Below are 57694 nucleotides of genomic sequence, written 5' to 3' on the forward strand. Positions count from 1 at the left end.
ACTTTAAACTGCCAGCCACAAGTAACATACATCTGACTTCCTTTAAGTTATTAGTCATTTAAGTACTCTTGACTTCCTTTGGTTTATAAAAAGAGTCAAAAACAAAAGGCATTAATATTTTCTCTAGGAAAAAATACAGTAGAGGATTTTCTGTTCATATAGAATATAAAATAATAAATACAGGATTCTGTATACAAAGTCACACAAGTGCACATATCCAGCTGAGTGACCCCTAAATTTGCTAGCTGATGACCAATCTGAATATGAAGTCTGGGCCACTGAATATGACAAGGGCCTTTAACATTGGTCCTTACCCTATGACCAATGACTACCAAAGAAATCATAACAAGACCCACCACATAAATGTGAAATCAACGAAAATTTCCATCTAACCGCCACCCAAGTTTGAATGATGAATTTAAGCAAATTACATGTTTCATTTCTCATGTATTCATTTCTCCATTCATTTTAGCAAACCCCAAACTAATGGGCAAGACAAAGTAGCATTTGTTCAAATTGATTCCTCAAAACTACAACATAATCTAGACCCAAGTATGCCTCTGATTTTTGTAATGACAGTGGAAAAAATGATGTAGCAATCTAGAATGCAAATATACTACTTTTAGTGAAGTAAGAATAGTCAACCAAACAAATTTTAAGATATAAAATTTTTTACTTGAAGGACTTGAAGTTTGAATCATGATGTGTGGCATTTTTGTTTTTTTTTTTTTTAATTTCTTCCATATTTAACATTAATCTCAGCCAAGAAAAGGACACGGAAATCACCCACGTCACTTTAGATGAGCACACACTGGACCTTTTCACATAAATTGCTTTCATCTAACTACAGCAACAGAGGTAGCAAATATAACCTCGCAACAGCAGTTTCAATTTGGTGCACTCCCTGGATAAAGTGTTTTCTGAAACAGACCCCAACAAAATTTGAGTCCCCTTTTCAAATTAGTGTTTTATTTAAAACCAGTTTCTGATATATAAACCTGTTTTTTTTTCCAAACATAAACCATCCAAACTCTACACATTTACAGAACTAAGATAAAAACAATATGAATAAATAAGACTGCCACTGTTCTTCCACTGAACAGTTATAATTTTGTGCCGACTTTAAGGACACAGATGAGTCTTTACCTCTCGTGTTTTTTTCTTTTTTTTTTTTTTACAAAATTTCATTTGTAAGGGGGAACAAAAAACCCCACAGCATTGCATTTTTTGTGAGCGCCGATAAAAACATTTACCCCCATTTGACCAACTGGATTCAACTTCCTGTCATTAACTGGTTCCCCATACCTGAGTGGTGTGGAATACTGTCCATATGCTAGGGTTCCACTCATTCATTTCCTTCCCATCCATCTGCTTTAAGCCATCTATTCAGCCAACTGTTTTGCTGGCCTCAAAAAATGCATGATGTAATTCAAAGGCCCCTTGGAGCACTGGGATATTTTACAGTGCAATTCTTCCTTAAACACGGCAAAGCAGTTCATCCAATAAGAACAATATGGTACATCAGTCGCACTCCATTCTCTTTTCATTGACCTCAGGTTTTACAAATACATGTTTTACAATGAAAGTAGATCAGCTGGAAGTAAACCGGGGAATCACTTGAGGTGACAAAGTGTACTGGAGCAAAATCCTCAATGCCAGAAAACACTGCAATGGTCAACATACAACTGAGGAATAAATGCTGGGGGTCACGGTCTCATAAGGTGAAGTCTTTATTAACTCGCCCAAGCTGTCTTTACACTACAGGCGTAGTCATCACAGCCTCTGAAATAATGAAACAAATCGTCCAACTGGCTGTGTCCCAAACCATTTACAATAAATATTGCAGGAAGTTGAACATTTAGATCCAGGCACTTCTTAAACTGGGAATGTGTCCTGACTGGCGGGCGTTAAAACTGCCAAAGACAATATGTTCTCTGACTTTGCTCACAGAGTTCTCTACGGTGACATCTCCATCCGTTCAGAGCACTGTACAAGGGCCTTACGCGCCTCTTGGAGGTGGTGCCTTTCAAATAGTTTTCAGTCCATCTGCTCCCATGCTTTCGCAGATTTATGAACATGACTGCTTTGAGTCTCTTGCTCTGCTGGCTGAGGGGTGATGAGATTGCAAACAGGCCCATCCATCATGCCTCACAGAAACACACTATTCCTGTAGAAGCAGATCAACCACTCACACCCTGTCCATTCCTGGATGCCGTTTGTCGATGTAACCTTCGCTTGTTTACCAGGCACCTGAAACACAAAAATATTTCACAAAAAGATTTCAGAAAGAGCTAGTGGAGAACTGGTAAGGGCACTGTGCTTAGAGCAAGACACTGCTGTTGTACACTACAGCAAAGTATTTACCCTTCAGTAAAGACCCAATTGTATCATTGGTAAGGACTACAATACACACACACTTGTGTGATACACATTTTCTTTGTTTACTGTGGCAAACTGCACTGTCATTGCTTGCAGCTTAAGACTTTCCTTCTTTTATTTCCTATTCTTACTTTGTGTTGTCTTTTGGGACAGCCATAAGCTTGTCTAAAGGATAGTTTTTCCCTTCATATCACTTGCTTTGTGTTGGTGTTTTGGACACACTTTGGAACCCAACTAGCAAAGTTTACTTGATGAATCCAACCCTGATATTCTTAACACTGATATTCTTATTCATTAAAATGACAAAGTAAATCATTTTGCCCATATCACTACTTTATTCATTTTTCATACATTGGCACTATTATCACAGTGGTTTCAAACCTGCTTCATAGTCTCTCTTTTTCCACAGCCATCAAAATGTCTGCCATGAACCAATCACTTCTCACAATTTATGCAAAATATGTACATTAGGTCCAAAATCCCAACTATTGGGAGTAACCACTATGGAATTTGACATACATTTACTTTTGCTTAACTTTAACACTTCTTTGGAGACTGTAAAATCACTGCTCGTGACATTTTCGTTACCATAAAGATTGGTCATAACCATTGGTGGTGCTTGGCCCACAGTCACTGCTGTTGTGTTTTTGGTTTATACATGCATGCATCCATTAATAACAAGCAGCATATAGGTTAGACTACCCTCACCTACATTACTCCTAATTAATCATACAGTCTAGCTTTGGGTTGTGATTTGGATCTGGTACAGGTGTAGACATAACATGACAAGAGTATGTTTAACAGGCTACGCAAGTCAACCTGGGATATTTCTGCTGAGCAATTAACATATAGTATAAGCTTGTAAGACAAGAGAGAGATCTGACCCACAAGTGGGTCAACCCCAGCCCGACTTACTTTCTTCATCCGAGTCGAAGCCAAAGAGAGATGTGCACTTGTTGAGAGAGAGGTGGCTCTGCAGTTCTTCTGCACTGTTGAAAGTGGAGAAGCATTTGGAACAACGCTGCCTCTGGGCCTCGCGGCTGAAGTTGCTCTGCTCCGCTGGGGAGCGGGTGTCCACGGGCGACGACTTCCTGCGCTTTGGCATGCTAATGTAGCGCTCGTCGAGGTAGGCCGAGGGAGGAGGCCGCACGAACGGCCTGTTGGACGTTCCCCCATAAGTAGAACGCTCCACTTCTTTCAACCTTTTACATTCTTGGACGGCTGGATTCTGATTACTCGCTTTAGGGTCTATCTTTTTGTCCACGCTTTTGACTTCCACTCTGGTCTCTTGGCCGATGTCTTGTGTGTAGACAGGCCCGGTTTCCGTTTGTGTCAGAACGTTTTCACCGTGTCCATTCACTATCTGCCTGTCAAAGCCACTGCCCCCTGCAGATCTCAACACCTCTGGTTGCACAGGCTTCTCCAAAGCATTTGTTTCAGCCATATCTTTATTTCCACCTTTCATCTCGGTTGTATTAGTTGCTGATTTATTGGCGTCACTCACATCTGGTACAGCAGAATGAAGTTTTTCAGACTCTTTCAAAACCGTGTGGCTGTGACCAGAAGCATCTTGGAAATCTTTCCGTTTCCGTCCCGCCGGTCTGCCGACTTTACGCCGTGTTTTCAGAGAGTCCTCCATTGTGTCAGAAACTGGGTAATGTCGCCATTCATGATCCTGCAGCTGAGAGACGCGGCCAAAGATCTGCGAACAATCAGCAAAGGAGCACTGTGCCCTCAGCGGCTGGTGGGTCTTCATGTGATCTCGGAGTTCTGCCTTGGTTTTGAACCTGTTTTTGCATTCCAGGTGGAGGCAAACATGTTTCAGGGGATGGTCATGCCTCTTGATGTGGTCCTGGTAATGCAAAAAACTCCAAAACCTCCTTTGGCAAAACTCACACTTTCCCTTTCGCCAATGGAAGGCAAATTCCTGCACTTTTATGTCTTTGGGGTGAGATTTCAAAGCATGTCTGATCATAGCCATCCCTCTCCTGACAAATTTCCTCTTGCATCCATCCGCAGGACAACAGTACTCTTCTTTCCTCCTCTCCAGGTCTCCTTCCACAATAGATCCGTTGGCTTTCAGAGCAGTTCCTTTATCTTTGAGGGAATTTGAATCTTTCACTTCCTCTAGCTTCTCTAAGCCTTTTAGCTTGTTGAACTTCCTGTTATTTACAGGAATCTCAGTATCTGCTGAGTATTTTGCTGTAGATCTCTTTTTGTGCTTGGCATTTCTCGATAAAGACTGTCTAACACATTCCAAAGTTTCCGAAGTCCCATTTTCAGGAGCCACACTAGGGTCAGGGCCATGTTCTGATCTCAACTTCTCAACGTGCTCCTCCACATGCCTCTTTGCTATGAGACGACGGTTGAACACTTTTCCACAAAACATGCACTGAAGCGTAGCCTTCTGAAGGTGAGAAATTGCATGCCGCATTATGTTACCACCTTTGAATTCCTTGTTGCACAGCTTGCAGCGATGCTTAAGAACAGAGTTCACCTTTTTGGCAAGGACATCAGGTGCGGGCTCTGATGGATCTTTTTCTGACTCCATGTCTTTAGTGTGTACCAGTGCAGAGGTGAGCCCTTGGTCTTTCTCAGATGGAGGGGTAGGAACAATATGTGCTACAGTGTCGTTTAGGGCACCAATCACATTACTGGGGGCATCAGTTATGTCAGAGGCAGCTGTCTCATCAGAAACACTGGTGTTATCAACAACTGTTTTATCAAGGACATCAGTGATGCTTTCAGTGTTTTCAGTACAAGTAGTCACACTATTATCAGGGGTACTGGTTATGTTCTGGAGAGCACTGGTTACATCATGGGGGATGACAATATGATCATCAGGAACACTAATGTCACCAGGGACATTGACATCTAAAGTCACACAGCTGTCTTCAGCTAGGTAAGCTCTTTCCTGACTAACCTCTTCAGTCCCCTCCACAACAGCCTCAGGCCTTCTTTCTGCTTCCGAAATGTCAACCTCAGTGAGCAAACCCACTCCAGCTGGAGTCTGCGAGGGCATTGCTTCTTCTGCCACAGCAGTCTCACAGAGTTCTCCTGTCTCAGTCTCCTGTCTCACTGTCTCAGCACTTTCACATAGACTCTCCTGTTGCGCAGTGGGCGACTCTTCTGGAACTGTTGCTGAGGGTTGAACATTTTCTTCAGATACCTCCTCGGGAATTCTAGAATAGTTATGCAATTGCTGTATGATGTCATTATCCACCTCAACGACAGATTCCTCACCACTCTCAGTCATCACTCTTAGCTGCGGGGCACACAATACTGCATGATCTGGAGTCTCAGAGGGAAGGACATATTCCGAAGAAGATTCAGCTGAGGGGTCTTTCACAGAAACTTCCCCCACACTGACACCACGCTCAGCAGTAGAGGCCTGTAGGGCTACATCCACAAGCGTTTCCACCTCTCGATCCTCAGAGAATGAGCCCATCACTACGTTGTCTGGGACGGAGACTTCCAGCATTGTGACTGGGACTGGAGTGAGAAGTGGACTGTGCAGGACAGATGTGTCCTGCGAGGTGGGGGCCTTTTCTTGAAGGTGGACAGTTTCCTCATTTGCAGTCTCTGCTGCTGGCGACTGAGGGGTCAACTCACTATCACCACCAGGTTCCTCTATGGAAATGTCTTGTGCTTTGTCCGTTTCATTCATCTCTACTGTGCCATGGTCAGGCTGCTTTGTCTCCATCTTTGGGGGGAGCTGTTTTTTCCTCCCTGGACGTCCTATGCGTCTGGGGGCACTGTTCTCTGCCTGTCTGGCTGCCTCTTGCAGGAGCCAGCGCGGTTTTCTACCACGCCGTTTCAGGGTCTTTTTCTCCACCTGTCTGGCCATGAGCCTTTGCTGCCTATTATCGTGTTGTCTGATGGAGTTTTCCTGAGCCATGTCCAGCTGCCTGAAGGACCGTCTCAACTGGGAGTCATCAATCACTCTAATAACACGTGACCCTGGTTTTCTGCCCCTTTTTTTGACAAGCGGCACAACGCCCCCCTCAGGTGGCACAACAATGCATTTTCGCACAGGCTTATTTGAGTCTCTCACAGGGTGCCTCCTCACTCGATTTGTGTAGCAGTCTGGGATGTCTGAATAGAATTTGGGTGGCTCTTTCACACAGTAATTTGGTATCCATTTGTCCTCCTCCATGATTTCATTTAAAGCAGCTTGCATGACCTTCTCGCTCATCAGTTTCAGGCAGTTGGTCCGCAGAGTAATGAGATTCCAGAATTCTGGATCGAAAAACAGTCCCTTTTTCAGGATTTGGAGAATCTCGAAACGTATGTGATTCTTGACCAAGCTGTAGTCCACATGGTATTCCTGGTCAGGATGGGTGTAGAGGAGGTATACTGTCTTGTAGGACTCTACAGTTCGTTCCAGAAAGAACACCAGAAGGGCACAGGCTCTGCAGACTTCCAGGTCATTGGGCAACAGGAAGGCAATGGTCTTGTAGATGAGTGACTTGGTAACGGGGTCATGGTGCAGATCCATCTGAAGAGCACGAGCACACAGTTCCACACAGAACTGCAAGCCTTCATTCCCCAACTGACAAAAATACAGACAGCATAAACACAATTACTTCCATGTTAATACGACACCTCTTCTAACACAACAAAAGAACTGACAACCACAATGTGCAGTTAAATTCTACTTAATGACAAACTCGCACAACTCCTTTATTGAATCAGGTCAGCAATTTTGAATAAAACCCACTGACTTAAAACTTAACATTGCTAGTTACTGAATTACGAAAACTGCATCAAAAGCCATATCAAATCCGCATGGCTTCCTTTCCACTGCACTTGCATCAAAGACTCAGAGACTCCACTCACTTCAGCTCTGATGACCTTCATGAATGGAAAGATGGATTTGACATTGGTTGCAGACAGCATCAGCTGATGGCATTCCTCCAGGAAGTCCTGTTTGGAGGGGTTTGCCCTGAGGTGAAGTTTGCTCCATATGAAGATGAGGTCCCTGTGAAAAAGGTAATTAATGCAAATACATTACTTACTGTCCAGGAATGCTGCGCAATGCAATGTGTGTTACCACATTACAGCCTTTTAAGCTCATGCTTATTCCTCAGTAAATAAAGACAAGACAGATATTAAATATGTAAAAAGCCTCCATCTATTGGAAATACTACTCATTTAGTAGAATATATATAAACCATTACATTCCTGGAATGCATCACTGGGGCTGTGTTAAACAGTAAATGCTCCCCTGTATTCTGTGCTGTGCCTCCTCAAGTCCTGAGTTTGAAAAAGCACTCTGGTCAGTAATTCAAATTTTATTCATGTCATTAATCAAACATCATGTGCACCAAGTATTTCGAATCATGTCCTCTGAGCTTAGGATGCTAACCCCTTCACCAGTTCATGATTCAAGCCAGCCTTAGACAGAGCCTTTCATTGGCATGAATGGCAAAATACAAAGCCCTGTCAAAAAATCTACTTTTCCCACTGATGAGTTAAAGATTGTTTAGAGAATGTATGAAAAGCAAGAATGTGAGTCATTTTACATTCAAGTATGTGTTAGCATCTGTGGTTTCCTTTTACTTTTATTTTTGTAGTCTAGGTTTTCCTTAATAATGAATTTCCAAATCTCAACTTTAACTCCAGCATGTAGTCAGGTCAGTTGTGTGATCAACTCAATGAGGGCCAGCAGTGAAAGCACAATTTATATAGTGAAGAGAAAATAAATGTGTACAGCAACAGGGAGGTTTAGCTCAAGAGAAGAAAAGAATTGGCTGATATCTGCAGAGCTATGACGATATAACTGGGAAAACACCTTTAGCAGCCACTTATAACTGAAATCATTTCTTGGAAGTTTGACACATTATCTTTATCATATTACAAAACCCAAACAGCAGAGTAACATTCATTTCATATTTCCTTCAAAAAGGCCTCTAAATATATTTCCCTGTATTATTAAATCATGGGGGGAAGAAGACCTTAATGCCAAACTCTGTAGCCAAGGCAATGAAGCAGCCCCATAAATAAGTTTACATCCTGGCAGTATACTGTGGTCCACTCACTGGTATTCATAAAATGTCCAATTGGAGACCAGTGCACTTTAGTGAATGGAGTAATGCAACTCACTTTGACACCACTATCATCTCGTCCTTACACAGATAAGGACTTCAGTCATATGTCAAATATTAACATTTGCACAGAAGGTAGATTGTTAAAATACCACTTGAACAGACGATATCTTTTCTGGTTCTAGGAGAACGGATTAGAAAGTCTCTTTTTCAAAGATACCATAGCCAATGCAGTTGCTAATTTATTATTATTGCCCTGTTAAGTATTGTGCAATAAACACCTTAGAAAGGAAAGGAAGATAACTGGCACATTCTCACCATATGTAGTACATGTCCCCATTCTGCAGCTGCTGAGTGAGGAAGGCTTTGCAGAGAGCTAAGAGCAGGTCATCCCTCTCCTCACTCTCTGTGTTGCATATGATCTCCACAGCATCTCTCCCATCAATCTCAGCCATCTAGGATCAGGGCAAGCAAACCAGGAAAGACAGGGGCTGAAATTAAGGTAACCTCAATCATGAATTCCTGCCCCTTTTCTGCACATACACCGAGAGAGATGCTTATGCCGCAAAAGTCTATCCCAAATAAACACTGCACAGAGGACATTTTTGACCCGATATCTGACATAATGTTTCAACAAAAAAGGTGTTGGGGCAGGTATGTCTATCGTCTGGTTTAACTGGATGGGACCGAACATACTAACACGTGTTATCAGTAATGTTTCGTAAAGGGTTTTTCCATGAGCACTAAGTCCTCTCCTCCTCTTACCTCCTTATGTAGATGATCATAAAGAGATGCTTTCCAGAGACACGTCAGATACGCTTGGTGGAAGTAAAGATGTCTCCCTACATCTGGGTGCTCTATGCAGCTCTTAGACAGGGCCATGGCCTCCGGGATGCGCTCACAGGCCAGAAGATAACGCACCCGCAGCTCAAAAAAGACTGGAACCTCAGAGTTCAAGTACCTCTCCACTGTCAAGAAAATACAAAAATAGAAATCAGAAAAACTGAACATGATGCCAAAGCTTACTTCCTACATTAAATCCATGTCTACTTCAGACTGCAGAATGTGCTACAGTTGTGTTTCCAAAACCCTGGTCTGGAGTAAATGTGTTTACAATGCTTTACACTCCAACCAAGCTCTACATCAAATCCAGAATACTGATCTGGATTTGATGTCCACTGATAGGTAATCTTAGGCCTAGAACAAATTACATTTCTTTAAAATCACAAGTGAGTTCACTGCAAGATAAACTAGGAATTTTGAGGGGGCTGAAACACAATGAAGACAGTCAGGCCTGACACACCACACAAATGTTGATTTCTAGCAACCACAGTAATAATATGTGTCACTGTCTCAGTACCTAGCAATAATTCTGGAATCCACTAGTCACTAATGCTACCCTATAATAAATACTTAACATGTAACATTACAACTCCAGACTGAATAAAGTCACCAACTGTTTCTACCATCTTTCCACATACTGTGCTTCCATTTTATGTTGTACTGTTCTTGGATGGATTGACTAAACTCTGATGCTTTGCCACAGTTTAACAGATTCCTCCTCATCATCGTCTGCCTGGCAGGTATTTTCGGGTTGGCACTTTTGCGTTGTATCTTTATTGGTCTGCATCACTCTTGCTGTAGATTTTTACAGGAAAATTATTTTCAACGTTAGGACCTGGCATTAGACACTATGCAATCTACAGTGCTGGGCCTAGATTCCATTTCAGCCACAATTCCATTTTTTGCCAAAGGCAAACTCATTGCAATAAAGGAAAATCAAAAGCTGTAAATGAAAGTAAAATTGTAATATGTGTAAGAGGCATTAGTCCCAGCCCTTTCTAGAGGCCTGCTGATTTGGAAATAAGTTTCAAGTTGGTTTCAAACTTTTTAATGATTTAAGCCCCTTGTTTAATGTCTTGATACAAATGAGTTCAACTAATTGCTCTAGATCTCATCACAATCTTGAACTGGCCAATTATCAGTAGCCATTACTGATTTGTTTTAAAGGCAAAAATTATGTTGAAGTATTGGTATGTTTTATTTGACCTTTTTATTAGTTCAAAAGCATCTCTGATTAAAACATTTATTCCAGACACCTCATAAAATATCCAAGATATCTGAATGTATTTATTATAGAGATAAATATCTTAGTTATAGATATTGCAAATATAAATCAGTATTCATCAATGGCTCAAGCTACTGGTACAAAAACCAACATTCACAGGGGGACTCCAAGACCATGGTCGACAAACACCGTGCTCAAGGGAAGACTGGAAACCCAGTTACCAGGGAGTGATGGTATTCCTCGGTTTCACCCACACCAATGTAATCCTTTCATGGAATCACAAATTAACCATAATTGGGTCTCATCACCCCCCGCATGGTACAGCAATCAAAATATCATGATAAGTGCCACATTTGTGGCTGTTAGAGGCAGGAGTTATACCTCTCCCACAGTGATGTCAGTTCCCTTTTAAGCACAATGTACCTTCTTCCCTTGACGGGGCTGTCTCTCTCAGGATGGCCTGAAGGACAGGATGCTCCCATGGCCCGCCATCTTTGATGATCTGCTTCAGCAACAGCAGGTACACATTCTTGTGTCTCACTAGGCATGAGTGACATTCCTGCACAAGGAGAGGTGGCGATCATCATGTTGTGATCAGAGAATGGGTCACAATAACAGTGGTATTAATTATTTCACAGTTCCATTTTGGGAATACATTCAATTTAAGGTACAGGACTTGTACAAGATGGGCAAAAAATTCTCAGTACACAATGACTACAGAAGGACAACCAAACACCAACCAATCATTAGTTATAACACACCAATTACCATGGATGGCTGCTAAATCCACAATGAACAATCAATGAATAATCAACATGCTAAAACAGTACATATGCTGCTCCTCACCTGAAAAGACTCAAGGATATCTTTCAAAGGATCCTCCAGGAATTCATCCTTTCCAAAAAATAGCAGCAGCTCAAAAAAGCTCCTGCAAAGGAAAAAATTTCAGTGCATAAATAACTGATTTCATCTTACAGAAAACAAGCACAGATACACCAAGTCCATTAAGAGGACCAGTCTAAAACCGCCATGGTGTCAACACCAAATGATTATCTGATGGCTAGTTTGTCATAAACTAAACCACTAAATTTAAGCCATCGAGAACTGCAATTTCAGACCTCAGAATGTTTCCTTTGGCCAGAACCTTTAGTGAAATGAGCCACCATTGTCCTGCATTCTAACTCTTTCATTCTGCAAGATGTTAAACTGTATCAGGGAAAACAAACCTCATGTAATACTCATTTAATACTCTCACTTGGGAGCAATGAAAAAAGCACTAATCCTCTGGGCCATTTCGGTTCAATCACAGGTGTAAGCATTAAGCCTTTCAGCAACTCAAAGTAGTGTCCAGGGTACACAGCAACCCAGACAGTCACTCATTCAATTCTGGGTGCTCTCAAATCTCCATCCATATTGAATGCACAGTGATCACAGTGTTAGCCAGAAATTAGTCTCAGTACAGAGTACTGAGTAGTACTGAATTACTGACTAAGTCTCTAACAATGTGTTACAAATTACTTTACCCTAAAGTGACTCAAAAAAGACATATTAGTACATTCTGCACAAAAGATAGTGATGGCCATTTCTAAAGGGCAAGTCAGCATACTGAGAATTCATAACTCTTAATCATTAGTCCTGTCCCCTCACAACTCCCCTATGTCACACAATAGCAGAAGCATCAGTATAATACAATTGAGAGGGAGATACATACAAGGCAAGGCTGCTCAGGGCGTAGCGGACATGTTCACAGTCGGACGGGAAGGTCACTGTGTCACGGGCGAAGTAGCAGAGCGCAGTCCGCAGCACTTGTAGCTGGGGTAACGGCACCTGCCATCGTCCAGTTTGTTCCTCCACCAACTGTACAGAGAGAGAGAGAAAACCATTACTATGATGATTCACTAACTAAACGGAGGTGAATGAAGTACAGAAGTGTCTGCCGTCCCCTCCCACTGAAAGTCTGACTTCTCTTGTACCTGATATGGTCCTTCAGTAACCAGCCGCGTTATTACTGAATGGATGTTGGTGGGAAAGGTATAAATATCTGATTAATATTAACCAACTAATTAAAATCATTCAGCACTATGGACATGCTGGCCTTGATGTACGGTCAAAAAACTATACAACAACATAGACACACACCACATATTTTACCAGAGCGTACTCCTTGAACTCAAAATGGTTGTTTTCACCAGATACATGATGCATTTAATAACTGCGCCTTATCAGAACTGACAAACGTGCTATGTTACGATAATTGGGCATGCAATGTATACGGCTAAGCTTGCATGTAGGTCAACTGTATTTTAACAGTAGCTAGATAACGTTACGCAGCAATCTCGTACAGAATAATAACTAGCCAGTGGTAGAGTCTGTGCGATTGTTAGGGAAATACGTCTAGCTAGCTGCGTAAATGAATCTGGTTTCAGACACTAGCTAGACTAGGTACAGTAAAACTGCTGGCTACCAAATGTTGGTCACTAATACGTATGTCATTCCTTACCCTCTGTTCCCTTACGGCATTTGAAAGGCAACATAAACTTAACTAACTTGCCTTTCAAACAACCGTGTAAAGTTGATAAAATTGTTCCTAACCGTTTCCTTCGTGCAAAAATGGGAAGTTATATGTAGCCAACTACCTAACTAGATAGATACGGTTTGTAAAGGCATCCGTTGCAAGTCACGAGCCGCACACTTCGGATGGTGGCATACGAATTTGCGGCCAAGAAATTATGCTTCACGTTATTCTATTTGAAAATATGTGTGCCCTGTTTGTAAATGCGTCCTTCTCGTGATAAACAAAAGTAAGAGAACAGAAATGCCTAGCTAGCTGGCTGCATGACTGCCAACGTACGAATCTCTAAATTTGGGAAATGGCTTTCGTTTCAGCAAGTTATTAGCTAAACAGCTACATCGTGTTTTCTGTGACAAAACAATCACGGGTTTGTGAAGAAATATATCCAATACTGTAAAGAAAGCTCTGTAGCTGGACGTGTATATTGCTGTATGGACACTCATTAAATTGTCTAACTTGGTAGCTACCCAATTTAATGCGATCAAGTACGAAAAGAAAGTAAACACTGCACAGAATGCTAGCTAGCCATTGCTACACTACTGGGGGAGGGGAATAAGATAGCCAGACTAGCTATCTTAGCTAGCTAGGTTTGGTAACGCTGCTAGCTAGCGACGATTCTCGACTATGCGTCAAGCCCGTGCTTTGGTAACTTCTCTTACCACGCAAAACCTAGTACAGTAGTTCTTGCTTTGGGATCCACAGTCGTCGCCACTGCCACAGTCCAACAAACTCCCCAATTGTTCTTTAAACCTTTCTGACTCCAAGTCGCTCTCCTCTTCCGCCATACTGCTTGTCTCCCCCTGCGCGTACAACAACGACCACAGAGCCCCAGCAAGATTGACTTCCTGTACAACCCGCTGACTACAATCCTATTGGATAGGATGTACGTCAATCTTATTGCTCTTCCAGTTGTGCTCCCCGCCGATTGGACCATGTTGAACATCATTCACACACCCTTCTCATATGTTTCCGTGCGGAATATCTGATTGGACGTGTACTTTAGGCCAGGTTCATAGCAAAGATCAAGTAAACCTAATTGTTCCACGGTTACATTTTATTTATTATTTTAAGCACCTAATTAGAGTACAGTCGACACTGTCCAATCATGCTTCGACCGAGCATTATCTCGAGAAGTCCATATTTTTAAAAGTCTATGCCACGTTATTTTTCTTCCGCGCTAGCCAGCTAGTTTGCTAGCTGTTTTTAAACCACATCTTTGAAATAATGCACTACTAGCATTTCCAAGATGACTATGAAGCCACAAACTATGTTCTCAAATGTTATTTTTACACGCATATAAAATACCCAACTGACAGCCAGTGCAATAATGGATGTGGTCGCTGTGCATGGTTTTCTAATGGTATCTTAATTAGTCGTCGATTGGCCTGTTGCCAAATATAAGTAATGACTAATTAACTAAGCAGATGACAAATCAAAGTGATGTGGGATGGTCGACCTGTAGCATTAGGTTTACCTCGGTGATTTGCTTTATTAAACTATACATTGTTGTAAAGTTATTTTATATAGCTTTATGGCTTGTCTTTGATTTATCAACAGGTGTGTTTAAAAGCAGCAAGCAAACATAAAATGTGTAGCAGGGGAATTGTGTCACACCCCTATTGATTTTACCACTTCCGGTGCAATCTCTTAAATTCAATTGCAAACGTGACCCTGAATCTGTTGATGTGATTGGCGAGGGCTGTTTAGGCAAATTAGTCGCTGGTTTGTTTTCTCTCCTTTGTTTCTTTTCTTCCTTATGGTCGTCTTTAACCTGGAACGGCGACTTCATACAAATTTCCTGGTATACTGCATTGTGCAAAAGATTCGTGAAGGATACGTTGCAGGTTAGTTGGTTAACTTATTATAAGGGTTCTAATTTAGGTAAAGGCACTTAAAATGGATCAGAACATTCACCTGGTGCTGTTGCATACTGACATAATTTTACTGTCAAATGGCAGCATAAAATGTACAAAGTATAATTTATTTGAAATTGAAATGTAGAGTTGATATAAATGTTGGGTTTCCATGTATCTGCTGCTTTGTCCCACCTGTACAGCAGTAAGTGTTTCTGCTTTATTTTCAGAGTTTTACCCAACCTGTTGAGAGGATGGTGGCTGCAGGCCTGCAGATGCTGGGAGTGGGTCTGTGTGTGCTGGGCTGGTTAGGGGCCATTGTGTCCTGTGCCCTGCCATTGTGGCGTGTAACTGCCTTTGTTGGGAACAACATTGTAACAGCTCAGGTGATGTGGGAAGGCCTGTGGATGAGCTGTGTGGTGCAGAGCACAGGGCAGATGCAGTGCAAGGTCTACGACTCCATGCTGGCCCTGTCGCGGGATCTCCAGGCCTCTCGCGCCCTTATTGTCGTCAGCATCCTCCTCGCCACCATCGGTCTGCTGGCGAGCATTGTTGGTGGGAAGTGCACCAACTGCATGGAGCAGGGACCTGCCAAAGCTCGGATCACGGTGGCAGCCGGCTTGCTGTTCACCGCTGCTGGCTTGCTCTGCCTGGTGCCCGCTAGCTGGACTGCGCATCGAGTCATCCGCGACTTCTACAGCCCTCTGGTGGTGCAGGCCCAGAAGCGGGAGCTTGGTGCTGCCATTTTCATTGGCTGGGGCTCAGCTGCCCTGCTGCTGATTGGAGGGGGATTCCTGTGTAGCTCCTGTCCCAGAAAGGAAGAGGGTGACATGGGCCGCTACAAGCTGACCGCCAGCCGAAGTGAGCGCACAGGCTACGTTTGAGGTGTTGGCCTGAACTGGCAGTTCATTCATTCATGAGAAATGACAATGGAACACTCCTGCACTGGCTTTCATCCAGAGAAGTTTTATACTTCTTATAAATTTTAAAATCCATGTGATTTGTGTTGGAAAGCATGTAGTGGAAATGTTTGTTTTTTAGTATTTAATAAAATATTTGTATGTAACTCCTAATTCTGTTCTATTATTTGACAGACAGCAGGTGGCAGTATTCAAGGCTTTTTTTTCTAATTGCACATGGCTTTGTGGGCTACATTTATAACATGGTTAACACTGTCCATTTCACATTACTGCAATCCTGCCCATGCTTTTACACGAAATTGCATAGATTGGAAACTTGAATTAGGAGTTCTTCCACTGGGCGAAATAGGCCTCTATCAGAGATACAAATGAAAGGTGCATTTTTATTAAAGGCTCTGTGAGTGGAATTTCACATGACTCCTGGCTGTGCTAAATTTCAGTGTTTGAGAATTGATGTTTGGAATTAAATTCAGGCAAAAATGTATTCCCAGCAACTACAGTATGTGTTTACAAACTCTATGTGCCATCTTAAAAACTACTCCAAAAAAGAAAATGTGAATGCATTGATTGGATGTTTTCTGGTGGAGGATAACTGTACTTTTGATTGCAACTGTTGTACCTGAGGGTTCTCTTCTGTAGCCTTTGTGCCAGTTGCATTGATCTGGAAGAATTCAACTGCATCTGTTACACTGAATATGAAAAGCAGGCCATAAAGCCAAAATGAAGCGGGACACGTGGGAGAATAAATGGTAATTGAATATGACTTGGATAAGGAGCTCTGTGTAGTTCCCAGCCAAACAATATGTTTGTAACATGAGATACAGCTGCAAATGTGGTTGCCTTTTGGTTGAACTGATTTGCCTTAACCTGCTGTTTGTTTACCCATTCCCAGCTTGCAGATAATCACAAGGATGAGATGGTGTATATTGTTGGTTACCCAAGTGGCACAGGGAGGGTTTTTTGTTTGTTAAACCTTTTGATGAACCATTTCACCTGGGTTTCTCTGAAACAAAGCTCATCAGTGTGAGATTCAGTTGTGCAAATGCAATATGTACAGTAGTCAGTATGGAAACATTTCAGATCCCTTGATCTCAAGAGGTTGAAAAACAAACTAAATGGCAATAAGCTGCAAGTTTATTTGATCTTAAAACCTGCACCAATGCTGTAAGAGTTCTGTGTGAAAGATTTTTAATATTTTTTGGTAATTCTGTAGTTGGGTTATAGTTACTATTATATCTAAAGGCAAGCATGTTTTGCATCACTATGTATATTGAACAGGCTTTGGGAAAACAGCTGAGTAAACTTTGTCATAGTGCCTCTGACTACTCTAGTGGTTACAGAGGGAGCTGTGCATACAGCCAGGGAGTTGGTGAGTGAGACACAGTACAGTGCCCCATTGCCTACATCTGCCAGCAGGGGTCTCTATTTCTCTGTCTTCCTCTTGGAAATATGTTTTTCGAACCCAAGCCTGTGTTCAACCAACTACTAAATATCCCATTGGATTTCCTGCCCTGTAAATTGTACACATTCCTCTGCCCGGAATATGTAAACAGACTCTTAAACAATTACAGAAATACATATCTCGTGCTTACAGAATATCAATGCTTTAATGTCAAAAATACAATCAGTTCATTCAAGTACAGACATTTTTTTATAGAACATAAAGTGAACAGGTGTAGCTCCACACATTGATAATGAAACATAGTAACAAATAACTTCTGTCCAACTGTTCAATTATCTTACAGAGAACTGAAAACACCCAGTCACATTTACAACTCATTGCAGTTAGTACTCTGTAAGCAAATATGTAACAGATACACACTTGGCCTATAATTTACTGTTTGGCCTTTAAAGTGCCTCTAAATTCATCTTGAAATCTTGTTTAATTTCAAATTCCCATTTCTGCAAGGACTTTTGGGGCCACTAATATCAGTTTTAATTGCTTCTCCTGTAAATAGCCTTAAAACTAAGTTTGGGTTAAATTAATCATGATTCTATGCTAATCCATTATTAGACATAGAGCTCCCCATGACTAATATTGTAATAAAATAAAATTGAAGTTTTGAAAACATCAATGTTTTTAGAATGAATCCATTTTAAAAGCAGCACACCCAAGTTTGCAACAGTTATTCAATTTGGTTGTAATAATCCTGTGGGTGTGAGGAAGTAACATCTCTGCCCCAACATTAATTATTACATAACTGGCAGTAGAATTGCCTGTTTTGAGACATGAGATGTATTTATGCATTGTGAATGTACAATACACCATCTACATAGAGGTCTACACCTATAGTACATACTGTTAATTCAACTTCAAAAATGAACAAACTGATTGAAAATAAACATAAATATGTAATTTCAAACTCATCTGATGGGCAGTATATAATGTATAGAGTCTCACCCCAAAAATGAATGACTGATTATGATGTTAGCTGATCAAAATGTTTAATTTGCCACTCAGGTGCATTGGCTTAATGTCTGGATATAGACTAGCTTTTTTTTTTAACTAAAATCCCAGAAGAAGGAACTGTCTCCATTTGACAAACTGCACACAAAATTCTGGGGTCAGTTTTTTTTTTTTTCTGGAGCTTGGAACTACAGTATATCACAGCTACCTCTTTATAAATCCAAGCACAGTTCTTTCAAGTAGGATATGCAGCTGCATCGTTTCTCTGTTTTACAGAATGTCCAGTTGCAAAATAACTTTTATCAAATGTACTGTTCATATCCAAAATAGAAGTCAAATCCCTTTATACTGTGTCATTTCATTCTCTCTACACCAGGTGATTTCAGCATCTCTTTTCATCAGAGGTAATATCTACACTTGACCAGCTTCTGAAAGGCCTTTTTGAAGTCCTCATTGAAAATGGTGTAGATGAGTGGGTTGATGAGTGAGTTCAGGTACCCCAGCCAGGTGAGGAAGTCTGTCATTTCGGCAGACAGGCTGCAGGAGGAGCAGGTGTTGACAATTACCTCCTTCAGGAAGAAGGGCAGCCAGCAGATGACAAAGGCCCCCAGGATCAAGCCCAGGGTGGTGGCCGCCCTCTTCTCCCTGGTGCCGGAGATCCGCTGCCTCCGGAAGGACCTTTCCCGGCGCGATTCGCACTGAGGACTCCTGACAGCAATACGCACGCGGTCACCCTCTGTGGAGGGGTCCGAGTACGACTTCTCAGGTGGGCTGAGCGCGTCGGGGCTCTGGAGGTCCCTGTCGGAGCACTTTGGCAGCATGTTGCCATTCATTTCCTGCCGGGTGAGGCGGCTGGTGCCCCTCTTGTGATAGAGGGTCTTGGCGGCACGGTAGATCTTGTAGTAGAGGATGAGGATGAGGCCGAGCGGAATGTAGAAGGCCCCGAAGGTGGAGTAGATGGTGAAGGCGATGTGGTCGTGCTTGATCAGGCATTCCTCACCGCAGCCACCCTGGTGCCTCCACACCAGCGGCGGCAGCGAAATGAAGATGGAGAGGACCCACACAACGGTGATCATGACGGCAGCACGCCGAGACGTCCGCTTGCGGGAGTACTCCACCGCGTCCGTGATGGCACGGTAACGGTCCAGGGCGATGGCCGCCAGGTGAAGGATGGAGCAGGTGCAGCAAGTGATATCCACACCAAGCCAGATGTTGCACACCACCTGGCCCATGATCCAGGTCTCCTTGATAATGTAGACGATGCTGAAGGGCATTACCAGGATGGCCACCAGCAGGTCGGTGACAGCCAAGGAGCAGATGAGATAGTTGGCCGGGTGGTGCAGCTTCCTGGTGACAATGATCGCAGTTATGACCAGGGAGTTGATGCATGTGGTCATCACTGCTAGCAGGGATAGTGTCAGGGAGAGCAGGACCTTACTGGTGGCACTTTTGTTGACCAGATCCGGATGGAAATCCACAGCTGTGCAGTTGGACAAATCCATGTTTTAAGGGTGAAATGCCCAGAGTCTTGTAATTGAAACACAACAATAAATAAATTAATAAATGAAAGTGCAAGATAAAACTAAATCCAGATAAAGATAAATGCTACTGAATGTAGATTTGTTTTATTCCTAACAAGCAGACTAAATTACTATATGCATATATACTAAATAAGTCTACATATTACACACATCACATTACAAAAATGACTGTTAGGTTTTCATGGTATTATATATGTGGTATGAGCAGGAATATTTCATGACCCAAGCACCTCGTATTTTCTAAAAGAAATCAATCTCTGCTTCTCTTACCTGCTATCATCTTTTCAGTATTTTTCGCACCAATGTGCCCCTTCATCAGAACACCCACATGCAATATCATGTCTAAGAACTGAGGCTCTACTCTTCTGAGGTAAACCTACTGCTGCAAAGACGTCACCCTCCCTGCAGTCCTTGACATGTGCTTGGTGGCACTGAAAGTGTGGTGAAAGCGGTCATTTGTACCTTCAATAGCAGCTGTCATTGATCAGATCAATTCAATAGGAATCCAGTCATGTGACAGGAACCCCAGGTCATCCATGTCTTTATCTGCATTGAGGTCAATCAGGCTGAGATGGAGGCTCTGCACAAACCATCATCTAAAGAGAGAATTGAGATGTGGTGCTGAGTGTTAGCATGTCAAGAGGAAGCCTGCAGGTAGTCTGATAGACAGTCTCCAGTTGTTATTTCCCTGTGCAGTAGGGAGACTACTGCTTCTATAACCCTGACATGACTACTGATCAAACACAGGCCTGTGTCATTTGCACAAAAGCAGATACCTCTGTCTGTTTCCTTGAAAAAGAAACTGAGAGAGGTATACAAGACAAAAGGGGGTTACAGTGCATTCATTCCCCAACCTGAATCCGATGTTTGTTTGTATTACGGATATGAAGTATTTAGTCTCTCAGCTCTGAACCCCACACTCCACCCCACGTGCTGTCAAGCCCTTTTGTCTGGAGCGGGAATGGAGGCTTTGTGTCACCCCTGGCTGTGAGTGGCAGGCTGTGGAAGGGGGCATGGAGACAATAAATGACCCAGTTTCTGTTCCTGTCATCTGATTTCAAATGTAAATCGCATCACTGGCTCTTCTGACAATTCCATGCAATTTCCCACCACTCAGAGGAAAAGCTGTAATCAAATCATTGTGTGGTTGTTCATTAGTTTCTAAAATCCGAGCTGCTATCACATATACAGAAATGCTGTACAGTTTTATCCCTCACTTAAGTTGTTGAAACATGTTTGAAAGTTTATAAAAAGCTCAACCTTTTTATTATTCACACAAATAAATAATATGCTAATATGGCTTTGAATATATTAATATTAGTTTGGTAAATTAACGCTCTCTGAGTACTTTCATTATCAGTAAAACATATTTCAAATATTGATTCTCATCTTACCTTTTTCTCACCTTGCAGTTCAACTCTTAATTATTAGTGCTCATTATTGGAAATTGTCCTCTTAATGCAACCGATGAAAACTACCTCGCAACATAAACACCACAGAGGAAACAGTTCCAGTTTGTTAAAACAGGGACCAGGTCAGGGCAACGAAAGCTATTTTTGGTTGTAGGTATGGATGGGGTTGTGCTAGCGCACAGGATCAGAGACAGTGAAGATCAACCTGGCCAAGTTAGACCAAAGACTGCTGTTAGGGAAAAAACCAGCACCGAAGTAAAAGCAACAGTAACTGACCCTGTTGTGAACAGGGGCCTCTACTTCTTTGTCGAGACCTGAAGAGATCAACTGTGGCCTCTATCATAGGTGTACTGCAAGCTGAGAGATAATTAGCGCTATTATACTTTTTATGTAGCAGGGGTAGAATATACAATACAAGTATACAGTAATTACAATGTAAATATAAATATTATTCATAGATAAAAACATGAAAGATTTACAAATGAAATATAACCACAGAACACAAAGGTTTTTGTTGCTGAATTTGTTAGTTTGGGATTTTATGTCAAAAAAATGTAGAACTCACTTCATTTGATGTAATTAATTTCCTCATTGCCTCCCTCTAGTGGTCAAGGAAGTACACAAACAAAGCCTCACTGTCTCACAAGTTCTCGTGCAAAAAGTAATTAATGTTGCTGTGACTGTCATATTTTTTCCATACCAGAATTTTGTACCACATGCAATTTTGGGGTGGAACAAATAGTTGGTTCGCAAAGCTACTGTTTGGATTCCTAGCTTGCTAACAACAACAAAAAAAAAAAAATGCCAGACATTGCATCAAACATGGCGATCGTACAGTAAGAAAAACTTCTTTGGCAGTGGTAGATCCCGCATATGGAGTATAACTGGTGTTGTGGAGGACAGAGTCCAAAACATTCCTTAAGCGGTTAGTGAGAGGCAGTAACAGACCCAAAGACTAAAGACAGACTAGCCAAATGATTAAGTTCCAGGTTCAGACCATCCACATACACTTAAAGGAATCCCTCAAACAATGCTTCATTGCTCAGCTCAACTCTTAAAATATCCACTTAGAGGGTTAAATCCAAAAATTGATATTGCTATAAAGTGATGCTGTGCTTGACCACAGCAGACATTTCCTTTTTCCATTATGCAAATGATGATATTATCAGAATTATATCAGTTTCAGCCTGAATGTTCATCAGCCAAAGAAACAAGGCAGAAAATTATTTTTTTCCATTTGTAATGATTCTGATTATACAACCTGCACAGATACCACCTGGCAATGGCTGTACTCAGCTAGTTAATTACAAAATAATTGTCGAATAAAATGTCTTCTTCCCGCAATGTAATGATTTTGAATATTGAAAAATAACACTGTCTAAATCATGTTTCATCATTACGTTTCCTGTGTGCTGTGGTTTTCGATAACTAACAAGTTCTTTTGCCAGCTAATTACTGTAGCTCAGACAAGAAAAAAGCCTGAATCCAATTAGATTCATATTTTGTGGGGAAATGGGCATTTTTAAGAACACAGTATTTTACCAATGGACATTTCCCTTAATACTGAGTTATGCATTTAAGCAAGGGATACATTTTGTTTTTTAAACATTTTTTAGTTAATTTCAGCAATTGCCAAACTCATAATGTTGTGGTTTTTTAAAGTTACATTAATACCAAGACACAGTGGGATTGGAAACAGGCCCCAGTACTTAAAGTGTGATCTTCAAACCAATCTCTGAAATATGTTCCAGAACCTTTTAATAGGGATGCAGCAATAATGTGTTATTGTTCTTGATGGTGTTATGAAGTTCGATGTGGAGGACCACAGAAATTTTTGAATAAAGGACACATAATGGACTACAATTGAATCCAATTTCACTTTAATTGCCACATGCCTTTTACAGTGTATTAACGTTTATTTTTTCTGCTTTACCGTCCCTGAATCCCTGAAATAAAATCTTTTTTTTAAAAACATGGATTTAAAATTGACAGTTTGTGTTGTTAATCATCTGATTTTCAAATAAATGTAAATGTTCAAATTATGCTTGCATTTTAAATGTGCATTGACAGCACAAGTAAATCATTTTAAATGAACTAAATATACTACTAATATACTAATAAACTACTTCTTCAGCAACAGGGCATCAACATCATTAACTTTATGGAACTAAATCAGTTATCGAAGTGACAAGCTCAGCTAATGAACATCACTGAGCCAAAAAATAAATCCACAGCATTTCTCCTGTTCAGTATGGTACTCTAGACCAGTGTTTCTCAGTAACCTTACAAATGTTTCTCCTACAGTCATATGGGAGTGCAAGGAGTATGGTTACTGCATCTTGTGAAGTGAACTGATTAAAAATAAAAACAGAGGTATAGCATGATTCAAATGTTTATGATGATGATGTATGGTGATTGTATGATGTGCCTCAAAATAATAAAAAGTACCTAAGAGCCAGTTTGATGAAAAAATGATGAGAATTGCTGCACTAAATGACATCATGTCACACTGCAGTCAGATTCTGTTTCCTTTCAGTTTGCACCACGTGTGTGGGAATGGTTGTCATGGAAACTTCACCTGACTTTTTTGTCTTCTGTTTATAATAAAGTATTTTGACTGAGGAATGCTAACATACCGTACAAACAATTCAAATGTGCATTTCAGATCTTTTCAGGAGACATTATTTAATTCAGAGGTTCAGTAAATGCATTTCTGCTCTTTAAAGGATAAAAAACTTTAGACATTCAATTAAGTAAATGCACTCTAGGTCTATTCAGCAGAAATGCATTTCATTTTCTGGGATGGTTGTATGGACCTGTTATTGTAAAGACATAAAATGTTCCCATCATATTGAATCAAGAAAGCAAACTCTTATTATTTGTTGATGCTGGTATTTTGTACTGTTTATAATAACTCATTCTAACCATGAATTACCGTATTTCAAACTTGCAGGTTCCCTCTATCTAAGCCCACTGAAACTGACTACCCTGACTTTCACGTCATGTCTAAAATCATCCAGACTCCTCTGTCCATCCTGTTAATGGAATATGCACTTTGTGTCATGTTTTGGTGACTCTTCTCTTCTGTATTAACAAAATTTTTCCCCATTTGCAGTCCCAGACAAAGACTGTCGAGAGAGAGAGAGAGAGAGAGAGAGAGAGAGAGTGTCTGTGTGTGTGTGTGTGTGTGTGTGTGTGTGTGAGTATACACTATTCAAATGAAGTGCTTCTAAGAATAGATCGCGGTATTCATATTAACTCTCACACTTAAAAGTAAGATTTAAAAACATGCTCCACTTAAATGCAGCTTCATGTTTTAATCAGTGTGCACACTCTGTGCGTGCTCCATTTTGTCTTTTTAAAGAGAAGGTTCACATTAACCTTGTAACAGGGAGCTTTACAGAACAGAATCCCATAACTGTCAAAAAGCACAGTAATGCAAAGGCGAAGGTGCAGTGCCAACCTAGTGATGTCAACCTTTGCTTTGCCAAAGAAATTAGAAGATACTGTGAAGGTGACCCAGCTATTTCTCAGTAACAGGAGTAGAGTCAAGGTATTTGTATGCAAGGCATGGCAAACATTACTTAGACTGATAGCAGTCAAGCAATCATAATACACATTTGGCCTAATGCACAGTTACTGCACCTATGTAGAGTGCTATTGATCAGACTAACTCAAACAACCATATGTCAATAACAGTGTATAAAAGAATAACTAACCTCTATCAATATCTGTCTAGGCACCCAGAACAGGTTAGTCTATGATTCCACAGAAAATAATAGTCCATTTTGCATGAAGAAATAATTTTCTATTTTACTATTTCTCAATTGCCTAAGACAAGGCCATGATAAAACCTTCAGCTGAAACATCATAATATTGAATCAATATTGGCTCTTTCATGGTTACAAAGATCAGTGTTGTGTTGTGTTACAGGAAAAAAAAACACAAATTCCTTTAAATACGGAACATTTTAGATCTTAAATGAACATTACAAATCTCATAATTTGTCAGCCTCACCCGGAAATAACTTAAGAACAAAATGTATCCAAATGGGTTCTACATGTCTTGACACATGAAGACCATTCATATCAAACATGACCCTTTGTTTGAATGACAGTAAATCAAAATGAACAAATATATTTAAAAAGGCTGATATAACCAACCTAATTCCAGAAGCAAAACAATGACTTCTAACTTGCACCATATTACTGAGATATCTTCAAGTTATCCCAAAAGAGAAAACATATGAAATGTAAATTCATACATGTAGAGTAGGAGGAAACAGCCAACAGAAATGCTCCATGGCTTTGGCTGTATGTGTTTTCCACTGGATTTTTTTTTCTCAAATCATCTCATTTTTGACAGTGGTGGCATTTAATTTCATGTTTGCACAGCTTGCGTTCTATCTCAGTCAAGAGGCAGACTGGCCCAAAAGCTCAAAGGATACCATCTCAAACAAACAAGTTTCCAAGAAAACTTAACTAAATAAACAATGAATGTATCTGTACTTCACACAGATAGACAGTTAATAATATCGTCTGCTATCCTTCCTTTTAACACCGTAAAGACAAAAGTATAACTTGTCTAATTGAGGGGAAACCTAATCTGTGTTCATCAAGTGTGTATCTGATTTGTATGGCATGACATTCTTAATTTCCACAGGACTTTACAGGGCTACGCTTATCACTTTTAGAGCCTGTTAGTTTGTTAAACTGTGTAACCGTCTATTTAGTATAGTGGGTTGCTTATAATTGCAGTTTGATCATGTAACATTCTTTAGCTGTCACATGACTGTTTACTTTTTGGCTTGTTTAATTTCATTCATTTGAGTAGTAATCAGTCAATAGTTTCAGCTTCTGCCTGTTAGCCAGCTGTGACTCATTAATTAGCCAGTTTATTTATGATGTGTATTTGCACTAAAGCAGCAGTCACATTGCGCAAAGACTCGATTGTACAAAGACATGTGAGTTTATCTGTGGGAACCATCAAGGAAGGGTCTTCTACTCTGTTTTAGTACAGGTACAATACGTATTATATGCTGTAATATTTGTTGTTCCGAATTTCCTATGTGTGCTGTCTCTAGTCCTATTTGATCCTCCATCCATCACAGAGCACACAGTCACCCATAAAATCTCCCATGGCAGCACGACCCTACTAACCTCCTCTACCAACTGGAGCCTCCCGCCAGCTACCTCACCATTGCAGGAGGTCTCTGGAACTGACAGTCTGCCATTTGAAAGGCTCATTTCATTTCATCCCATGCCTCTCTTCCCCCCCTCCAGCTCTTCCTTCTCATGGAGCCACAAATTACTCCATGCCAGTTCCCCTGTATACACCTTCACCCATATACCTCACCCTTCTAGGTGGGGTGGTAGCAGGACAGGACTGCTTATTTCTTCAGTCTTTTCTGAACTTTTTCTTTCGGAACTTTTCTGTTATTCTCATCCCTCATCTTTCTATCTCCTCTTTGGAATTTCATACTGCCACTAACTGCACTGTAGATTATTGTCCTATAGCTCCCACCAGCTCCTTAACGCAGCTTTCTGGATGAGTTGGACATCTTGCTTAGCTCGTTCCCAGAGGATGGGACCCTGCTGATTTTTCTAGGAGTCTTCAATATCCAACTTCAGAACTCCCAGGAGAATGGCCTTCTCCCCCCTGCTCCACTCCTTTGTCCTCAACATTCAGCTGTCCATCATTATTTTCCTCAGGAGTTGCACCACCTCCAGTTTCACAATTACACCCCTTTCATCTTTCAAAACGCTATTTCTTTTCCATCACTCCTCCCCTTTACACTAAATCCTGTTATCTGAGTCCACCCCCTCAGTGACCTACCACAACCTCATAATCTCTCTTCCTCAGCCCTTTCCTTTATAGTTCTCCCTGCCCTTCCATGTTGAATCATTCTCACCTAAGTCCGTTAACTGTACTGCATACTCACATCTGCCCTCTCTCATCTCCCCTTGATTCTCTCTGTGCTCCCTTCCAAGCCTGCATGACAATCCATGGCTATCTGACTCATTCTGTGCTGACAGCTAAATAAGGGTAGGGGAAAGGAGGGAGAAGTGCAGCAGCCCTGTAGACCTCTCCTTCAACCAGACTCTTCTCTCTGCCTTTTCATCTACTCCCTTGTGCGCTGAGGTATCTTATTACCATAGCAAAATTCAGGAGTCATCCTCCAATTGCCACAAACTCCAACTCCCTCTTCTCTGCAGATGACTTTGCATTGTTCTTTGATGGGAAAGTTGCTCCTTTGACCAACCTAAAACCCTGTCACTCAGTCACCAGCCCACTGATGTCTACCCTCATTGTCTGAATCCTCTCCTCCTATGGTGCTGAGACCTAAGAACTTCTGACGTCTCATCGTCCAACCATCTATTTCTTGGATTCAATCCCCCCTCATCTTCTCCAGAGAATCTGATCCAATCTTTTCCCATTCATCACCTCCCTGACCACTAACTACATTTTCTCTGTTTTCAGCTGTACCTGTGTCACAACCTTGCTCAAGAGGCCATCAATGGCCTCCTCTGCTATACAGATCTACTGTCTGGTCTCCTTTCCCTTTCCATTGAACACACTATTTTTCAATTGTCCCTTTTTCTCACAAAGGCTCCCACAATCCCAACCAGATTTAAAAGCTGGCAACATCACTGAAACAGCTCATCTTACCAGTCACAGATTCACTGAACTCTGCAAGACCTAACTCCCACTCAAGTGTTGTGATTTTCCTAGATCTTTCTATGGCCTTTTACACAGGGAACCGTGTCATTCTATCTGGCCTGGCAACGTTGAGCATTTCAGGCACTTTACCGGATCTCATCATACCACACTGGATGCTCCTGCCTGGAGAGAGGCTATATCAGCCCCTTGTATCCTTTCAACAGGAATCCCCTGAGCTTCTGTGCTAGACTCCTTTTTGTTCTCACTGTACATTAAATCCCTTGGATCCATTATTCGCTGTCATGGTTTCTTGTATTACTTTTATGCTAATGACAGTCATGTGCTTCTCTCCTTTCCCCCTCTGACACTCAGGTCTTGACACACATCCCAACTTTCCCAGCTATGTCCCATCATGGATGTATAATCATTACCTAAGACTCAACTTGTCCAACTGAGTTTCTGTACACATATCCTTCAAGGAAAATAATCTTTAACTGAGTCGGTTTGCTACAAGAGCAACATATTGGTATTGGACATTTTGGTAAATCTCAATGGCATGGAGACACATGTGACAAGGCAGCCAAATAGTACAACAGCACAAGCTAAGTTAGCTTAGCTGAAATACAGTAAGAGATGCTTCTCTTCATCACTCTTTATCTTCACAATATTCAAACCTGAGATGAAGCAAGTTTATAAATTATACAGTGCAGAGCTGTAGCTACTGATATGGAAAAGGAAAACCTTATCATTATGATTCTTGTCTACAAAACAAGTTTGTCTGACAGGAACTATGCATTTTCTTTGTGTATTTATCAAAAATGTTGTTCTTATCCTCTTTTTCTTCTTTGAAACTGGTATCTCAAGACAGCCTTCTTAGCTCACATGCAAGTTTAAATATCTTTTTTTCACAGAGTCATTTAGAAAATGTTCCAGCCTCAGTGCAATTGATGGGCTCAAATCAGCATTTGGCATCTTTCGTTTATGGGAATCTGAGATAATGCTTTTCTACCAGATCAGTTTTTTTTTTTTAACGGAGCACATGGAACTTGCTCTTTTTCTCTCACACAACCATGCAAATAATACCTTCACAACACAAACATATTTACACACACACACACACACACACACACACACACACACACACACACACAAGTTCACTCCGACAATCACTTGACAATGTAAAGCTCAATGTATAGCACCTCACTTCCCTGACAATCACCAGTAATGTAAAGAAGTTCAAAATATTTAAGGCAACCCACAAATGTATGTCAAGCATGTAACATAGAATAGAAACAAAACATTATGCACAAAGCATTCTCAATTCTGTTGAAACACACTGTGACATGCACTATTTCATGAGCAGCGGTATTTGATGAGTAAAAATTCAATATTACCAGAAAGTGCAATAACTAAAATTGAACCAACATAACTAATGATTTTTCCATGTGACAAGTCCTTCCATTGTAAAAAAAAAAAAGTAAAAAGTAATACAATGCTGAATATGGATTGAATTTGTAGTGCACAATACCTTACAGTTTATATTTTACTGTGAAATTCACATTTTAACTGTATCTTCTCACCTATGGTGGTTATTCTCCATAATTAAATCTCCATAATAAGTGGGAAATATGCTTTGTATTTGAACAAAGATCCTTTAAAAATGCCCATAAAATATTCATAGATGAGAATTAATCCCAGCCCACAAAAACCTGCCTCATATCAAAAGTCTGCTGCAGAATTAAATGGGAAGCAAACGATCAGAAAAACAATTTCCCTAACAATAGCCTCATAGAATGATAAATGTATGAATACTTTAAAATTACAGAACTGAAAAACAGGAACATAGGGGATGGCATTGAGGAAAGGGCAGAGAATGTACATATCTGCTAAACATATCGTAACAGCACTGCTGGCAACAGACTACAGACTTCTTTATGTTCCACACACTAAACACATTTATTTGCAGTATTGTCATTATTCAAAGCACAATGATGGGATATTTTTATTATTATTTTTGCTTTTTCTTTGGTTTCCAGAGGGTGAGATCTCACAGTCCTTATGAGTGACAATAGATCAGATTCAAGCTCATGAGTGGCTCAGTCAGCTAAGGCCTTAATTCCTACATTTGACTACAATGGCTGAGAGTCTGTAGTGGTGGAAAACAACTGGCCTTCTTCTGTCTGGGTAGGGTGAATTTTGTTGGGTTCCCTCGTCGCACTGCAATCACCACCCTGCAACTCATAAGGTGCCTACTAGGTGCTCAGATGACATCAGGGAGATGTGCCTATTCTCTGTTTAGCGTTTGCTCTCTTGGTGCATGTAATGTGGTGCTTGACTTACAATGTGAACAGTCATTATTGACATATAATTGCATGGCAGGATTGCATAGACTGTGTTCCAGAACTCCCATTTGAGCGCAGAGGATGCTGTGGTCAGGGGAGACTAATATACAATAATTTGCTGATCCCACAAAAAGGGTGAAACAATGGGGAAAATCACCAAAACACATCAGATCAGTTTCAAGCAAAAGACCCAGCTAACATGCACAGCTCCCTTGAGCAGCCGATACACTCAGGCATCAGTACACAGTTTGGGTTGATAATTCCCAAATCCACATGTGGGCTGGGAAGAAGCTTCTATATCATTCAGCCTCAGATAACATAGGCAGAAACTAGGACATGCATCATGTCACAGCACCCGAACACATGTTCAAATCATCTTAAATTACGTTTCTGTGTCGATGTCCCTGAAAGATAAATTGGCTGTTTCAGGTTGGCTGAGGATTCCATTGGAGTGTGAAGCTGCGGAAGAGCTGAGGCTGAAAACACTGAGGCCTCTCAGCATACCTAATGAACACGGAACGGTCTCCAAGGTAACAAAGTGTGAGTTCGCAAAGAAACGGCACTGCGAGTTTTGAGAATAAACGCACGACTGCATTGTTGCAGTGGAAAGTGTAGTCTGAGACAATGAGTCGCATTAGTCTCGTTTTAGCAACGCAGTGTGCTGCCATCAGCATCACCATCATAATAAAACCAGTCACAAGCCAATCAGAGCTGAGCATAACAGGCTGACAGGCTTGGGATCTACAGATATCTGTAGGAGAATATTACTGCTATTGCATGGACACCCATGATCCCCCGTCTGCCTTTGATGTATTTTGGAGGTCAGAGTGCCAGAATATTCAATGTCAAAACACTTTTTAGTTTGTCTAGTGGTTTGAAACTCTGATCCCTATGACAGGGGTCAATTTAGCCATCTCTCATCTCTGACTCTCATTGAGATAAATGTAGTTTTCTAGCCTTAAATGCTGTATTTTAAAACAGTACCTATGTATTTGCATGACAAACCCCAACATACAAAACAACTACGTCTCATTTTCTTAGCTTTGATGATCAACCAGTGAAAATGCCTCATATGACACCTAGCTTTGCTCCACTTGTGCGATAACTGATTCATGAATTGAATGTTAATTGCCCTTTGGTCAAATCCATCCCATGAATAAATCTCAATAATTTGAGACTGAATTTCTTATTCATACAGCTGATCCAGCCTATTCTCCACTCCTCTCCACTGCCCACAAGGTAGCTTAATACAGCAGTGCTCTGCCAAAGCGATGCATACTTTAGCTGATACTCTACATTGGAAGTAATGAAAGACATCATACTGAATCTGGTTACAGTACAGTAAGTTAAGGAAAGTCACTGTGCACTTTGCCTGAAATACCCCTTAGCAATTTTTCTGGAATATAACCCTTCCAGTGGTGTGACAGGAAATGGGGCAGAGCAGGGCTGTCTGACCCCATTCAAGGGAGGCAGTGTGCACAGGCAATCCTCCCATCCAAGTCTCCATTAGCTCAATTGGTCTAGTAACTAGTCATTCAACAGTGCACAAACAAGTAATTAATATGTTCAGATTTCTTAGTGTACATTGGTCAATTTGACTGCACATATAGCAGACGAATTCCAAGGTGACTGATGTCAAATTAAGTAAGTGAAAAACATTATGTTTGAAAAAAAAAATGAGACACCATACACACGGGCTGAAAAGACACTGAGTCTGTAACAGCCTTAGTTTTTCTTCAATTTCCAACACACCTAAATCACAGAAAATCAGCAGCCTAATTAGAGCCAAAGTTAGCCGTATGGTCCCCTGGACAGCGTTACTGTCCCCATTTCTAAAGGTTAAAAGGGGTTTCACTTGCTATCACTTGTAATTGGTTTACCCTTTACCGGCAACAAAAATTGCAAGTTGTTCCAGAGACAACCATTTTTTTCAAAGGTTCAAAGACAGCACCTTTCTCTCTAATACAATGTGGAAACTTCAGAGTACCGTGAACTCTTCAATATTATGACCATGAGTGCGACATATAGAGTAGCAAAGTAAACCCATCTCTTTTCACTGAAGAATGCCCCTAACCCTTTCCCCACTGATTGTTCACTCTGCTTTCTAAATATAGCTGCGAGCTCCTTAGCACCACTCTAATAAGCTGGAGATTCAGGGCCAGGTAATTACAGCTGTCGCTAGAAACCTAATGTGTCCTCCATGCTGGACATACTGTACCAAAGCAAGCTGCCCATCTGTGGAAAAATAGCCATATCCACTATGACCCCTTGACCCCTTTAATTCTGCTTCTAGCTAATACTCTTATAGAGATCATTCTGTATACAGTAGGCCGATACCTATAATCATAATACGATATGCATTTCTTTAGGGAAATAATATTTTACTTAGATCAGACAGCCTTTCCAGGAAATACAACTGTTGTGATACTGTTGTAACATTGACCAGTAACATGTGTGTGCAGTTAAATAAACACCACAGTTCGAGAACAGATTGTAAAGACACTTTCAGATGTGGTATTAATCATATATCTGGTGCGATGTGTGAAGAGTTGCACCCATACGCTGCATATGAGTAAATATAAGAATTTACTCTCCATCAAGCATTGACATGAAATGGATGGATCTCACTGCAACAGTTTATCATTATTTTTGGTGATTGTTGCCCTGCTTGGAGATGATAGTCATTGGCTAGTTTGGATTTCACTGACCAACTGTAGGTGTACGTATGCCATCCTAATGCTATCTAACTTCCCACAGAATCGCTGGCCATCTTCTGTCTCAGACTGAAGACCCATCTCTTCAGACTGCATCTTGGTTCCACTGCAAGCCCCACCCCTAACACCTGCAACCTCTAGGATTTGATGTTTATCTTCTGTGTAGTATTGTGATGTATTTTAGATTCTATGTTCTAATGACTGATATATATAGTAGTGTACTTGGCTGTAGTCTGTTGCCTACTCAGGAGGCACAAGTTAACTTGTGGTAGGGCTTGAATGGTGTGATGCTCACACTCACTGATCTGTGAGTGTTGTTAGCCTTGTCTGACACTGTTGCTCATTTAACTTGAATGAATACACTTATGATCTTTTGTGCTAGTGGTCATTCTGGATAAGAGCATCTGCTAAATGAGTGTAATGTAATGTAATGTAATTAATATTTCTAATTAATAATACTTAATATGTATATAAATAAATTTAAAAAACAATTACAAATATTACAAAATTATTTTTGAGATTTTTGATCCTTGAGAAGTGCTACATAAATGCAATTTATCATCATCATCATCATCATCATCATGGCATTCTGAACATGTTGGGAGCAAATCCACTCACCTCAATAACACAGCCATTATTTAGAGAAGCTAAGTACTATCAAACCCCTGGGGTTTTTAAAACCTAACATAATACGCAAGGTATTTAGGGTGTTTGCCAGATCTGTCTGATTGTATTTCTAATTCATTATAACTCCAAAGGCTTAAGAGAATGATTTCCCTACATTTCTGGAAAATGAAATGCATCACCTTTTTCAACTGTCTATTTTACTGCATCAAATTTCAGAACAGGAGACCACTGGCATTAATCCTCTTACAGTAATCATACTTTCCAGCATGTTGTTTTTAACAGGAGAATTCCTCACATAACCTGGATTTTCTAGACAGAAAGAAGATGCATATTGGCGAATTGGCTATTACATATTTTTAACAAGTTCAAATGCTTATGACTGCTACCATTTTATCACAGTCCCATGCTAAAAGCAAGCACAACTGTCTCCCTTATTTTGTGGTACCAGAACCGGCATATTACTCTATTTTTGTGTATCACATTCCAGCTTAATTGGAGAGAGGGCAATATGAGGCAGGCCAAGAACTTCTGCCACTGATACAGGCATCCACAGAGCCTCACACTTAAAATCAACTGCTCTAATCTCAGTTTCACAATACCCCAGAGATCAAACTTACCCAGCGGCAACGCTTTTAAATAATACATGACCTACGGTAGTCAAAAGAGCAATTCGAAAGGAGAGTTACCATCGCTGCTAGAGGCGATGTCAGCTAACCAGCAGGACTGTGCGGATTTGCATTTGCTTGCTATTATGAGGCATTAATGTGACACTGTTTGGTGGCCTTTAATGTTTTATTGATGTTTTATACTGTTATTGAAGAGGGGAGCATATGATACTTTTTTTTGTGAAGAACGAAGAGGAGATTTATTTATTAGATTTATTGATTTGTTTATTTGTAAACTGTATAACTTACATAATATAGTGTAATACAGTGGTGTATATATTTATGTAAATATATATGTAGTGTAATTATATTATATAGTATGTTAGGAGCCAAACTGATACAATTGCAGTCTTACAAATTCATACATTTGAATAAACAGGGACTGTGCTTTGATGTGGGTCTGGTTTACAGCACCATTACAATTCATTCCTTAGGCATAGCGAGGCATCACTCTCTGTTGCCGGATAATAATATGGAGATCAAACCAAGGTTACATAATAATAGCTCAAACCACAGTAATGCCAAACTCAAATGACAATGAGGTATAGATATATACACATACACTACCATCATTCCATTGATAAAGACCTCCACAAGTGCTGTGACCCACCTGCCAACAGCAGCTTAATAGGCTATGCTTATGTAAAAGGAAAATCCTTTTTATTATGTTCAATCACACCACTGCACTGTGGTCTACTGTGGTCCACTGTTTTCATGTAATCTTAGCCTCTGTGAATTACAGGGAGATTTTCTGGGTGGGAGCAAGTGTAGACGTTATAAGACTGGACAAGTTCCAATCCCATCTAGGGCACTGCTTTCATACTCCCAAAATGTACTTGATTGTAACCTGATTTGTTTGTAACCTGATTTGCTTCAACAAATATCACACAGTATGAACAACGAGCATGTAAGCAATGTAAACTGCTCTGGATGAGGGCATCTGCTGAGAAAAGAAATGGATATCTTTGTGGACATGTATATATATATGCATAAATATTCTTATACCGGTTATTCAGAGGGGGACAGAATAGGTTTGATTCTTTAAATTATCCCTACCACATGGGTCATCAGCTTCACCCTCTTGCACTGACAATCACTAAGAAAGGACAGTTGAGAGTGTGACCATCCTCTTCTCAAAGAAAAGGGAGGTACCATCATTACATTAATGTAAACCAAAAATGGTGCAACAACATATGTCAAAAACTTCACACACATGGAGTTACTTACCATTACTCTTTGCTGAAATTTCCTACCACAGACATTTACTATACTTTTCAAGAACAGCTGAATGCCTACATACTGTAGCTCCCCAATCTGATGTGTCCATCAATGCAACAATGTGCAAAACAATTCAAATGCTGCAAGAAGCGACTATTTTGAGAATTTCATTCCCTGTTTAACTGATCCAAGTTGTTGCACTGAACCCAACACTAGGAAAAGGTCTTTTATTACTCTGATTCCAAAAATACCCAACCTTTGGAACCTTAATGGCTCTGCCTATCGCACTTACCCACATGGAAATGAAATTCAATATTTTGAACACATTGTCAAAGTTTTACCTGATCAAACCAAATTTTTACAGACTATTTTCAGTTAAATTATTTTGGCAAAAAGAAGTTTTGAAAGCCACTTCCATCCATGTTGAATGGAATATATGCCCATTAGGACAAACCTGAACAATATGTAGAAACACTGCTTTTAGAGTTCTTTGTCCACTTCCACTTCAACTGCATGTTCTGCAGTTCATTTACGTTCTTTAACGGCAGCATGAAGATTAATCCTTGCATACCACCGTCAAATTAAAATGTTCTTTTAGAAAGATTCCAGACAGAAAATGCATTATTCACTACCTCTCTGGCAAAGTCTGCTCCAACACATGAGCCCTACAAGTTTGCATCTTATGGCCTCTGCTTTTCGCTCTGTACACTGGTGATTTGCGAAGATGCAATAACAAGTCTTAAATATACAGACAACACTTTGATGACAGGATTCACTAACAAGGCGGTGAAGGTCATTATGGATAGCAAATAGATATTTTGGCTCAAGGGTTTAAGAATCATTATCTGAAAATGAGAAACTGGAAATCATTATTGGGTAAAAACATTGTGGAACATACAGTATATCAATGCATATATAAGTTAAATCGCAATGTAAACATTATTCAAGTTTACTCAAAATAAAACCAACATGTTTACTGACTCCAAAAGTTTAAAGCTGACAGCAATATACAGCAATGCAGACACTTTTATTGAAATGTAATAGTCTGTTGTTGCTCACTCTTGTACTACCAAACAAGTAATGTGTACTGTCCGTGTTGGATAATGGTTACTATCAATCCTGTATTCATATACTGCTGCAGATTTCTTTTTGAGGGCAGGTGAGAGCCCAGATTTAACACACAATAGAAAAAAATGATATAAAAGAAATGAACCAGTTTCCCAAATAAGGTAAAAAAATAATAATGGCAAAATAGAATTAGATGTCTCTGGTCTAATTACATTTCAGTGTCTGCCATATCAGTTGCATAAAAAACCTTCTGTTCTCACCAATTATCACTACTCCCAGATAGTGTATTTGACTCATACCAGCTTGCAGATCTTTTTTTGCAATACTGTGGAAGGTGGGAAGCAGATGGCCATGCTACTCTGATGCAGGTGGTTTTATTAGAAAATCCTGAAAATAAAGTCCTACTGAGACATGTGCAGGTGTTCTACTCCAGAACATTTCCGGATTTAGTGTTGCATTTTCCTATGGGTTTTAGATCTTCAGCTGGGGCAATGTAATGATGATCCTATTTCCGCAGCTGTGCCGGTAGATTCACTACACACAGAATATATCAGTGTGTTATCACTGTGACCACATTCACGACTGGTTCAATGAATGACAATGTCATTGGTAAGCTGAGCTAGGATGTGCTTAAGCGTCTGTATAGAAAAGAGGCAGGTGAAGAAGTACTACTGAGGATTCATGCTTTAAGTTGTACCTTGTTTCCTCATGATGCTGTGCTGTCACCCTGGTGTGGACCTTGGATGCAGGTTCAAATGAGAAGATTCAGCATGAATCTCAAGATCTATTTTCAGAGGGAATATCATGCTGATATACTGAGAAGTGCGGATGATGTCAAGTTGCTGGATGCCTTATTAGTGCTCGTCCTTTCCCTCCCAATATGTTCAAAAGAGATGTAAAACTATGCTGCCCTATACAGTACATCTCTTCGGGCTTTAAGGAGCAGTGGAAAAGCGAGAGACTTGAGCTGTGCAAGGACAGTATAAACAGCAACAAAATGGTCACCAAGGCCTCTCTAAGCTCCTTCTGTAACATCTTCTTTCATTTTTTTTATTACTTGACCCATTTCTTTCAATGACAGGCCGAGTGGAGAGCCACAAGAGCTGGTAGCACTGAGCATGGTCTATCAAGATAGGCTAGTTGAATTTGCTACAAAGAGGACCACTGTCAGGCATGCTGCTACTTCTACTCAGACTTAAATCTTTCCAGCAACTGGATTTTAAAAGTCAGAGCTAGAGCACATCTGAACAGAGGAACGGGATCTGTGTGAGGGCAGAGAACACTAATATCAGTGAGAATGGAGTAGGACTGGTTATGAATCATGACCAATACATATCCCTACTTCTGAGCTCTGCAGTTGTGGGGAGTGTACTTATCCTAATGCAAGGGGAAATAGACCATCAACAAACATTCTGCTTTTATAAGAGCAAGAGTAGGGGCTGAAACCTGCTGTTGAAATTCCAGTATGGACTTGTTTCTGTACTTGGTGCAATGCATCAGGACTCCAGATAAAATGAATTTCTAATCACTGTTCTTGATTTCACAGACTGACAACAAAAAAGACGACTGTCTGGCAAACGTGGGTATGTGGGATACATATTCAAAAACCCATGGATGTTCTCCAGATAGCTTTAATACTTGTTGAATTGTTGTGGGAAGGTCACATGTTTATTGTTTCAGAGAAGTATCCACAGCATCCTTGCATCTTTTCAAAGTCCACTTCAACATGCCTAGTTGCAAAGTCCACTAGCCTCATCCCCAGGATAAAAAGCACAGAAACACCTACAAAAGTGAAATATTGTAATATACTGAGGAATATGTTGTCCAGCCCAAGATCATATTGCAAATATGTATGAAATAAATTAATGCAAAGCAAAAATATATTGTACATGTACATATTTACATGTTGTCAATATATTGACTGAGCTAAAAAAAATCTCTAAAATATTCTCTCAATATATTGTTTTTGTGGGTGAATCTATATTCAGAGGGCACTAGTATTGGAGTAGTGAAGAGAACAGAAATTGTCAATACATAACATCTACTGAATACTACACAAAAATGCACAGTTTGGGATCTGTACTTTTTAATGCAATTTTCATGAGAAGGGAGTATTGTTTTGGGTTGGGGGGCTTTTTTTGGATTATCAGGCCACTATGGGCTTGTAAAGTCTGTGTTTTGCCATTAAATTCTAGTAGTAAAATACTGTGGTCCCGTGAGTGGTCCCATGCAAAATACAGTGGTGGTCAAGTATAATTTGTTCAGTTTCTCAAAGCCTGCCTTTCGTCTTGCAATGACCTTGCAAAGACACTGTCATGTAAATAAACCATTGCATAAGGCTTTCTATCAGCACAGACCAAATGACCTCAAACGGGTAAATATATATTTTTGGGGAAACAGATGATGCTACATTTAGACTATTGGTATCAGTTCTCTTTCAGATCACAAAGTCTTGGGATACCACCTGGGTATTCTGCCCGAAGAGCGACTTTCCTATGTTATTGTTCACATTCACCAAATGGTAAATACTCCTAAATACAAAAAAATTCCAAACCAGATGCCATTGAGTGCTTAGTCTGTTTTGTCTGAAATTACACTGCAGGTTTAGAGCAAAGCAGAAGTCTGTGCTACTTCTGGGGCTTAGCTGTATTGATTCTCAACCTTTGCTGTTAAAACTAAGACACTGAGTGATGGTGAATCGAACCTGTCTTTCAAACTGTGACAGTTTTATCGTGTCTCAAACCCCGTCTTCCCTCTCCATCAACATTATAACAAATCTGCTCTTTAACGAGACCATGACTCTACAAAGAAATGGAAATGCACAACAGGAAGGACGGCTTAACTCCAGGAGTGTCAAGTATTCCCAAGTATTTTCAGTTTTTTTCTTCTTTTTTTTCTGAAAAATCCCTTGACTTTATTTAATCGAACCATTTAATGGAGTCTTCATTAGTTCAAAAAGCCATCTGGCCTATGGTATTCAATTCTGTCGATTTGCTGAGTCTAGAAGAATCTGAATTACAGTGGCCTTCTGATAACTTAGGGGATCACTAGAATAACCTAAGGTCAATCCATTGCCATAATTCATCAGAACCACCACGTGGGATGGTACAAGTTAATTAGAAACTGTAATTCTCATTTAAATCTATATTTTAATGTCCCTCCTAAGCTTATTAAGTGTCAAAAATAGCTAGGAAGATGTGCTCATTGTGTATGTGGATGGCTTTGAATGGAAATTGATAAGCATTTTTTACAATGTCATTTAATCTAACTGTCAATTCACAAGGACTTTCAAAGAAATGGTCACTCCTGCATGGGAAGTTGGACCTCTAAGTAATAAAAAGGCATCAATTAGTAACTGTTCTTCACAAAACAGTATATATATAATATATATATATATATATATATATGTATAGCATGCAGAGTCTCAACTACTGCACAGGCAAAATCCTTTGCACGTATCTGCACACCCTTCCTTCCAACATGTACACTTTTAATCCTATAATTTATTTTGAACTCCTATACAAAATAGCCATAGTTCCTCCTATCTTCAAAACATATCTATCACCAGAATAATGCCAGATCACTGTCACTGAGTCAGAAACAAAGGCTAACTCCTATATACAAAGAAGGTCCTCTCTCAAAGGTCTCATCTTGGTCTTAGAGAACACCACTTTCCACCTTCCTGTGTCAGAGGTCAAACAGCATGCCTGTGCCCAAAAAATGTGTCTGCTGCAGAAACACAATACTAATGACCATATCCCACATCCATGTATACCAGTCTAATGTGATATTCATGTGGGAATAAACTACATTCATGTCACAGGAACTGCATTCAATTTTTTTTTTACCTTGGACCTACAGTCCACGTGTCATCTGGTTGTTTTATAAATGAGGAGATGTTCGTGGGATAACAAAAGTGCATTATTCTACATGGAAGCAATATTAGAGCTGAACAAACGCCTAGCAGAATACATGTTCAAAAATCAACTTGAGAGTTTATTCAGTTTATTCCATTTATTATTATCGTTAATTTTATTTAAATAAATAAAATTACGTTATATAAATAAATAAATAAATAATTTACGTTATACAGTACAAATAACCCTTTTCCTTGTGTATTAACCGTGGTGCTGTAGAGAATTATTTCAAGAAAATATCTCCAAGCGCGCAGTGATGCCGCACAGGGTGCCGATGCTCCACATGAAACGTGTGTATCCTGGCGATGCGCTAAAATAGTCCTCTGACACAGTAACCGCGTAGAAGAGACATGGCAAAACCCAAATGACTGAAGTGTATTCGACAATGACAGAAGTAGCCTTTTTGTCGTTTATAAAGAGTTCATAGCACATGACGGAGCATAACAAATTAACTACAAATTAGAAGTCACTTTGCAGACAACTTATTTTCCTACAACCCACTGGTCATGAACTTCTCTGGATTTGAATGTTTTTCTGCTGTGGATTTTGTATACTTACATTCCCCACCAAGACATTGAGGTTTCAAAGAAACTGGTGACATAGCCTCATTAGAGGGACACTTTATCATGTCTGTCTAACTGGCATGTTACTACAAGGGCATGTTGTTAAGTGTATTATATACACAAGACACAGCTAAAACACACATCTTTCAGACACATAAGTACCAGTACAAACTGTCGCAAAGAAATTTCATGTTAGATTATGCAAAAACATCTTTAATATATGTTTCCAATTTCTGCACACGACTCTAAATACTTTAATCATGCGATTCGAACAACATAAAACAAATGCAATGGAGTGAGCCACGAACCACTTAAAATATGCTGAGACCTCCGGTAGTATGGAGTAGAAATGAACAGTTTTACGGGTTCGAGTTACTGTAACTTTCACAGTCACAATGCACTGTAAACTGTGTTATTTCAGATAAAATAATGCTGAACATCCCCTGTGTTCATCGCACTTACATAAATTTCACCTAAATATATATCTCCTATTTGTCTAAATATCAGGTACGGTTAATGCAGCTTCAGGGAGAACATCCATGCAGAGTAAGTGACATAGGGGAAAAGGTGTCTTCTTTGTTTCAGCACAGATACAAACGTAAGTAAATCGAATGCGGACTATTATAACACTCGTTTAAATGCAACTCGCGAAACGCTTCCTTAGTGAAACATTGATACTTCTGAAAATAAATCCTTTAAATTCATTCGAATTCCACTACGCTACACTTTCTGGGGGAAAAAATAAACAGAAAATCGGTGCAGTTGATTCTCAACTGTGCAATTTTCCTGAAGTGCCAAATGTATATAAATACACACGATATATTATGCATATTTTCCCGCTGCTCCACATTTAACATTGATTCGCACCTCAAAGTTAACTCGCTCAAATAACTTACGGGTCTCCAGACAGCCATTCAGTCAGGTGTCCATTTCTAGTTAGAGATATTCAACAGGCTTCATTCGACACCCTCGGGTCAGGACGAACCTTCTCCGGCAAACAGCATTTGGATGACGTGCCTGTCGATAAATAGTAGGAGATTCCAACCTGACACAAGCTCCGCAGACCCACGCACCGTGGGAGCTGCGAGTCACTTGATGCACAAGCGGGAACCCGCCCTATCTTCTTTCCCATTTACGCCCATGCAGCGCAGCTTCAGTGGTTCCTTGCGCTAAGGAACAGAATTAGCATAACACGTCAATTTGTTGTCAAGCAGCATCACTACGCTTTTTATTATTATCAAATCTGATGGATAGGAGATAGAACATCTATGTTTTAGAAAAAAAAAACACTACGAGGTCAAGCTTCTTTCTTTTAATTACCATGACTGCACTTTACTGTTTAAAGCAAGCGCTGAAGTCCAGCCTTTTATAATAATACATATATATACTTGGTGCCTCACAAGAATATTTATGAGGAGTAGTAGTAAAATGATTTGATTCTCATAACTATTAATCTAATCAGTCTCTCACATGGTATTCTTCAGGGATTGTTGCGCTTAATAGAGTTGTAAGAGCAATCAACAGTGCATCCTTGACACCATGATTTCTGAATAGCAGTTACCAGTCTCTCACTCACATAATGCAGAAGACGAAGGAATAAATGTGATTCCTGGTAACTGGAGATGGATCATCATGTCAGGATGGAAGCTGTTACTGTACAGAGGAATTTATCGTACTTGGGGTTGTGTAACAAAATAATTGTGAATTGAGAATAAAAATGATTCAGTATGGAACTTATAATACATTCGCTCTGTTCATCCCAGCAGTATTGGTCCTTCAGATGCGAGGGCTTCTATATTACTGAGTATTTTGTCATATATTTTTAACAATCCTGTAAATGGTTCAAATGTATTGTCCCACTTCTCTTGCCTGCTTAACGTTTTTGACATGAATTACATAATTTATTTTTAATTTAAGAAGATCACAGATGTGCGTTCCCCTTATCTCTGCGGCTGACCAACTCCCTGTAACTCCTCTCTTGAAATGATACATTTACGGTTACATCTGAGTCACAGTGTCTGGACATGAACCTGTGGGTCATAGAGAGTAAGTGTCTAATTAGAGATTACACATGGTTGGTTAAGATTTGTTTGTAGAACAGATATCCAGATGTGCCAATTCACTAATTACAACATGTAACATGTTAAAACAGGTGTATGAAATAAAATACAAAGTAAAGCATTTTTTCTTCTTCAGCATATGTTCCTTTTTCTCCCTCTGTTACTCCCTCTCTCTTCATCACTCAGTCACTCACCTGCAAACAGGCGCACATGCACGTACACATGATTTCATGCTCACACACATGCACACACACACAGGCATACTCTGACTGTCCTCCCTATTTAGCACTAGTTGTTGATTCCAGGGAGAGATTCCTAGCAGTCAGCATCCTATTGCGAGGGACAGGCTGAGATGGAGGCAGTGACGTGATTAGACTGGGAGATTTACTCAATGCTTTTCCCGGGATTAGAGGGCATCTGTATCCACCTGTTGTTCCTCTGTGGCTTTGAATATGAGACCGGGGGATAAAAGCAAGAAAACAACACCAGCGAGGCTCCAAGATGCTCTTCTTCCTGCAATATAGACTTGGGATTGAGCTGCCTTCGTCTTTACCCCAAATACCCATTTTTAGTCAGGGTGTCAAAAAGTGTAATGCGTTCTTAATGTACCAAAGCTCAGCGTCTTCTGACAAGTAATGTTCAGTAAATTCAAATCAAATTGTTCAAGTGAGTTCTAAAGCCATTTTCCTTCAGATGATAAAAAGTACAACATCAAACATTTTAAACTCCATACCCCCCCCCCCCCCCCAACTGCCAAAAAAAAAAAAAAAAAAAAACTCAAGAAAGCTCCAGTACTGATGCTCATATAGTAATAAGTCCCTTCCCATAAGGCTGTCTGCAAACCATGCAAATGAAATGAAAATAAACACTTCTAGCATATGTGGGACATCTTCAAAGTTCTTTTGCTAACAATGATGAATACCAATGGAAGGGAGAATAGTGGATTGTCTTAATGATGCAACTGTGCTGTGCCGAGATAAAAGCCTACCCTCTTGTGGGATCGGGATGTCCAGTGACACATTGTGTTCTAGAGTGAAGATGTGAACACACACCCTCGGGCATCCAGCCCACCAATCTCAACACTCGCCTGAGCTGGAGCTGCATTTGTCAGTGTCGATGAGCCACAGCTCACAGTCTCACAAATCACAAAGAGCTAATTAAAAGCTTCTGCAAAAATGCCAGTTAAACAGAGGTTAATTGTCAATGACAAAAAAAAAAAAAATCTCACGTTCAATAAAGTGTATATACTGCAATTCTTTTGCTGGTGTAAATAAATAACAAGTATACATCAAGTGGAAGGTTTTATGCTCTCAAGGACATGAGCATGCATCAAAGTGTTCACGGTAAATGGGAATTCACATTAAATGTCCACATATATTTAATTTGTTATTGTTAACATTCGTGAACAGTGCCTTGTAAGCATAAATACACTTTAAAGAGAAAAGCAGCTTTGGATCTGAGAGGAACAGCAAATGCAGATGGGGTTTCCTGGCTTCTCTGTTGTTGTATGTATTTGAATGACTACACTAGGCTTACTGCTTGGAATTGACATTTGAGGTCATTATTTGTAAAGGACATTTATAGAAATTATGAGCGCTGGCAGTATATATTCAATAGCATTCTTGTTTTAAAACTGTTTCCCATCATAACCATTTCCATATTTCAAAACAAGCATGAATAATAACAGGAGAAAACCCAGCAATTGCAAGGCTTGAGTCTACCTGCAGCCTGCACAGGAATTGAATAATAATTAATAAAAACACCACAGTGTACAGTACAAACATAACAACAAATAGTTAATCTAAAATGATTGAATGGCAAGCTATTGTTGATCAAGGAATATTGTGCCTGCTGTTTAGTAGCAGAACATGATATTATAGCATCCTCGAATATAGCTTGACAATTTCTAAAGCATTCAAACCAGTAACATTTTTTGGGTTTCAATTCGGCTGCGATTTTTTGTGTGTAGTTTGCCCTCCAAAAATAATTTGTGAACAACATCAAAGACCCAGCATGCACAGAGGTGATAATACATGTGCTATATTTCAGAATAGTAAAAAAAATGAAAAAAACTCTCAGGGGACAATTTTAATTCATACGGTTTGAAATGCTCAAAATGTCAGATCCTCTCTGGTGATTGCTTCCTATCTCAGTTCACTTCTTATCTCAGAGAGAGTCCAATGGGACCGGGGGGAAACAGTCTCACCAGAGAGAAAGTGGTGCCCAGAAAGTGAGGTGAAGAGACAGCTCATCACTTGCTGAATAAAACCTTCCCTCATACAGAAGCACAACATCAGGTTAATCCGTTCTGCTGATTGTCAGACTGCAGCGGGCTGGCTTCTGTCATTACCATACCTGTCTGAAATGTTAAATTTACTCTGAGCCTTTAGATCTGAGATGTAATACATGCCTGGCTTTCCCAGCGCATGGACCTCATATGATTATTAAGACACTCCACCGAATCAAGCACTCTGCCATATGAAACACCATATTTCGCAATTTGTAGATTCTTATTGAGGCTTCAGCTATAACAGAGGCATCTGGAATTCGTGCCACAGGCAGAAGAAGCTATATTTTTGCTGTGTTATTGATGTTGCTGTTACTATTGTTTAGTGGATATTCTAAGCAGAAGCACATGACCATTTATTGCACTGTTATCTGAGGCTGTTTTACTAATTAATGCTGTGGTACACAAGTCATGTAATAGTTATCCTTTGAAACAGTTCATGGTGTTTTACCCTCCTACCAGTAATTTATGTTTATTTCCTTCCTTTCTCCTCAATCTCTCCACCTTTATTTCCTCACCCTCTCCTCTCCTCTTTGTGTGTCAGATTACACAGAACATCCTGATGATTAAGATACACAAAAACACTACTGTAAAGTTCACTTAATTTCATCTTCATAACCTCCTAAAACCAAAAATATAACAGTTGGAAAACAGTTCACATTAGGTAGTGGTGGCCTAGAATTCCTGTGAGCAATAACAAACCAAAAGAGTCAAAATGACAACCTAATAACAAAAATATGATGCTGTGTAATCAACTTAATGGCTCAATCTGTATCAATTTACAAATGTTGCTTAAAACTGAAATAGCTTACATTCCATTTTACCATATTGAACACTTAAAGTGTTACACAAGCTTATAGAATGAGCTCTTTGAGTTACAGTAAGAAATACGATTCTGGCAACAACTCCAGAGTGAAATCAAACTGATTATCTATAAATCAAAGTAAAGAGAATTATGCAAGACAGGGGAAAGGTTTATTGCTTAAATGGAGTTTGTGTAAATATATTACTATGCAATATGCTAGGGCTTTCAGAACAAGTCACTATTTTAACTTTTCAAACATGTCCTCATAATGTTTTTGGCTTCAAAAACATTTATAAAAAGTCACATGTATAGGTCAGGCAGCAGAATGATAGAAGAGTTTAACAATTTTCTCACTCATCCATGAACTTGTGCTCAAAAAGTTATGACCTTTCCCCCTGTGGATAGCAACCAGAGGTTTGAGTCTTTGATCTGAGGAAATCAAAGCAAATAGTTATACAATGATGGGAAGTTTGTAATGCAAATTTTTAAAGCCAGAGTGAAAGAAAAAATTGACATCTCTGTAAATGATGCTAGGTCACTCGAATATAGCAAAAAGGTGGTGAGTCTTAATGCAATTAAAAAGAGGGGAAAAGATCATTTATGGAAAACATCATAATTTATAGACAATATATCATAATATATTCTTTAGATATACTTTCAGGGATACAAAGGTTAAAGTTAAATCCTAGTTTGTAAATGTGTACTAATAGGAATTTTAAATCCAATTCCAATTTTGTGGCATAAAACTTATCTAAGGCCTAAATGTAAATATTGATCAAGAAGTTCACATTTCCCTCCACACCATGCAAAAATGTGGTGCCTGTTTACATGACAGAGAGATAGGGTCAGTTTTAGACAGAAACAGTTCGATTTTAGAATTTAAAAATTCTGCAATTCATTTGAAATGAAAAGATTTCAGGCATAAGTAGTGGACTCTCCTTAAGTACATGTTAGAACCAGAAGCTAAAAAGGTCACAGTCAATCTAGTCTTTTGTACCGTGAAATAATGGTTTCACCGTTCACATAATTAAACCCCTTTCATTCATGGCCATAGTGCCTGCCTCTTGCAGCCATGGCACAGATATCTCCTGGCCATTGTCGCACTTCATTCCAGCAGACCACTGACTGCTCCTCCTCCACCCACCATCACTCCATCCCACTCACAGTCCGATAAGGACACACATGGCCCTTGCCGCATTGACTCAGCATACTGTGACACTCCTGCTCTGTCCCGAGGCCTACATAATTCCCACTAGTTTCACATTCTTTGTTGCCATGCAAGGCTGAGACTCCCTCAGCAACCCTCACCATGTGTGTGAAGACAGACGCCAGGAAGGAGGAGGGCTGCTTCTCCCATGTGCAGCCAGATCTCACTGTGTCCGCGACTCTACCACTGCGGAGGGTGACGTCACCCACTCGGCTCATGATTACAGCTCAGTTAGTCTCACGGGTAGTTGTGAAAGTCATTCGTTCGATTCCCACTCAGGCTACTAGGATGCGGCACTCACTTCATCTGCCAATCTTTGGCTCAAGAAAAGAGTCGATGAGCAATCAGAGGTGCAAAACACTCTGCAGCCCACATGCAAGCTCCTCACAAAGAAACTGATCTGTCCAGTAAGCCTGCCTTTCAAGACCCACACATACGTTAGATCACTGATAATTAGGTATATGTTTGTTAGCAGATCAGGTCAGCCTCGTATTGATCTGTTTTGTACCCGAGTTAAAAAAGCCACATATTTGTAAGGAAAACAGCTGACTGCACCATCAAAAGAGTCATGATGATCTTCGTCTCAGTTTCTCAGAGGACTGAACAAATCATGTTTTCATGCCTCTCATTTCAATCAAACTGCAAACGTTTGAATCTTTTTTGAAATGTATGAATAAATTATTGAAGCTATCATTTCACACAACAATGGGGAACAAAGACACTCCAACAGAGCATTCACACAGTTCTCAAACATATAATAGTATTCTCCCTTTTCAAAATGATTCCACTGCTCCAAAACAATAGCAAAGTCAACCTGTTTACAAAGATAAAACAGAAAAAAGAAGACAAAAAACAGATTGCACTTCACATCAACAGTGAGTAAATTTGTTGAGAATGTTTGTATGTTGAAAAATCACTCCAAATATTTCTTGATATTGTCTTAATTCTTAATGTAAAAAAATGTTTATGGAGAGTACAATATGAATGTTTGCAGGTGCAAACTATAATTTTCTATAAGATGAAAGCATCTTAACTCAATATGTGAATCAGGACAGGACATGTGCTCAAGAACCCTTTCTCCATACATAGATAACATAGTAAGACTTGCTATAAATAAATGTGTCATAAATACATTAACAAAGCATGACATAAAGTGAAAATTGAGCCATATTGTTTATCATTTTAATTGCTTAAAAAGTGTTTATCTTTTCTGGCCCATATGGACCACTGTGTACACTGCTTTTAGGTCCAACTTACCTCAAATAATTAGGCTAAGCTAATTTACTTTTTAAGTTAATACTGATCTGGATCTGACATCTGACTGTTACCTGCTGTGAGTTCATGGTCAAAGAAATATGTGGGTATGTGGGTATATGTCTGCAACAGAAAAGATCAAAGTAAAGTTATTTCTTAGTTTTTTATGAATTTTGCCTCAATATATTTAGGACAGGTCTGATTTGATTAAGCTTGATTCATTATTATATTTGTCTTGGCCCTGTCACAGTTAATCAGCAAAATGAGTTGAGAAATACCTCTTGTATTTTTAGCAACATAGCACACCCCCACCTACACATTTCTTTAAAGAATAACTCTCCATGATAATTAGAATGAGATATCAAATCCAGATCAGCAGTTGAAAAGTAAATGCTCATTAACTGAGCCCAGGTAAAACTAAAACCAGTGCATACAATATTCCACCAGAATCAGGACTAGGAAACTGATTTAGTGGAGTCTGTGGCTGCATCCCAAGCCACCCCCTACACCATGATTTTGCTAACTCCCTTCACTTGGCAGCATGTTGTGCTGTGCCCCAGTTCCATAGGAGTCAAGTGGAGGGGGCTGGAAAAGTGAAGGGTGAAGTTGATAACCCATAACTGCTTGCATTATAGGAAGAGATAGCTCAAACAATTGATCTGCCATCATTGGTTTAATCATGGGAAAATCCAAAACAGAAACAATGGGAACATTTGTTCACCCAAATTCCCAGTACAGCAGCACGTGGGTTGTTAATGTGTTCTGTCACCATTATAAATCAAATATATTATGTATGATATAGACTAATTATTTGCCCAAGCATAACATTTTGTCTAAATATGCCTTGTTACGGAAATAAAGGATCCATTTGGTTGGGCTGGCTTGATAACTACAGCACAAAAGTTGTTACAGCAAGCTAACTATTTACTTATCTATCTAGCCATATAGTAACCAGCTATCTGATTACAATAAGTTTCTATCTAGCTGTAATACACATCTTACTGCCTATCTATCTGGCTATCTGTCTAGCCCCCTGGTCATGAAATATTTAGCCAGCAGATTAAAACAACCGTTATTACTATGATAATAACAGGAATCGCCTTCTATCTCCTTCTATATACAGCTTCACTTCAAACTGTTCTTTTTTCATTGCACAGTTAGTCAACAATTAGTCATCATGCTTGACACTGGAATTGTTACCCTTTGGGGTTTGTATATTGGTTATGAAAGATGCCCTGCAGTTGCTTTTTAGGTGGTTTTAGCCACTGGTTTGAGTTATTTGCCCGCTGTCCATGGTGCTGTTTAGATAAAATACAAAAGAGTCACTCTGTTTCCGTTTTCCGAGTATGCTTTGCTGTTGTTCCTGCATATGGAGGCATTATTCTGCGTTTTAGTGCATTACGAAGCCTACTATCTCTCCACAGATATTGTGATTCTGTCAAAATAGAATTCAGCAAAGTGCTGTTAGATATCCTGATGATCTTACAGCAGTTTTACTGAAACCATTGGTATGTTACAGTTTTACAGTATATTATATCATTACAGTATATTATATCATACCAAAACATATTATCATACCAAATACATTAATAAAATATGACTCATGGATAGGCATAAATGTCATGGACTTACATGCACACATGCACAAATGCAGTATATACAGTATAGAAGAGAGTAAAAGCCAACTCTTTCAAGTGTCATAACCGATTACTGTTCATGACAGTAAAAATGTGAATTCTGGGGTGTATCCATTTATAAAGGTTTGAGTAAGTCTATTCTAATTCTTTCAGCTGATTCAGCTTGAGGCAATCTTACCTTATCAAAGGCCTACTCAAACGCAAAGAAGAGCAGAAATGGGTGACTATGATTTTTTATCACAAAAGACTGTCAATCATTCAAGTGCATTTGAGATGTACCATTACTTCTGCCTCCTTTCAGAGCCTGTGAGACTGGGATCTGATCAATCAGCACGATTCCGCAGAGTACGGACTTTCTAAAACAGTCACTTTGTCAAGGGCACCCTGCTGTATTCTGTGTCACCGAGACAGCAGACAGAGACAGACTCTTTCAAATTTGTCATTTCTTTTTTTTTAATATATGTGATTATCTCCAGTCTCTGCAATGGCAAAGCCAGCTGTTATATATAATATGTATTTTCAATATCTGGGTTAAAGGAAACAAGGCACCCTCTGAAGCTTGTGGCCTTTCATCTTCCCCAAAGCCCCGGTCTCCAGATGAGAGGAATCTAATATAGGTCACCCTCTCTGAGCCAGCCTCACACTGCTCTGCACATCGTATGCTTCACAGTGACCGTAGGAGCAAAGCTTGTGTTACGCAGGGTGAAAGAAGCACATAGCCTCAGAGTGTGAAACCAGGTTGCTGCAGGTATACATGGTGCAAATGATTAGGCCATGAACTTTAAGAGTTGGAATTGCTTGTCCCTGTAATTCACCGTTTCCACACATGTGCAATCTCTATATATTTAGTGTTAAATCTTGAAAATTGATTATGTGCTCACCATATTTTCACAGGCTGGACAGCAGTGTCAGGTGTAATGGTGAGGGAGCTGGGATTGTAACTCAAATGTTGAAGGCTGAATTCTTGGGTGGGGCACTACCATTTTACCCACGAGCACAGTACTTATCTTCAATTGCTTTTTGCAAAATGGCAAATTGCAAGTTTCTTGTGTGAGGGAAAGCAAGCAAGGGCATCAACAGTAAATGACCACACTGGAAATGAGTTACCATGGTTGCTTGCAGGTGCCTGCTTGCTGCAGTCTATCTCCAAAATTACATGGAAATCATTGCCCATGATTTCCTATGATGATCTTATTTCTTAGGGTCTGATGATAAGCTGGACACTGTAATGACTACAGAGTTGGACATACATAATGTGAATCATCACTTGCACTTGCTTTCTGAGCCCTTTCTTATGAGCTCCACATGAAGGATAGCATAGTGTTGACAGCTTACTGTGTCAATGATGTACAATTAATATGATTTGTTTAATGAAGCCCCCGCAGATCTCCCACCTTTACTCAGATGAGCTGCTGCTCTCAGGGAAGGCTTTTATGAGGGACACAGCACCCCACACTCCCCTTTATTCTCTTGCTGGCATCAGTCTTCTCCATGTGACTAACCCTGTTACTAGAAAAGGGAGTCTTCATAATTTAATCTATCGTTTTTTTGAACAGCAAAAAGGAAATGCACCAGAATGAACATGTTAACATTGTAGTTGATGTACAGGGAGCATCTGCGTATGCATCACATGGTCAGATGAGGGTTTGTGCTAGCACCACACTAAGCTGTGCTTCATTATGATTAGAAACAACAAGCGTAACATCATAACTATGCCTTAGAGTTAAATCAGGAACAATACGCCTCGCATATGACAGATCATTTATCAAGAATCAATACTGTTGATTCGGAATAGAAAGACCTAGTGCCTATGCTGCATTAAGTAACATGGGATATTGGCATCCATCCAAATAGAGATGATTTGTGTTTGTATGTCAGTTTGACATTGACATGGGGACATAATATAATCTAAGCTGCACTTGCTATTCAACTCATTGCACTCATTATGTTATTGCTTGTGTGGTATGCATTCTGTTTTATGTAGTTTTCTATAAACAAATAAAAAAGGTTTCAGTATTCACAGACATTTGGAACTGTAGTTTAGTTAATACTGACTAATATTAATTACATATCAGTATTATGTGAATGAAGTATCCCTTTCATTCAGAAAATAAAATGTTGGCTTTTGGAAAGTAAATTCACATTTGACTTTTATTGATGAGTGAAGTCACCTGTCTTATTTGCTCATACTGTGCTGAAGGTCAGACAATACTGGCTCCTGTTCAGCACAGCAAAGAAAGGGCTGTTCACAGCATCAAGTGGATGACTTTTCATGTACATCACATTCTGTCTTTTGGATGCTCTCTACCTTATTAAACAGATATGCCCTATGCATGATTTGACTACAGGTCCTTCTCCAATGCTGGACTTTGAGGTGATAATTTTGCAGTGTCATCAAACACATTGGTGTGCATGACATTCACATATTGATCTGCTTAGATACTGACACTGAGACAAGCATACAGTCAGCACAGTATCTCAGTATTATACGACAGTATCTCATTATTTTAATTTTGTCTTTAAAAAAACACAATACCCAAACACTGCAATGTTTTAAAATGATGAGATTTAGACCTTTATCTACACTGTCAGTGTCAGCAGTCCTCACAGGGAGCCACATAGGCATTTTAAAATTGAAAATAAGAAGACTGACCAATAACCTTCAACACCCCCTAGGAGATAATGTCAATTCTCTTCATCTTATTGTTTTTATTGTATGAATGTTTGATAGTATAAAACTAAAAACTACAGGTTTTGCCCTCTGCTACTGCTGCCCCTAACACCTCAACAGCATTTTGAAAAAAAATTATTGAATGGGTCTTTCAATTTTTTTTCAGTCCCAGAGTAAAATTTAAATTGCAAGACAAGAAAATGTAATGAAATTGCCCTGTAAAAACCATATAACTATGCACATAAACTATACACAGACACACTACACACACACACACACACACACACACACATATATACATATATCTGGAGAGAGTAAATAAATTTTGCTCCATCTAATCCATAATCCTGTTACCACAAAGGGTTCCCACAATTTATTGGATTAAAAATCAGATGATGGATGTCTATATATTTTTTTAATATTTTTGCCATTAAATACTGTTGGGTCCAGACATGAAGAATGATGGTGCAATATCCATATAATCTTTCAGTGAGGAGCGCAGGATTAGAGCTACAGATTTATTACTGAGTGCCATCCTTTTAAATGTAATATTTATTTTAATATCTATTATTTATTTATTTTATGTATTTTTAAGTGATTTTGTGTTGTAATTGGTATTAGGGTAACATGTGGCCACAAATAAACAGACCCAATCATCTGTTTTCTCAAGAACAAATCCATCTATGGCTCCTGAGTATCTCAGTGGCTAAAGCACTCACTTTGCGCACATGCTACACTCTATGGCCCAGGTTCAACTCCAGCTGAGGATGACTGTGACCTATCAGCCACAGCAGCGGAACAAATTGGCCTCATTCCACTGGGGACAGGGGTGGGTATGTTGACAGGTTTTGTTCATCTCGCCTCCCTCAGACACCTGTGACTCATCAGGTACCTGCAGGTTGCTAGGATGATGTAAGTGAAGCTGCGCCATTCCCCCAGTTGGCGTTTAGCTCGCTGCAGTGTGGTGGGAAACGTGCAGTGTGATAAGGACCGCTGTTTGCCTGTGAGTGTACTGGAGGGTTGTATTCCCTATGCCCCTGCATTCCTGCACAATTACGATGGTTGTTGTGGTGAGATGACCACATCCAATCCAGAAGAGGGCTGCATAAAAGGGAAAAATCCGCCTCATCATTTCAGGCTCCTAACACTGAAAATGGTGAAAGACTTTAATGACATGTTGAGCCTGGTTGTCGTATTTCTGGTCAGTTGATCAGCCCCACTGACTCTGAGAGGCGACAGCTAGAATATTGTTCTGGCGAAATGGCTGTGGATCAGCTGGTCCTGTGACATTTACTGTATTGCTCTCGTGCATCGGGTGTAGCTCCAGCTGAAATTCTTCATGGAAACAGTAGGCGTGAGGCTTAAAATAGCTACAAGCCCAGAGAAAAAGCCTGTGACCTCTGGGGACTCCTTATCAAATAGGATAATGGAAAAAAACTGTCAATAACAACGTGGAAAATGTGAGTGAGTCATACATGTCCAAAATAAAATCCACATAGCCACTCACGTGCAGAGGTGAAGCTGTGATGGGCTGCATGTTGACGTTAACTGATCATAGAGCAGTAAAATTATGGAAGTTAAAAAAACTTTGTATTTCCTGAGAGATACCTGAGAGAGGATAAACCAGCTGGAAATTAGGACATGGTAGATTTACCTGGGTTAACATGCTGAATGGCTTTGTTTGGAGCTTTTTTATATTTTAATGAGAAGTTGTGATACCAAATTAAGTTACATTTCATTGACTAACCAGGTGTGTGCATTTTTACTGACTCACATAGCAAAAGAACATATGCAGCGTGAAATCAGCCGAAAGTTTCTCCAGTGCTGCTCTGTATTATTCTCTTCGTCCCTGCATTTGGTCACTTGTCCCTGAAGTGTCATCGAATCTCCTGCTGCTGGGCTGCAGTTATAAATTTTTTCATTGTATTTTTATTGTTTGTATTTCCACCAATGTATGCACTCAGTTACATGGAAGCAATCAAAATTTATTTATAACAATCCATACTGAAAAGGCTTAACTGCAAAAAATGTTTGGGGATCTGTTCCACCAGTTGAATTATAAAAAAGTGAAAGCCTTCTGGGGAATTTGTTCTGGAACCATAACCATAACACATTGCTGTTCTCTTAGAGGAAATCTCTTATATATGTGTGCAGCTGGCAGAGGTCTGCCCCAGCCTACCGTATCTCACTTTCCCCTGTCCCATGAAGGCTGATTTAGAAATCTTGCTCTGCCCCGTCCTCATATGGAACATAGTTCAGCAGCTCTGCCACTGGCTGAGCTCTATTTAGCCTATTTAACAGATAGCATCTGCTTTGAGAACATAATTCGTCCCTGTGCCAGTGGGTCTCCACACTCTTTCTTCAACAATTTCACAAGTAACTTTAATGTGAGTTAAAAAAAAATGATGGGAGAGAAGTACACCTTTTGCTTTGGAAATGACATATCCTTAAGTTAGTCATTGAAAGAGCATAGTCAAAGATACAAATCTATTAAAACATATAGTAAAGTTTCATATATACAATATTATACTATTATTCAGATTGTTGAAATATAGGGGATATCAGTCTTGGTCATTTTTTGCTTAGGTATCGTTGTCAACATGCATTGCTATAAAGGAAATCCAAGAAAGTCCTCATCCATACAGATCTGACACACTGATATCTGGTGTCTGGAAGAGGTATTCGAAGAAACTATAGCGTTTCCAGACAAAAAATATTTCATTATTTATAACAAGCGGAGTTCCAAAAGAGGTAGGCTGGTACAAGAAGAGTTATCTTTGGCTTGGCATCTGAGAAAGAGATCCCACCTAGACATTAGTATGAGGTTGTTGACTGCCTTCTCTGTGTATGTTATATAACGGGAAAGTGTAGACAGTGGATGAGGTGGAAATCAGGAGGAGGGGATGCTGTATCCCCTGTAGCAAAGTGTAGCAGAGACAAGACAGCTCACATATGTAGGATTTTTTATGCTTGCAGAGAAAATGATTTAGCTAAGTTTAAATACTGTGAGAACTGATTGAGAACTACTGTCCCTGATCTTTATTTAACCACCAATAAGATTTGAATCATAATTACTGTGAGACAGTAATGAGGTGACTTGTGATAATTATATGACAGCCAATCAATCTTTTTAATGAGGGATGGTGTACATTCGCCACCTGTCTCATCACATAGTACAGACTCTTCCCAAGCCAGTGGAGACCAAGATCTGTGATATGGGTATTTTGTTAGTGCAGCCCACAACAAAATGGGCTTCATTCATCAAAATGTTCCTAGAAACAAGCATATTTTGCTTTTATGAAAAGTCCATCTGAAAAGTCATATCTGATTCATGAAATGTGCAGAAACACCAAATTTTGTTCTTACGCTTGTTCATATGATGATGAATCTCAACTAAAGAATTCGCCTTTCTTCACTACATACTCAAGCCAATTCCTGGTCCAGGCCCTGGTTCTCTTCTGTGTAGACTGTTGGAAATCTCTCCTCACTTCCTTCCCTGCATATGCAATCAAACCCCTGCAGCTCAGTCAGAATGCTGCTGCTCAGTTGTTCCACAATGTCCCCAAATTCTCCCATGCCCTACCTATCCTTATCTCCCTCCACTGGCTACCGGAGACAGCTCACATTCATTTCAAACGTTGGTGTTAAACTAATGAGTAATACAGGGACTGCACTGGGAATAGGAATGTGCTCATCCTCAATCGATTGTCAGGCACTACACCGGCAAGGCAACTGTGTTTATCTTTTTTCAGGACAATTGGCTGTACCCCCTTCTCACCCCCTTCTCATGGCATTGCATCCCAGCTATGTCCTTTGTCCTTGGTGCTTAGACTCTGGCCATCTCCCATTGCAGACTGAAGACTCACCCCATCAGGCTACACCTTGAGCCCCCCAGCCAAGTGTGTCAAATCTTTCATTTCTCTTATGTGTAATTATTTATGTGGAGATTTAATGTACTTTAGGGTATATTTTAGTATTTTGTATAATGGTATTGTCCCTCTGTCATATATATTATGTTTTGCTTATATATTGATCTAGGCACACACTTGCAATCTCAGTGCTGTTCCTGATGCTTGTTCATACTGTATGTGATTAGTGGTGTCCTGTTTGTGCAACTTTTAATGGCATTTTATTACACTGTTACATGGTTACATGCAAATGTCATAATAGCAGTACTGTACACAGAGACCCTGTCCTTTACCCCGCTTTTACCAAGGAGCATGTGATCCATTTTAAACTTAAAGAGACAGATCTTAAACACAGAAAACCCTCACAAAATGTCATGAGAAGAAGAGTTAGGCAGGTGACAAAGGAATAGGACCTCAGTGTCAAACTGCATACTACATACACATCAATGTATATTCCTTATTTCTTTGCATGTCTGCTGATCAGCAGCAAATTAGTTATATTAAATTGGGGTATGCCTGAAATCCATCATCTGTGATAAAATGACTTCATTATGCATACTCACAGCATTGACTATGACATCAGGAACCATTGGCTACATAGTGGAAATTCTTAGTTTTTACTTCACCAGAACTAAAACTTCCAACTGGGCACAGGTTGCCTAATAGAGAAAGTACAGGTGCAAGTTTACCAACTGGCCTCACAAACCCTTGAGGGGTGCCTATTCATATATTGCCTTGAAGCTGAATTGAACACAATTTACAACAATTTCACATCATTTAATTAAGCATCATTAAGTTTGGCCACTTAATAGTTTAAACTTTGAGGTTCTTATTTTTAAATCTGACATGTAGCCATCATTGATTTCATTTAAAATTAGAGAGTAATGAGGCC

At 39.8% G+C, this 57694-nt stretch overlaps 3 protein-coding genes across 3 annotated transcripts; 1 reads left to right on the top strand and 2 right to left on the bottom strand.

The window, feature by feature from the left end:
* Positions 1–1198: 1198 nt before the first annotated feature.
* Positions 1199–13851, bottom strand: znf654 (zinc finger protein 654). The gene is made up of 9 exons (XM_036541235.1): positions 13726–13851; positions 12206–12351; positions 11341–11422; positions 10918–11053; positions 9192–9394; positions 8745–8881; positions 7219–7360; positions 3295–6931; positions 1199–2250 (listed from the first exon to the last, which is right to left on the bottom strand). Exons 1-9 carry the CDS (start codon positions 13849–13851, stop codon positions 2240–2242), a joined length of 4620 nt encoding a protein of 1539 aa, XP_036397128.1. The 3' UTR covers positions 1199–2239.
* Positions 13852–15173: 1322 nt separating this feature from the next.
* cldng (claudin g) lies at positions 15174–15803 on the top strand. The gene is made up of 2 exons (XM_036540864.1): positions 15174–15495; positions 15601–15803. Exons 1-2 carry the CDS (start codon positions 15174–15176, stop codon positions 15801–15803), a joined length of 525 nt encoding a protein of 174 aa, XP_036396757.1.
* A 2841-nt stretch (positions 15804–18644) lies between these two features.
* LOC118785669 (5-hydroxytryptamine receptor 1F-like) lies at positions 18645–19748 on the bottom strand. The gene has a single exon (XM_036540508.1). It carries the CDS (start codon positions 19746–19748, stop codon positions 18645–18647), a length of 1104 nt encoding a protein of 367 aa, XP_036396401.1.
* Between the last annotated feature and the right edge of the window lie 37946 nt (positions 19749–57694).

The sequence above is a fragment of the Megalops cyprinoides genome, chromosome 11 (assembly GCF_013368585.1).
Source record: "Megalops cyprinoides isolate fMegCyp1 chromosome 11, fMegCyp1.pri, whole genome shotgun sequence".
NCBI lineage: Eukaryota > Metazoa > Chordata > Actinopteri > Elopiformes > Megalopidae > Megalops > Megalops cyprinoides.

Coding starts and splice junctions, on each gene's coding strand:
- znf654 (XM_036541235.1), bottom strand. CDS start 13,851: ATGGCGGAAGAGGAGAGCGACTTGGAGTCAGAAAGGTTTAAAGAACAA. Junction 9,395..10,917: donor AGCCCCGTCAAGGGAAGAAG/GTACATTGTGCT, acceptor TTTTCTTGACAG/TGGAGAGGTACTTGAACTCT. Junction 7,361..8,744: donor GGGGACATGTACTACATATG/GTGAGAATGTGC, acceptor CCTTTTTCACAG/GGACCTCATCTTCATATGGA.
- cldng (XM_036540864.1), top strand. CDS start 15,174: ATGGTGGCTGCAGGCCTGCAGATGCTGGGAGTGGGTCTGTGTGTGCTG. Junction 15,496..15,600: donor TGGGAAGTGCACCAACTGCA/TGGAGCAGGGAC, acceptor CTGCGCATCGAG/TCATCCGCGACTTCTACAGC.
- LOC118785669 (XM_036540508.1), bottom strand. CDS start 19,748: ATGGATTTGTCCAACTGCACAGCTGTGGATTTCCATCCGGATCTGGTC.